The following is a 71,571-nucleotide window of genomic DNA, read 5'->3' as shown; positions in this document are numbered from 1 at the left end:
GTCTCAACTTGCACAAAAACGTGAAAAGCTCCTCTATGGAGAGAGTTGAGCACTTCCAGAAGCATCAATGTGGACCGTTGTACTCTATTTAGTGCTCTTAAAAGTCTAACTTGCTAGTTGAGCCGTTCGTGCCACGTTTCGTAAGGTAAAGACGCGAATAGACCAAGTTACGTCTCAACTTGCACAAAACGTGAAAAGCTCCTCTATGGAGAGAGTTGAGCACTTCCAAAGCATCAATGTGGACCGTTGTACTCTATTAGTGCTCTTAAAAGGTCTAACTTGCTAGTTGAGCTTCGTGCCACGTTTCGTAAGGTAAAGAGGCGAATAGACCAAGTTATGTCTCAAATTGCACAAAAACGTGAAAAGCTCCTCTATGAGAGAGTTGAGCACTTCCAAAGCATCAATGTGGACCGTTGTACTCTATTTAGTGCTCTTAAAAGTCTAACTTGCTAGTTGAGCCTCGTGCCACGTTTCGTAAGGTAAGACAGCGAATAGAGCAAGTTATGTCTCAAATTGCACAAAAACATGAAAAGCTCCTCTATGGAGAGAGTTGAGCACTTCACAAAGCATCATGTGGACCGTTGTACTCTATTTAGTGCTCTTAAAAGTCTAACTTGCTAGTTGAGCCTTCGTGCCACGTTTCGTAAGGTAAAGACGCGAATAGACCAAGTTACGTCTCAACTTGCACAAAAACGTGAAAAGCTACCTCTATGGAGAGAGTTGAGCACTTCCAAAGCATCAATGTGGACCGTTGTACTCTATTTAGTGCTCTTAAAAGTCTAACTTGCTAGTTGAGCCTTCGTGCCACGTTTCGTAAGGTAAGACGCGAATAGACCAAGTTATGTCTCAAATTGCACAAAAACGTGAAAAGCTCCTCTATGGAGAGAGTTGAGCACTTACAAAGCATCAATGTGGACCGTTGTACTCTATTTAGTGCTCTTAAAAGTCTAACTTGCTAGTTGAGCCTTCGTGCCACGTTTCGTAAGGTAAAGACTGCGAATAGACCAAGTTATGTCTCAAATTGCACAAAAACGTGAAAAGCTCCTCTATGGAGAGAGTTGAGCACTTCCAAAGCATCAATGTGGACCGTTGTACTCTATTTAGTGCTCTTAAAAGTCTAACTTGCTAGTTGAGCCTTCGGTCCACGTTTCGTAAGGTAAAGACGCGAATAGACCAAGTTACTGTCTCAAATTGCACAAAAACGTGAAAAGCTCCTCTATGGAGAGAGTTGAGCACTTCCAAGCATCAATGTGGACCGTTGTACTCTATTTAGTGCTCTTAAAAGTCTAACTTGCTAGTTGAGCCTTCGTGCCACGTTTCGTAAGGTAAAGACGCGAATAGACCAAGTTACGTCTCAACTTGCACAAAAACGTGAACAGCTCCTCTATGGAGAGAGTTGAGCACTTCCAAATCATCAATGTGGACCGTTGTACTCTATTTAGTGCTCTTAAAGGTCTAACCTGCTAGTTGAGCCTTCGTGCCACGTTTCGTAAGGTAAAGACGCGAATAGACCAAGTTACATCTCAACTTGCACAAAAGCGTGAAAAGCTCCTCAACGGAGAGAGTTGAGCACTTCCAAAGCATCAATGTGGACCGTTGTACTCTATTTAGTGCTCTTAAAAGTCTAACTTGCTAGTTGAGCCTTCGTGCCACGTTTCGTAAGGTAAAGACGCGAATAGAGCAAGTTATGTCTCAATTGCACAAAAACGTGAAAAGCTCCTCTATGGAGAGAGTTGAGCACTTCCAAAGCATCAATGTGGACCGTTGCACTTTATTGAGTCCTCTTAAAAGTCTAACTTGCTAGTTGAGACTTCGTGCCACGTTTCGTAAGTTAAAGAGGCGAATAGACCAATTTATGTCTCAAATTGCACAAAAACGTGAAAAGCTCCTCTATGGAGAGAGTTGAGCACTTCCAAAGCATCTACGTGGACCGTTGTACTCTATTTAGTGCTCTTAAAAGTCTAACTTGCTAGTTGAGCCTTCGTGCCACGTTTCGTAAGGTAAAGACGCGAATAGACCAAGTTACGTCTCAACTTGCACAAAAACGTGAAAAGCTCCTCTATGGAGAGAGTTGAGCACTTCCAAAGCATCAATATGGACCGTTGTACTCTATTTAGTGCTCTTAAAAGTCTAACTTGCTAGTTGAGCCTTCGTGCCACGTTTCGTAAGGTAAAGACGCGAATAGACCAAGTTACGTCTCAACTTGCACAAAAACGTGAAAGCTCCTCTATGGAGAGAGTTGAGCACTTCCAAAGCATCAATGTGGACCGTTGTACTCTATTTAGTGCTCTTAAAAGTCTAACTTGCTAGTTGAGCCTTCGTGCCACGTTTCGTAAGGTAAAGACGCGAATAGACCAAGTTACGTCTCAACTTGCACAAAACGTGAAAAGCTCCTCTATGGAGAGAGTTGAGCACTTCCAAAGCATCAATATGGACCGTTGTACTCTATTTAGTGCTCTTAAAAGTCTAACTTGCTAGTTGAGCCTTCGTGCCACGTTTCGTAAGGTAAAGACGCGAATAGACCAAGTTACATCTCAACTTGCACAAAAACGTGGAAAAGCTCCTCTATGGAGAGAGTTGAGCACTTCCAAAGCATCAATGATGGACCGTTGTACTCTATTTAGTGCTCTTAAAAGTCTAACTTGCCTAGTTGAGCCTTCGTGCCACGTTTCGTAAGGTAAAGACGCGAATAGACCAAGTTACAGTCTCAACTTGCACTAAAAACGTGAAAGCTCCCTCTATGGAGAGAGTTGAGCACTTCCAAAGCATCAATGTGGACCGTTGTACTCTATTTAGTGCTCTTAAAAGTCTAACTTGCTAGTTGAGCCTTCGTGCCACGTTTCGTAAGGTAAAGACGCGAATAGAGCCAAGTTATGTCTCAAATTGCACAAAAACGTGAAAAGCTCCTCTATGAGAGAGTTGAGCACTTCCAAAGCATCAATGTGGACCGTTGTACTCTATTTAGTGCTCTTAAAAGTCTAACTTGCTAGTTGAGCCTTCGTGCCACGTTTCGTAAGGTAAGACGCGAATAGACCAAGTTATGTCTCAAATTGCACAAAAACGTGAAAGCTCCTACTATGGAGAGAGTTGAGCACTTCCAAAGCATCAATGTGGACCGTTGTACTCTATTTAGTGCTCTTAAAAGTCTAACTTGCTAGTTGAGCCTTCGTGCCACGTTTCGCAAGGTAATGAGACGAATAGAGCAAGTTATGTCTCAAATTGCACAAAAACGTGAAAAGCTCCTCTATGGAGAGAGTTGAGCACTTCCAAAGCATCAATGTGGACCGTTGTACTCTATTTAGTGCTCTTAAAAGTCTAACTTGCTAGTTGAGCCTTCGTGCCACGTTTCGTAAGGTAAAGACTGCGAATAGAGCAAGTTATGTCTCAAATTGCACAAAAACATGAAAAGCTCCTCTATGGAAGAGAGTTGAGCACTTACAAAGCATCAATGTGGACCGTTGTACTCTATTTAGTGCTCTTAAAAGTCTAACTTGCTAGTTGAGCCTTCGTGCCACGTTTCGTAAGGTAAAGACGCGAATAGACCAAGTTATGTCTCAAATTGCACAAAAACGTGAAAAGCTCCTCTATGGAGAGAGTTGAGCACTTACAAAGCATCAATGTGGACCGTTGTACTCTATTTAGTGCTCTTAAAAGTCTAACTTGCTAGTTGAGCCTTCGTGCCACGTTTCGTAAGGTAAAGACGCGAATAGAGCAAGTTATGTCTCAAATTGCACAAAAACAGTGAAAAGCTCCTCTATGGAGAGAGTTGAGCACTTCCAAAGCATCAATGTGGACCGTTGTACTCTATTTAGTGCTCTTAAAAGTCTAACTTGCTAGTTGAGCCTTCGTGCCACGTTTCGTAAGGTAAAGACGCGAATAGACCAAGTTATGTCTCAAATTGCACAAAAACGTGAAAAGCTCCTCTATGGAGAGAGTTGAGCACTTCCAAAGAATCAATGTGGACCGTTGTAATCTATTTAGTGCTCTTAAAAGTCTAACTTGCTAGTTGAGCTTTCGGTCCACGTTGCGTAAGGTAAAGACGCGAATAGACCAAGTTACGTCTCAACTTGCACAAAAACGTGAAAAGCTCCTCTATGGAGAGAGTTGAGCACTTCCAAAGCATCAATGTGGACCGTTGTACTCTATTTAGTGCTCTTAAAAGTCTAACTTGCTAGTTGAGCCTTCGTGGCACGTTTCGTAAGGTAAAGACGCGAATAGACCAAGTTATGTCTCAAATTGCACAAAAACGTGAAAAGCTCCTCTATGGAGAGAGTTGAGCACTTCCAAAGCATCAATGTGGACCGTTGTACTCTATTTAGTGCTCTTAAAAGTCTAACTTGCTAGTTGAGCCTTCGTGCCACGTTTCGTAAGGTAAAGACGCGAATAGACCAAGTTTACGTCTCAACTTGCACAAAAACGTGAAAAGCTCCTCTATGGAGAGAGTTGAGCACTTCCAAAGCATCAATGTGGACCGTTGTACTCTATTTAGTGCTCTTAAAAGTCTAACTTGCTAGTTGAGCCTTCGTGCCACGTTTCGTAAGGTAAAGACGCGAATAGACCAAGTTATGTCTCAAATTGCACAAAAACGTGAAAAGCTCCTCTATGGAGAGAGTTGAGCACTTCCAAAGCATCAATGTGGACCGTTGTACTCTATTTAGTGCTCTTAAAAGTCTAACTTGCTAGTTGAGCCTTCGTGCCACGTTTCGTAAGGTAAAGACGCGAATAGACGAAGTTATGTCTCAAATTGCACAAAAACGTGAAAAGCTCCTCTATGGAGAGAGTTGAGCACTTCCAAAGCATCAATGTGGACCGTTATACTCTATTTAGTGCTCTTAAAAGTCTAACTTGCTAGTTGAGCCTTCGTGCCACGTTTCGTAAGGTAAAGACGCGAATAGACCAAGTTATGTCTCAAATTGCACAAAAACGTGAAAAGCTCCTCTATGGAGAGAGTTGAGCACTTCCAAAGCATCAATGTGGACCGTTGTACTCTATTTAGTGCTCTTAAAAGTCTAACTTGCTAGTTGAGCCTTCGTGCCACGTTTCGTAAGGTAAAGACGCGAATAGACCAAGTTAATGTCTCAACTTGCACAAAAACGTGAAAAGCTCCTCTATGGAGAGAGTTGAGCACTTCCAAAGGCATCAATGTGGACCGTTGTACTCTATTTAGTGCTCTTAAAAGTCTAACTTGCTAGTTGAGCCTTCGTGCCACGTTTCGTAAGGTAAAGACGCGAATAGACCAAGTTATAGTCTCAACTTGCACGAAAAACGTGGAAAGCTCCTCTATGGAGAGAGTTGAGCACTTCCAAAGCATCAATGTGGACCGTTGTACTCTATTTAGTGCTCTTAAAAGTCTAACTTGCTAGTTGAGCCTTCGTGCCACGTTTCGTAAGGTAAAGACGCGAATAGACCAAGTTACATGTCTCAAATTGCACAAAAACAGTGAAAGCTCTTCTATGGAGAGAGTTGAGCACTTCCAAAGCATCAATGTGGACCGTTGTACTCTATTTAGTGCTCTTAAAAGTCTAACTTGCTAGTTGAGCCTTCGTGCCACGTTTCGTAAGGTAGAGACGGCGAATAGACTAATTTATGTCTCAAATTGCACAAAAACGTGAAAAGCTCCTCTATGGAGAGAGTTGAGCACTTCCAAAGCATCAATGTGGACCGTTGTACTCTATTTAGTGCTCTTAAAAGTCTAACTTGCTAGTTGAGCCTTCGTGCCACGTTTCGTAAGGTAAAGACGCGAATAGACCAAGTTATGTCTCAAATTGCACAAAAACGTGAAAAGCTCCTCTATGGAGAGAGTTGAGCACTTCCAAAGCATCAATGTGGACCGTTGTACTCTATTTAGTGCTCTTAAAAGTCTAACTTGCTAGTTGAGCCTTCGTGCCACGTTTCGTAAGGTAAAGACGCGAATAGACCAAGTTACAGTCTCAACTTGCACAAAAACGTGGAAAAGCTCCTCTATGGAGAGAGTTGAGCACTTCCAAAGCATCAATGTGGACCGTTGTACTCTATTTAGTGCTCTTAAAAGTCTAACTTGCTAGTTGAGCCTTCGTGCCACGTTTCGTAAGGTAAAGACGCGAATAGACCAAGTTACATCTCAACTTGCACGAAAACGTGGAAAGCTCCTCTATGGAGAGAGTTGAGCACTTACAAAGCATCAATGTTGACCGTTGTACTCTATTTAGTGCTCTTAAAAGTCTAACTTGCTAGTTGAGCCTTCGTGCCACGTTTCGTAAGGTAAAGACGCGAATAGAGCAATTTATGTCTCAAATTGCACAAAAACATGAAAAGCTCTTCTACGGAGAGAGTTGAGCACTTACAAAGCATCAATGTGGACCGTTGTACTCTATTTAGTGATCTTAAAAGTCTAACTTGCTGGTTGAGCCTTCGTGCCACGTTTCGTAAGGTAAAGACGCGAATAGACCAAGTTATGTCTCAAATTGCACAAAAACGTGAAAAGCTCCTCTATGGAGAGAGTTGAGCACTTCCAAAGCAACAATGTAGACCGTTGTACTCTATTGAGTGCTCTTAAAATGTCTCACCTGCTAGTTGAGGCTTCGTGCCACGTTTCGTAAGGTAAGAGACGGCGAATAGACTAATTTATGTCTCAAATTGCACAAAAACGTGAAAAGCTCCTCTATGGAGAGAGTTGAGCACTTCCAAAGCATCAATGTGGACCGTTATACTCTATTTAGTGCTCTTAAAAGTCTAACTTGCTAGTTGAGCCTTCGTGCCACGTTTCGTAAGGTAAAGACGCGAATAGAGCAAGTTATGTCTCAAATTGCACAAAAACATGAAAAGCTCCTCTATGAGAGAGTTGAGCACTTACAAAGCATCAATGTGGACCGTTGTACTCTATTTAGTGCTCTTAAAAGTCTAACTTGCTAGTTGAGCCTTCGGGCCACGTTTCGTAAGGTAAAGACTGCGAATAGACCAAGTTACATCTCAACTTGCACTAAAACGTGGAAAAGCTCCTCTATGGAGAGAAGTTGAGCACTTCCAAAGCATTCAATGTGGACCTTTGTACTCTATTTAGTGTTCTTAAAAGTCTAACTTGCTAGTTGAAGCCTTCGTGCCACGGTTTCGTAAGGTAAAGACGCGAAGTAGAGCAAGTTATGTCCTCAAATTGCACAAAAACATGAAAGCTCCTCTATCGGAGAGAGTTGAGCACTTACAAAGCATCAATGTGGACCGTTGTACTCTATTTAGTGCTCTTAAAAGTCTAACTTGCTAGTTGAGCCTTCGTGCCACGTTTCGTAAGGTAAAGACGGCGAATAGAGCAAGTTATGTCTCAAATTGCACAAAAACGTGAAAAGCTCCTCTATGGAGAGAGTTGAGCACTTACAAAGCATCAATGTGGACCGTTGTACTCTATTTAGTGCTCTTAAAAGTCTAACTTGCTAGTTGAGCCTTCGTGCCACGTTTCGTAAGGTAAAGACGCGAATAGACCAATTTATGTCTCAAAATGCACAAAAACGTGAAAAGCTCCTTTATGGAGAGAGTTGAGCACTTCCGAAGCATCAATGTGGGACCGTTGTACTCTATTTAGTGCTCTTAAAAGTCTAACTTGCTAGTTGAGCGTTCGTGCCACGTTTCGTAAGGTAAAGACGCGAATAGACCAAGTTACGTCTCAACTTGCACAAAAACGTGGAAAAGCTCCTCTATGGAGAGAGTTGAGCACTTCCAAAGCATCAATGTGGACCGTTGTACTCTATTTAGTGCTCTTAAAAGTCTAACTGCTAGTTGAGCCTTTCGTGCCACGTTTCGTAAGGTAAAGACGCGAATAGAGCAAGTTATGTCTCAAATTGCACAAAAACGTGAAAAGCTCCTCTATGGAGAGAGTTGAGCACTTCCAAAGCATCAATGTGGACCGTTAGTACTCTATTTAGTGCTCTTAAAAGTCTAACTTGCTAGTTGAGCCTTCGTGCCACGTTTCGTAAGGTAAAGACGCGAATAGACCAAGTTATGTCTCAAATTGCACAAAAAACGTGAAAAGCTCCTCTATGGAGAGAGTTGAGCACTTACAAAGCATCAATGTGGACCGTTGTACTCTATTTAGTGCTCTTAAAAGTCTAACTTGCTAGTTGAGCCTTCGTGCCACGTTTCGTAAGTAAAGATGCGAATAGACCAAGTTACGTCTCAACTTGCACAAAAACGTGAAAAGCTCCTCTATGGAGAGAGTTGAGCACTTACAAAGCATCAATGTGGACCGTTGTACTCTATTTAGTGCTCTTAAAAGTCTAACTTGCTAGTTGAGCCTTCGTGCCACGTTTCGTAAGGTAAAGACGCGAATAGAGCAAGTTATGTCTCAAATTGCACAAAAACGTGAAAAGCTCCTCTATGGAGAGAGTTGAGCACCTTACAAAGCATCAATGTGGACCGTTGTACTCTATTTAGTGCTCTTAAAAGTCTAACTTGCTAGTTGAGCCTTTCGTGCCACGTTTCGTAAGGTAAAGATGCGAATAGACCAAGTTACGTCTCAAATTGCACAAAAACGTGGAAAAGCTCCTCTATGGAGAGAGTTGAGCACTTCCAAAGCATCAATGTGGACCGTTGTACTCTATTTAGTGCTCTTAAAAGTCTAACTTGCTAGTTGAGCCTTCGTGCCACGTTTCGTAAGGTAAAGACGCGAATAGACCAAGTTACTGTCTCAACTTGCACAAAAACGTGAAAAGCTCCTCTATGAGAGAGTTGAGCACTTCCAAAGCATCAATGTGGACCGTTGTACTCTATTTAGTGCTCTTAAAAGTCTAACTTGCTAGTTGAGCCTTCGGTGCCACGTTTCGTAAGGTAAAGACGCGAATAGACCAAGTTAATTCTCAACTTGCACAGAAACGTGAAAAGCTCCTCTATGGAGAGAGTTGAGCACTTCCAAAGCATCAATGTGGACCGTTGTACTCTATTGAGTGCTCTGAAAAGTCTAACTTGCTAGTTGATGCTTCGTGCCACGTTTCGTAAGGTAGAGACGCGAATAGACCTAAGTTATGTCTCAAATTGCACAAAAACGTGAAAAGCTCCTCTATGGAGAGAGTTGAGCACTTACAAAGCATCAATGTGGACCGTTGTACTCTATTTAGTGCTATTAAAAGTCTAACTTGCTAGTTGAGCCTTCGTGCCACGTTTCGTAAGGTAAAGACGCGAATAGAGCAAGTTATGTCTCAAATTGCACAAAAACAGTGAAAAGCTCCTCTATGGAGAGAGTTGAGCACTTACAAAGCATCAATGTGGACCGTTGTACTCTATTTAGTGCTCTTAAAAGTCTAACCTTGCTAGTTGAGCCTTCGTGCCACGTTTCGTAAGGTAAAGACGCGAATAGACCAAGTTATGTCTCAAATTGCACAAAAACGTGAAAAGCTCCTCTATGGAGAGAGTTGAGCACTTCCGAAGAATCAATGTGGACCGTTGTACTCTATTTAGTGCTCTTAAAAGTCTAACTTGCTAGTTGAGCCGTTCGTGCCACGTTTCGTAAGGTAAAGACGCGAATAGACCAAGTTATGTCTCAAATTGCACAAAAACGTGAAAAGCTCCTCTATGGAGAGAGTTGAGCACTTCCAAAGCATCAATGTGGACCGTTGTACTCTATTTAGTGCTCTTAAAAGTCTAACTTGCTAGTTGAGCCTTCGTGCCACGTTTCGTAAGGTAAAGACGCGAATAGACCAAGTTACGTCTCAACTTGCACAAAAACGTGAAAAGCTCCTCTATGGAGAGAGTTGAGCACTTCCAAAGCATCAATGTGGACCGTTGTACTCTATTTAGTGCTCTTAAAAGTCTAACTTGCTAGTTGACGCTTCGTGCCACGTTTCGTAAGGTAGAGAGGCGAATAGACCAAGTTATGTCTCAAATTGCACAAAAACGTGAAAAGCTCCTCTATGGAGAGAGTTGAGCACTTCCAAAGCATCAATGTGGACCGTTATACTCCTATTTAGTGCTCTTAAAAGTCTAACTTGCTAGTTGAGCCCTTCGTGCCACAGTTTCGTAACGGCAATGACAGCGAATAGGGCAAGTTATGTCTCAAATTGCACAAAAACATGAAAAGCTCCTCTATGGAGAGAGTTGAGCACCTACAAAGCATCAATGTGGACCGTTGTACTCTATTTAGTGCTCTTAAAAGTCTAACTTGCTAGTTGAGCCTTCGGGCCACGTTTCGTAAGGTAAAGATGCGAATAGACCAAGTTACATCTCAACTTGCACAGAAACGTGGAAAGCTCCTCTATGGAGAGAGTTGAGCACTTACAAAGCATCAATGTGGACCGTTGTACTCTATTTAGTGCTCTTAAAAGTCTAACTTGCTAGTTGAGCCTTCGTGCCACGTTTCGTAAGGTAAAGACGCGAATAGAGCAAGTTATGTCTCAAATTGCACAAAAACATGAAAAGCTCCTCTATGGAGAGAGTTGAGCACTTACAAAGCATCAATGTGGACCGTTGTACTCTATTTAGTGCTCTTAAAAGTCTAACTTGCTAGTTGAGCTTCGGGCCACGTTTCGTAAGGTAAAGATGCGAATAGACCAAGTTACCTCTCAACTTGCACAGAAACGTGGAAAGCTCCTCTATGGAGAGAGTTGAGCACTTCCAAAGCATCAATGTGGACCGTTGCACTCTATTTAGTGCTCTTAAAAGTCTAACTTGCTAGTTGAGCGTTCGGTCCATGTTTCGTAAGGTAAAGACGCGAATAGACCAAGTTTACGTCTCAACTTGCACAAAAACGTGGAAAAGCTCCTCTATGGAGAGAGTTGAGCACTTCCAAAGCATCAATGTGGACCGTTGTACTCTATTTAGTGCTCTTAAAAGTCTAACTTGCTAGTTGAGCCTTCGTGCCACGTTTCGTAAGGTAAAGACGCGAATAGACCAAGTTACATTCTCAACTTGCACAAAAACGTGAAAAGCTCCTCTATGGAGAGAGTTGAGCACTTCCAAAGCATCAATGTGGACCGTTGTACTCTATTTAGTGCTCTTAAAAGTCTAACTTGCTAGTTGAGCCTTCGTGCCACGTTTCGTAAGGTAAAGACGCGAATAGACCAAGTTACGTCTCAACTTGCACAAAAACGTGAAAAGCTCCTCTATGGAGAGAGTTGAGCACTTCCAAAGCATCAATGTGGACCGTTGTACTCTATTTAGTGCTCTTAAAAGTCTAACTTGCTAGTTGAGCCTTCGGGCCACGTTTCGTAAGGTAAAGACGCGAATAGACCAAGTTACTTCTCAACTTGCACAAAAACGTGGAAAGCTCCTCTATGGAGAGAGTTGAGCACTTCCAAAGCATCAATGTGGACCGTTGTACTCTATTTAGTGCTCTTAAAAGTCTAACTTGCTAGTTGAGCCTTCGTGCCACGTTTCGTAAGGTAAAGACGCGAATAGACCAAGTTACGTCTCAACTTGCAGAAAAACGTGAAAAGCTCCTCTATGGAGAGAGTTGAGCACTTCCAAAGCATCAATGTGGGACCGTTGTACTCTATTTAGTGCTCTTAAAAGTCTAACTTGCTAGTTGAGCCTTCGTGCCACGTTTCGTAAGGTAAAGACGCGAATAGACCAAGTTACAGTCTCAACTTGCACAAAAACGTGGAAATGCTCCTCTATGGAGAGAGTTGAGCACTTCCAAAGCATCAATGTGGACCGTTGTACTCTATTTAGTGCTCTTAAAAGTCTAACTTGCTAGTTGAGCCTTCGTGCCACGTTTCGTAAGGTAAAGACGCGAATAGACCAAGTTACAGTCTCAACTTGCACGAAAACGTGAAAGCTCCTCTATGGAGAGAGTTGAGCACTTACAAAGCATCAATGTGGACCGTTGTACTCTATTTAGTGCTCTTAAAAGTCTAACTTGCTAGTTGAGCCTTCGTGCCACGTTTCGTAAGGTAAAGACGCGAATAGAGCAAGTTATGTCTCAAATTGCACAAAAACATGAAAAGCTCCTCTATGGAGAGAGTTGAGCACCTACAAAGCATCAATGTGGACCGTTGTACTCTATTTAGTGCTCTTAAAAGTCTAACTTGCTAGTTGAGCCTTCGGGCCACGTTTCGTAAGGTAAAGACGCGAATAGACCAAGTTATGTCTCAAATTGCACAAAAACGTGAAAAGCTCCTCTATGGAGAGAGTTGAGCACTTCCGAAGAATCAATGTGGACCGTTGTACTCTATTTAGTGCTCTTAAAAGTCTAACTTGCTAGTTGAGCGTTCGGTGCACGTTTCATAAGGTAAAGACGCGAATAGACCAAGTTACGTCTCAACTTGCACAAAAACGTGGAAAAGCTCCTCTATGGAGAGAGTTGAGCACTTCCAAAGCATCAATGTGGACCGTTGTACTCTATTGAGTGCTCTTAAAAGTCTCAACTTGCTAGCTGACGCTTCGTGCCACGTTTCGTAAGGTAGAGAGGCGAATAGACTAATTTATGTCTCAAATTGCACAAAAACGTGAAAGCTCCTCTATGGAGAGAGTTGAGCACTTCCAAAGCATCAATGTGGACCGTTATACTCCTATTTAGTGCTCTTAAAAGTCTAACTTGCTAGTTGAGCCCTTCGTGCCACGTTTCGTAACGCAAAGACAGCGAATAGGGCAAGTTATGTCTCAAATTGCACAAAAACAGTGAAAAGCTCCTCTATGGAGAGAGTTGAGCACTTCCAAAGGATCAATGTGGACCGTTGTACTCTATTTAGTGCTCTTAAAAGTCTAACTTGCTAGTTGAGCCTTCGGGCCACGTTTCGTAAGGTAAAGATGCGAATAGACCAAGTTACATCTCAACTTGCACAGAAACGTGGAAAGCTCCTCTATGGAGAGAGTTGAGCACTTACAAAGCATCAATGTGGACCGTTGTACTCTATTTAGTGCTCTTAAAAGTCTAACTTGCTAGTTGAGCCTTCGTGCCACGTTTCGTAAGGTAAAGACGCGAATAGAGCAAGTTATGTCTCAAATTGCACAAAAACATGAAAAGCTCCTCTATGGAGAGAGTTGAGCACCTACAAAGCATCAATGTGGACCGTTGTACTCTATTTAGTGCTCTTAAAAGTCTAACTTGCTAGTTGAGCCTTCGGGCCACGTTTCGTAAGGTAAAGATGCGAATAGACCAAGTTACCTCTCAACTTGCACAGAAACGTGGAAAGCTCCTCTATGGAGAGAGTTGAGCACTTGCAAAGCATCAATGTGGACCGTTGCACTCTATTTAGTGCTCTTAAAAGTCTAACTTGCTAGTTGAGCGTTCGGTCCACGTTTCGTAAGGTAAAGACGCGAATAGACCAAGTTACGTCTCAACTTGCACAAAAACGTGAAAAGCTCCTCTATGGAGAGAGTTGAGCACTTCCAAAGGATCAATGTGGGTCGTTGTACTCTATTTAGTGCTCTTAAAAGTCTAACCTGGTAGTTGAGCCTTCGTGCCACGTTTCATAAGGTAAAGACGCGAATAGACCAAGTTACATCTCAACTTGCACAAAAACGTGGAAAGCTCCTCTATGGAGAGAGTTGAGCACTTCCAAAGCTTCAATGTGGACCTTTGTACTCTATTTAGTGCTCTTAAAAGTCTAACTTGCTAGTTGAGCCTTCGTGCCACGTTTCGTAAGGTAAAGACGCGAATAGACCAAGTTACATCTCAACTTGCACAAAAACGTGGAAAGCTCCTCTATGGAGAGAGTTGAGCACTTACAAAGCATCAATGTGGACCGTTGTACTCTATTTAGTGCTCTTAAAAGTCTACCTTGCTAGTTGAGCCTTCGTGCCACGTTTCGTAAGGTAGAGAGGCGAATAGAGCTAATTTATGTCTCAAATTGCACAAAAACGTGAAAAGCTCCTCTATGGAGAGAGTTGAGCACTTCCGAAGAATCAATGTGGACCGTTGCTACTCTATTTAGTGCTCTTAAAAGTCTAACTTGCTAGTTGAGCCTTCGTGCCACGTTTCGTAAGGTAAAGACGCGAATAGACCAAGTTACGTCTCAACTTGCACAAAAACGTGGAAAGGCTCTCTATGGAGAGAGTTGAGCACTTCCAAAGCATCAATGTAGACCGTTGTACTCTATTTAGTGCTCTTAAAATGTCTAACCTTGCTAGTTGAGGCTTCGTGCCACGTTTCGTAAGGTAGAGAGGCGAATAGACTAATTTATGTCTCAAATTGCACAAAAAACGTGAAAAGCTCCATCTATGGAGAGAGTTGAGCACTTCCAAAGCATCAATGTGGACCGTTTATACTCTATTTAGTGCTCTTAAAAGTCTAACTTGCTAGTTGAGCCTTCGTGCCACGTTTCGTAAGGTAAAGACGCGAATAGAGCAAGTTATGTCTCAAATTGCACAAAAACATGAAAAGCTCCTCTATGGAGAGAGTTGAGCACCTTACAAAGCATCAATGTGGACCGTTGTACTCTATTTAGTGCTCTTAAAAGTCTAACTTGCTAGTTGAGCCTTCGTGCCACGTTTCGTAAGGTAAAGACGCGAATAGAGCAAGTTATGTCTCAAATTGCACAAAAACATGAAAAGCTCCTCTATGGAGAGAGTTGAGCACCTTCCAAAGCATCAATGTGGACCGTTGTACTCTATTTAGTGCTCTTAAAAGTCTAACTTGCTAGTTGAGCCTTCGTGCCACGTTTCGTAAGGTAAAGATGCGAATAGACCAAGTTATAGTCTCAAATTGCACAAAAACGTGAAAGCTCCTCTATGGAGAGAGTTGAGCACTTCCAAAGCATCAATGTGGACCGTTGTACTCTATTTAGTGCTCTTAAAAGTCTAACTTGCTAGTTGAGCCTTCGTGCCACGTTTCGTAAGGTAAAGACGCGAATAGACCAAGTTACTGTCTCAACTTGCACAAAAACGTGGAAAGCTCCTCTATGGAGAGAGTTGAGCACTTCCAAAGCATCAATGTGGACCTTTGTACTCTATTTAGTGCTCTTAAAAGTCTAACTTGCTAGTTGAGCCTTCGTGCCACGTTTCGTAAGGTAAAGACGCGAATAGACCAAGTTACATCTCAACTTGCACAAAAACGTGGAAAAGCTCCTCTATGGAGAGAGTTGAGCACTTACAAAGCATCAATGTGGATCCGTTGTACTCTATTTAGTGCTCTTAAAAGTCTAACTTGCTACTTGAGCCTTCGTGCCACGTTTCGTAAGGTAAAGACGCGAATAGACCAAGTTACTGTCTCAACTTGCACAAAAACGTGAAAAGCTCCTCTATGGAGAGAGTTGAGCACTTACAAAGCATCAATGTGGACCGTTGTACTCTATTTAGTGCTCTTAAAAGTCTAACTTGCTAGTTGAGCCTTCGTGCCACGTTTCGTAAGGTAAAGACGCGAATAGAGCAAGTTATGTCTCAAATTGCACAAAAACATGAAAAGCTCCTTCTACGGAGAGAGTTGAGCACTTACAAAGCATCAATGTGGACCGTTGTACTTCTATTTAGTGCTCTTAAAAGTCTAACTTGCTAGTTGAGCCTTCGTGCCACGTTTCGTAAGGTAAAGACGCGAATAGACCAAGTTATGTCTCAAATTGCACAAAAACGTGAAAAGCTCCACTATGGAGAGAGTCGAGCACTTCCAAAGCATCAATGTGGACCGTTGTACTCCTATTTAGTGCTCTTAAAAGTCTAACTTGCTAGTTGAGCCCTCATGCCACATTTCGTAAGGTAAAGACACGAATAGAGCAAGTTACTGTCTCAACTTGCACAAAAACGTGAAAAGCTCCTCTATGGAGAGAGTTGAGCACCTACAAAGCATCAATGTGGACCGTTGTACTCTATTTAGTGCTCTGAAAAGTCTAACTTGCTAGTTGAGCCTTCGTGCCACGTTTCGTAAGGTAAAGATGCGAATAGACCAAGTTACATCTCAACTTGCACAGAAACGTGGAAAGCTCCTCTATGGAGAGAGTTGAGCACTTACAAAGCATCAATGTGGACCGTTGTACTCTATTGAGTGCTCTTAAAAGTCTAACCTGCTAGTTGAGCCTTCGTGCCACGTTTCGTAAGGTAGAGAGGCGAATAGACTAAGTTATGTCTCAAATTGCACAAAAACGTGAAAAGCTCACTCTATGGAGAGAGTTGAGCACTTCCAAAGCATCAATGTGGACCGTTGTACTCTATTTAGTGCTCTTAAAAGTCTAACTTGCTAGTTGAGCCGTTCGTGCCACGTTTCGTAAGGTAAAGACGCGAATAGACCAAGTTATGTCTCAAATTGCACAAAAACGTGAAAGCTCCTCTATGGAGAGAGTTGAGCACTTCCAAAGCATCAATGTGGACCGTTGTACTCTATTTAGTGCTCTTAAAAGTCTAACTTGCTAGTTGAGCCTTCGTGCCACGTTTCGTAAGGTAAAGACGCGAATAGACCAAGTTACATCTCAACTTGCACAAAAACGTGGAAAGCTCCTCTATGGAGAGAGTTGAGCACTTACAAAGCATCAATGTGGACCGTTGTACTCTATTTAGTGCTCTTAAAAGTCTAACTTGCTAGTTGAGCCTTCGTGCCACGTTTCGTAAGGTAAAGACGCGAATAGAGCAAGTTATGTCTCAAATTGCACAAAAACATGAAAAGCTCTTCTACGGAGAGAGTTGAGCACTTACAAAGCATCAATGTGGACCGTTGTACTTTATTTAGTGCTCTTAAAAGTCTAACTTGCTAGTTGAGCCTTCGTGCCACGTTTCGTAAGGTAAAGACGCGAATAGACCAAGTTATGTCTCAAATTGCACAAAAACGTGAAAAGCTCCACTATGGAGAGAGTTGAGCACTTCCAAAGCATCAATGTGGACCGTTATACTCCATTTAGTGCTCTTAAAAGTCTAACTTGCTAGTTGAGCCTTCGTGCCACGTTTCGTAAGGCTAAAGACAGCGAATAGAGCAAGTTATGTCTCAAATTGCACAAAAACATGAAAAGCTCCTCTATGGAGAGAGTTGAGCACCTACAAAGCATCAATGTGGACCGTTGTACTCTATTTAGTGCTCTTAAAAGTCTAACTTGCTAGTTGAGCCTTCGGGCCACGTTTCGTAAGGTAAAGATGCGAATAGACCAAGTTACATCTCAACTTGCACAGAAACGTGGAAAGCTCCTCTATGGAGAGAGTTGAGCACTTACAAAGCATCAATGTGGACCGTTGTACTCCATTGAGTGCTCTTAAAAGTCTCACCTGCTAGTTGAGGCTTCGTGCCACGTTTCGTAAGGTAGAGAGGCGAATAGACTAATTTATGTCTCAAATTACACAAAAACGTGAAAAGCTCAACTATGGAGAGAGTTGAGCACTTCCAAAGCATCAATGTGGACCGTTGCACTCTATTTAGTGCTCTTAAAAGTCTAACTTGCTAGTTGAGCGTTCGGTCCACGTTTCGTATGGCAAAGACGCGAATAGACCAAGTTACGTCTCAACTTGCACAAAAACGTGGAAAGCTCCTCTATGGAGAGAGTTGAGCACTTCCAAAGCATCAATGTGGACCGTTGTACTCTATTGAGTGCTCTGAAAAGTCTCACCTGCTAGCTGACGCTTCGTGCCACGTTTCGTAAGATAGAGAGGCGAATAGACTAATTTACGTCTCAAATTGCACAAAAACGTGAAAAGCTCGTCTATGGAGAGAGTTGAGCACTTCCGAAGAATCAATGTAGGACCGTTGTACTCTATTTAGTGCTCTTAAAAGTCTAACTTGCTAGTTGAGCCTTTCGTGCCACGTTTCGTAAGGTAAAGACGCGAATAGACCAAGTTACGTCTCAACTTGCACAAAAACGTGAAAGCTCCTCTATGGAGAGAGTTGAGCACTTCCAAAGCATCAATGTGGACCGTTGTACTCTATTGAGTGCTCTTAAAGTCTAACTTGCTAGTTGAGCCTTCGTGCCACGTTTCGTAAGGTAAAGACGGCGAATAGACTAAGTTATGTCTCAAATTGCACAAAAACGTGAAAAGCTCCTCTATGGAGAGAGTTGAGCACTTCCAAAGCATCAATGTGGACCGTTATACTCTATTTAGTGCTCTTAAAAGTCTAACTTGCTAGTTGAGCCCTTCGTGCCACGTTTCGTAAGGTAAAGACGCGAATAGAGCAAGTTATGTCTCAAATTGCACAAAAACATGAAAAGCTCCTCTATGGAGAGAGTTGAGCACTTACAAAGCATCAACGTGGACCGTTGTACTCTATTTAGTGCTCTTAAAAGTCTAACTTGCTAGTTGAGCGTTCGTGTCCACGTTTCGTAAGGTAAAGACGCGAATAGACCAAGTTACGTCTCAACTTGCACAAAAACGTGGAAAGCTCCTCTATGGAGAGAGTTGAGCACTTCCAAAGCATCAATGTAGACCGTTGTACTCTATTTAGTGCTCTTAAAAGTCTCACCTTGCTAGCTGAGCCTTCGTGCCACGTTTCGTAAGGTAGAGAGGCGAATAGACTAATTTATGTCTCAAATTGCACAAAAACGTGAAAAGCTCCTCTATGGAGAGAGTTGAGCACTTCCAAAGCATCAATGTAGACCGTTGCTACTCTATTTAGTGCTCTTAAAAGTCTAACTTGCTAGTTGAGCGTTCGTGCCACGTTTCGTAAGGTAAAGACGCGAATAGACCAAGTTACTGTCTCAAATTGCACAAAAACGTGAAAAGCTCCTCTATGGAGAGAGTTGAGCACTTCCAAAGCATCAATGTAGGACCGTTGTACTCTATTTAGTGCTCTTAAAATGTCTAACTTGCTAGTTGAGGCCTTCGTGCCACGTTTCGTAAGGTAGAGAGGCGAATAGACTAAGTTACTGTCTCAAATTGCACAAAAACGTGAAAAGCTCCTCTATGGAGAGAGTTGAGCACTTCCAAAGCATCAATGTGGACCGTTGTACTCTATTTAGTGCTCTTAAAAGTCTAACTTGCTAGTTGAGCCTTCGTGCCACGTTTCGTAAGGTAAAGACGCGAATAGAGCAAGTTATGTCTCAAATTGCACAAAAACATGAAAAGCTCCTCTATGGAGAGAGTTGAGCACTTACAAAGCATCAATGTGGACCGTTGTACTCTATTTAGTGCTCTTAAAAGTCTAACTTGCTAGTTGAGCCTTCGTGCCACGTTTCGTAAGGTAAAGACTGCGAATAGACCAAGTTACAGTCTCAACTTGCACAGAAACGTGGAAAAGCTCCTCTATGGAGAGAGTTGAGCACTTACAAAGCATCAATGTGGACCGTTGTACTCTATTTAGTGCTCTTAAAAGTCTAACTTGCTAGTTGAGCCTTCGTGCCACGTTTCGTAAGGTAAAGACGCGAATAGAGCAAGTTATGTCTCAAATTGCACAAAAACATGAAAAGCTCCTCTATGGAGAGAGTTGAGCACTTCCAAAGCTTCAATGTGGACCTTTGTACTCTATTTAGTGCTCTTAAAAGTCTAACTTGCTAGTTGAGCCTTCGTGCCACGTTTCGTAAGGTAAAGACGCGAATAGACCAAGTTACATCTCAACTTGCACAAAAACGTGAAAAGCTCCTCTATGGAGAGAGTTGAGCACTTCCAAAGGATCAATGTGGGCCGTTGTACTCTATTCAGTGCTCTTAAAAGTCTAACTTGGTAGTTGAGCCTTCGTGCCACGTTTCATAAGGTAAAGACGCGAATAGACCAAGTTACATCTCAACTTGCACAAAAACGTGGAAAGCTCCTCTATGGAGAGAGTTGAGCACTTCCAAAGCTTCAATGTGGACCATTGTACTCTATTTAGTGCTCTTAAAAGTCTAACTTGCTAGTTGAGCCTTCGTGCCACGTTTCGTAAGGTAAAGACGCGAATAGACCAAGTTACACCTCAACTTGCACAAAAACGTGGAAAGCTCCTCTATGGAGAGAGTTGAGCACTTACAAAGCATCAATGTGGACCGTTGTACTCTATTTAGTGCTCTTAAAAGTCTAACTTGCTAGTTGAGCCTTCGTGCCACGTTTCGTAAGGTAAAGACGCGAATAGAGCAAGTTATGTCTCAAATTGCACAAAAACATGAAAAGCTCCTCTATGTAGAGAGTTGAGCACTTACAAAGCATCAATGTGGACCGTTGTACTCTATTTAGTGCTCTTAAAAGTCTAACTTGCTAGTTGAGCCTTCGTGCCACGTTTCGTAAGGTAAAGACGCGAATAGACCAAGTTATGTCTCAAATTGCACAAAAACGTGAAAAGCTCCTCTATGGAGAGAGTTGAGCACTTCCGAAGAATCAATGTGGACCGTTGCTACTCTATTTAGTGCTCTTAAAAGTCTAACTTGCTAGTTGAGCCGTTCGTGCACGTTTCAGTAAGGTAAAGACGCGAATAGACCAAGTTACTGTCTCAACTTGCACAAAAACGTGAAAGCTCCTCTATGGAGAGAGTTGAGCACTTCCAAAGCATCAATGTGGACCGTTGTACTCTATTTAGTGCTCTTAAAAGTCTCACCTTGCTAGTTGAGGCTTCGTGCCACGTTTCGTAAGGTAGAGACGCGAATAGACTAAGTTATGTCTCAAATTGCACAAAAACGTGAAAAGCTCCTCTATGGAGAGAGTTGAGCACTTCCAAAGCATCAATGTGGACCGTTGCACTCTATTTAGTGCTCTTAAAAGTCTAACTTTATAGTTGAGCGTTCGGTCCACGTTTCGTAAGGTAAAAACGCGAATAGACCAAGTTACGTCAAAACTTGCACAAAAACGTGGAAAGCTCCTTTATGGAGAGATTTGAGCGCTTCCAAAGCATCAATGTGGACCGTTGTACTCTATTGAGTTCTCTGAAAAGTCTCACATGCTAGCTGACGCTTCGTGCCACGTTTCGTAAGGTAGAGAGGCGAATAGACTAATTTATGTCTCAAATTGCACAAAAACGTGAAAAGCTCCTCTATGGAGAGAGTTGAGCACTTCCGAAGAATCAATGTGGACCGTTGCACTCTATTTAGTAGCTCTTAAAAGTCTAACTTGCTAGTTGAGCGTTCGGTCCACGTTTCGTAAGGTAAAGACGCGAATAGACCAAGTTACGTCTCAACTTGCACAAAAACGTGGAAAGCTCCTCTATGGAGAGAGTTGAGCACTTCCAAAGCATCAATGTGGACCGTTGTACTCTATTGAGTGCTCTTAAATGTCTCACCTGCTAGTTGAGGCTTCGTGCCACGTTTCGTAAGGTAGAGAGGCGAATAGACTAATTTATGTCTCAAATTGCACAAAAACGTGAAAAGCTCCTCTATGGAGAGAGTTGAGCACTTCCAAAGCATCAATGTGGACCGTTATACTCTATTTAGTGCTCTTAAAAGTCTAACTTGCTAGTTGAGCCTTCGTGCCACGTTTCGTAAGGTAAAGACGCGAATAGAGCAAGTTATGTCTCAAATTGCACAAAAACATGAAAAGCTCCTCTATGGAGAGAGTTGAGCACTTACAAAGCATCAATGTGGACCGTTGTACTCTATTTAGTGCTCTTAAAAGTCTAACTTGCTAGTTGAGCCTTCGTGCCACGTTTCGTAAGGTAAAGACGCGAATAGACCAAGTTACAGTCTCAACTTGCACAAAAACGTGGAAAGCTCCTCTATGGAGAGAGTTGAGCACTTCCAAAGCATCAATGTGGACCGTTGTACTCTATTTAGTGCTCTTAAAAGTCTAACTTGCTAGTTGAGCCTTCGTGCCACGTTTCGTAAGGTAAAGACGCGAATAGACCAAGTTATGTCTCAAATTGCACAAAAACGTGAAAAGCTCCTCTATGGAGAGAGTTGAGCACTTCCAAAGCATCAATGTGGACCGTTGTACTCTATTTAGTGCTCTTAAAAGTCTAACTTGCTAGTTGAGCCTTCGTGCCACGTTTCGTAAGGTAAAGACGCGAATAGACCAAGTTACGTCTCAACTTGCACAAAAACGTGGAAAAGCTCCTCTATGGAGAGAGTTGAGCACTTCCAAAGCATCAATGTGGACCGTTGTACTCTATTTAGTGCTCTTAAAAGTCTAACCTGCTAGTTGAGCCTTCGTGCCACGTTTCGTAAGGTAAAGACGCGAATAGACTAAGTTATGTCTCAAATTGCACAAAAACGTGAAAAGCTCCTCTATGGAGAGAGTTGAGCACTTCCAAAGCATCAATGTGGACCGTTGTACTCTATTTAGTGCTCTTAAAAGTCTAACTTGCTAGTTGAGCCTTCGTGCCACGTTTCGTAAGGTAAAGACGCGAATAGACCAAGTTACTGTCTCAAATTGCACAAAAACGTGGAAAGCTCCTCTATGGAGAGAGTTGAGCACTTCCAAAGCATCAATGTGGACCGTTGTACTCTATTTAGTGCTCTTAAAAGTCTCACCTGCTAGTTGAGCCTTCGTGCCACGTTTCGTAAGGTAAGACGGCGAATAGACTAAGTTATGTCTCAAATTGCACAAAAACGTGAAAAGCTCCTCTATGGAGAGAGTTGAGCACTTCCGAAGAATCAATGTGGACAGTTGTACTCTATTTAGTGCTCTTAAAAGTCTAACTTGCTAGTTGAGCGTTCGGTCCACGTTTCGTAAGGTAAAGACGCGAATAGACCAAGTTACGTCTCAACTTGCACAAAAACGTGGAAAGCTCCTCTATGGAGAGAGTTGAGCACTTCCAAAGCATCAATGTGGACCGTTGTACTCTATTGAGTGCTCTTAAATGTCTCACCTGCTAGTTGAGGCTTCGTGCCACGTTTCGTAAGGTAGAGAGGCGAATAGCCTAATTTATGTCTCAAATTGCACAAAAACGTGAAAAGCTCCACTATGGAGAGAGTTGAGCACTTCCAAAGCATCAATGTGGACCGTTATACTCTATTTAGTGCTCGTAAAAGTCTAACTTGCTAGTTGAGCCCTTCGTGCCACAGTTTCGTAACGCAAAGACGCGAATAGAGCAAGTTATGTCTCAAATTGCACAAAAACGTGAAAAGCTCCTCTATGGAGAGACTTGAGCACCTACAAATCATCAATGTGGACCGTTGTACTCTATTTAGTGCTCTTAAAAGTCTAACTTGCTAGTTGAGCATTCGGGCCACGTTTCGTAAGGTAAAGATGCGAATAGACCAAGTTACATCTCAACTTGCACAGAAACGTGGAAAGCTCCTCTATGGAGAGAGTTGAGCACTTCCAAAGCATCAATGTGGACCATTGTACTCTATTGAGTGCTCTTAAAAGTCTCACCTGCTAGTTGAGGCTTCGTGCCACGTTTCGTAAGGTAGAGAAGCGAATAGACTAATTTATGTCTCAAATTGCACAAAAACGTGAAAAGCTCCTCTATGGAGAGAGTTGAGCACTTCCGAAGCATCAATGTGGACCGTTGTACTCTATTTAGTGCTCTTAAAAGTCTAACTTGCTAGTTGAGCGTTCGTGCCACGTTTCGTAAGGTAAAGACGCGAATAGACCAAGTTACGTCTCAACTTGCACAAAAACGTGGAAAAGCTCCTCTATGGAGAGAGTTGAGCACTTCCAAAGCATCAATGTGGACCGTTGTACTCTATTTAGTGCTCTTAAAAGTCTAACTTGCTAGTTGAGCCTTCGTGCCACGTTTCGTAAGGTAAAGACGGCGAATAGACTAAGTTATGTCTCAAATTGCACAAAAACGTGAAAAGCTCCTCTATGGAGAGAGTTGAGCACTTCCAAAGCATCAATGTGGACCGTTGTACTCTATTTAGTGCTCTTAAAAGTCTAACTTGCTAGTTGAGCCTTCGTGCCACGTTTCGTAAGGTAAAGACGCGAATAGACCAAGTTACTGTCTCAACTTGCACAAAAACGTGGAAAGCTCCTCTATGGAGAGAGTTGAGCACTTCCAAAGCATCAATGTGGACCGTTGTACTCTATTTAGTGCTCTTAAAAGTCTAACTTGCTAGTTGAGCCTTCGTGCCACGTTTCGTAAGGTAAAGACGGCGAATAGACTAAGTTATGTCTCAAATTGCACAAAAACGTGAAAAGCTCCTCTATGGAGAGAGTTGAGCACTTCCAAAGCATCAATGTGGACCGTTGTACTCTATTTAGTGCTCTTAAAAGTCTAACTTGCTAGTTGAGCCTTCGTGCCACGTTTCGTAAGGTAAAGACGCGAATAGACCAAGTTATGTCTCAAATTGCACAAAAACATGAAAGCTCCTCTATGGAGAGAGTTGAGCACTTCCAAAGCATCAATGTGGACCGTTGTACTCTATTTAGTGCTCTTAAAAGTCTAACTTGCTAGTTGAGCCTTCGTGCCACGTTTCGTAAGGTAAAGACGCGAATAGACCAAGTTACGTCTCAACTTGCACAAAAACGTGAAAAGCTCCTCTATGGAGAGAGTTGAGCACTTCCAAAGCATCAATGTGGACCGTTGTACTCTATTTAGTGCTCTTAAAAGTCTAACTTGCTAGTTGAGCCTTCGTGCCACGTTTCGTAAGGTAAAGACGCGAATAGACTAAGTTATGTCTCAAATTGCACAAAAACGTGAAAAGCTCCTCTATGGAGAGAGTTGAGCACTTCCAAAGCATCAATGTGGACCGTTGCTACTCTATTTAGTGCTCTTAAAAGTCTAACTTGCTAGTTGAGCGTTCGTGCCACGTTTCGTAAGGTAAAGACGCGAATAGACCAAGTTACGTCTCAACTTGCACAAAAACGTGGAAAGCTCCTCTATGGAGAGAGTTGAGCACTTCCAAAGCATCAATGTGGACCGTTGTACTCTATTTAGTGCTCTGAAAAGTCTCACCTGCTAGTTGAGGCTTCGTGCCACGTTTCGTAAGGTAGAGAGGCGAATAGACTAATTTATGTCCTCAAATTGCACAAAAACGTGAAAAGCTCCTCTATGGAGAGAGTTGAGCACTTCCAAAGCATCAATGTGGACCGTCGTACTCTATTTAGTGCTCTTAAAAGTCTAACTTGCTAGTTGAGCGTTCGCTCCACGTTTCGTAAGGCAAAGACGCGAATAGACCAAGTTACGTCTCAACTTGCACAAAAACGTGAAAAGCTCCTCTATGGAGAGAGTTGAGCACTTCCAAAGCATCAATGTGGACCGTCGTACTCTATTGAGTGCTCTGAAAAGTCTCACCTGCTAGTTGAGCCTTCGTGCCACGTTTCGTAAGGTAGAGAAGCAAATAGACTAATTAATGTCTCAAATTGCACAAAAACGTGAAAAGCTCCTCTATGGAGAGAGTTGAGCACTTGCAAAGCATCAATGTGGACCGTTATACTCTATTTAGTGATCTTAAAAGTCTAACTTGCTAGTTGAGCCTTCGTGCCACGTTTCGTAAGGTAAAGACGCGAATAGAGCAAGTTATGTCTCAAATTGCACAAAAACGTGAAAAGCTCCTCTATGGAGAGAGTTGAGCACTTACAAAGCATCAATGTGGACCGTTGTACTCTATTTAGTGCTCTTAAAAGTCTAACTTGCTGGTTGAGCCTTCGTGCCACGTTTCGTAAGGTAAAGACGCGAATAGACCAAGTTATGTCTCAAATTGCACAAAAACGTGAAAAGCTCCTCTATGGAGAGAGTTGAGCACTTCCAAAGCATCAATGTGGACCGTTGTACTCTATTTAGTGCTCTTAAAAGTCTAACTTGCTAGTTGAGCGTTCGGTCCACGTTTCGTAAGGTAAAGACGCGAATAGACCAAGTTACGTCTCAACTTGCACAAAAACGTGGAAAGCTCCTCTATGGAGAGAGTTGAGCACTTCCAAAGCATCAATGTGGACCGTTGTACTCTATTTAGTGCTCTTAAAAGTCTCACCTTGCTAGTTGAGCCTTCGTGCCACGTTTCGTAAGGTAAGACGGCGAATAGACTAAGTTATGTCTCAAATTGCACAAAAACGTGAAAAGCTCCTCTATGGAGAGAGTTGAGCACTTCCAAAGCATCAATGTGGACCGTTGTACTCTATTTAGTGCTCTTAAAAGTCTAACTTGCTAGTTGAGCCTTCGTGCCACGTTTCGTAAGGTAAAGACGCGAATAGAGCAAGTTATGTCTCAAATTGCACAAAAACGTGAAAAGCTCCTCTATGGAGAGAGTTGAGCACTTACAAAGCATCAATGTGGACCGTTGTACTCTATTTAGTGCTCTTAAAAGTCTAACTTGCTAGTTGAGCCTTCGTGCCACGTTTCGTAAGGTAAAGACGCGAATAGACCAAGTTATAGTCTCAACTTGCACAAAACGTGGAAAGCTCCTCTATGGAGAGAGTTGAGCACTTCCAAAGCATCAATGTGGACCGTTGTACTCTATTTAGTGCTCTTAAAAGTCTCACTTGCTAGTTGAGCGTTCGTGCCACGTTTCGTAAGGTAAAGACGCGAATAGACTAATTTATGTCTCAAATTGCACAAAAACGTGAAAAGCTCCTCTATGGAGAGAGTTGAGCACTTCCAAAGCATCAATGTGGACCGTTGTACTCTATTTAGTGCTCTTAAAAGTCTAACTTGCTAGTTGAGCCTTCGTGCCACGTTTCGTAAGGTAAAGACGCGAATAGACCAAGTTACATCTCAACTTGCACAAAAACGTGGAAAGCTCCTCTATGGAGAGAGTTGAGCACTTCCAAAGCATCAATGTGGACCGTTGTACTCTATTTAGTGCTCTTAAAAGTCTCACTTGCTAGCTGAGCGCTTCGTGCCACGTTTCGTAAGGTAAGACGGCGAATAGACTAATTTATGTCTCAAATTGCACAAAAACGTGAAAAGCTCCTCTATGGAGAGAGTTGAGCACTTCCGAAGAATCAATGTGGACCGTTGCTACTCTATTTAGTGCTCTTAAAAGTCTAACTTGCTAGTTGAGCGTTCGGTCCATGTTTCGTAAGGTAAAGACGCGAATAGACCAAGTTACGTCTCAACTTGCACAAAAACGTGAAAAGCTCCTCTATGGAGAGAGTTGAGCACTTCCAAAGCATCAATGTGGACCGTTGTACTCTATTTAGTGCTCTTAAAAGTCTAACTTGCTAGTTGAGCGTTCGTGCCACGTTTCGTAAGGTAAAGACGCGAATAGACCAAGTTACGTCTCAACTTGCACAAAAACGTGAAAGCTCCTCTATGGAGAGAGTTGAGCACTTCCAAGCATCAATGTGGACCGTTGTACTCTATTTAGTGCTCTTAAAAGTCTCACCTTGCTAGTTGAGGCCTTCGTGCCACGTTTCGTAAGGTAGAGAGGCGAATAGACTAAGTTATGTCTCAAATTGCACAAAAACGTGAAAAGCTCCATCTATGGAGAGAGTTGAGCACTTCCAAAGCATCAATGTGGACCGTTATACTCCTATTTAGTGCTCTTAAAAGTCTAACTTGCTAGTTGAGCCTTCGTGCCACGTTTCGTAAGGTAAAGACGCGAATAGGCCAAGTTATGTCTCAAATTGCACAAAAACGTGAAAAGCTCCTCTATGGAGAGAGTTGAGCCCTTCCAAGGCATCAATGTGGACCGTTGTACTCTATTTAGTGCTCTTAAAAGTCTAACTTGCTAGTTGAGCCTTCGTGCCACGTTTCGTAACGTAAAGACGCGAATAGACCAAGTTATGTCTCAAATTACACAAAAACGTGAATAGCTCCTCTATGGAGAGAGTTGGGCACTTCCAAAGCATCAATGTGGACCGTTGTACTCTATTTAGTGCTCTTAAAAGTCTAACTTGCTAGTTGAGCCTTCGTGCCACGTTTCGTAAGGTAAAGACGCGAATAGACCAAGTTACTGTCTCAACTTGCACAAAAACGTGAAAAGCTCCTCTATGGAGAGAGTTGAGCACTTCCAAAGCATCAATGTGGACCGTTGTACTCTATTTAGTGCTCTTAAAAGTCTAACTTGCTAGTTGAGCCTTCGTGCCACGTTTCGTAAGGTAGAAGACGCGAATAGACTAAGTTATGTCTCAAATTGCACAAAAACGTGAAAAGCTCCTCTATGGAGAGAGTTGAGCACTTCCAAAGCATCAATGTGGACCGTTATACTCTATTTAGTGCTCTTAAAAGTCTAACTTGCTAGTTGAGCCTTCGTGCCACGTTTCGTAAGGTAAAGACGCGAATAGAGCAAGTTATGTCTCAAATTGCACAAAAACGTGAAAAGCTCCTCTATGGAGAGAGTTGAGCACTTCCAAAGCATCAATGTGGACCGTTGTACTCTATTTAGTGCTCTTAAAAGTCTAACTTTCTAGTTGAGCCTTCGTGTCACGTTTCGTAAGGTAAAGACGTGAATAGACCAAGTTACAGTCTCAACTTGCACAAAAACGTGGAAAGCTCCTCTATGGAGAGAGTTGAGCACTTCCAAAGCATCAATGTGGACCGTTGTACTCTATTTAGTGCTCTTAAAAGTCTAACTTGCTAGTTGAGCCTTCGTGCCACGTTTCGTAAGGTAAGAAGCGAATAGACTAAGTTATGTCTCAAATTGCACAAAAACGTGAAAAGCACCTCTATGGAGAGAGTTGAGCACTTCCAAAGCATCAATGTGGACCGTTGTACTCTATTTAGTTCTCTTTAAAGTCTAACTTGCTAGTTGAGCCTTCGTGCGACGTTTCGTAAGGTAAAGACGCGAATAAACCAAGTTACATCTCAACTCGCACAAAAACATGGACAGCTCCTCTATGGAGAGAGTTGAGCACTTCCAAAGCATCAATGTGGACCGTTGTACTCTATTTAGTGCTCTTAAAAGTCTAACTTGCTAGTTGAGCCTTCGTGCCACGTTTCGTAAGGTAAAGACGCGAATAGACCAATTTATGTCTCAAATTGCACAAAAACGTGAAAAGCTCCTCTATGGAGAGAGTTGAGCACTTCCAAAGCATCAATGTGGACCGTTATACTCTATTTAGTGCTCTTAAAAGTCTAACTTGCTAGTTGAGCCTTCGTGCCACGTTTCGTAAGGTAAAGACGCGAATAGGACAAGTTATGTCTCAAATTGCACAAAAACAGTGAAAAGCTCCTCTATGGAGAGAGTTGAGCACTTACAAAGCATCAATGTGGACCGTTGTACTCTATTTAGTGCTCTTAAAAGTCTAACTTGCTAGTTGAGCCTTCGTGCCACGTTTCGTAAGGTAAAGATGCGAATAGACCAAGTTACAGTCTCAACTTGCACAAAAACGTGGAAAGCTCCTCTATGGAGAGAGTTGAGCACTTCCAAAGCATCAATGTGGACCGTTGTACTCTATTTAGTGCTCTTAAAAGTCTAACTTGCTAGTTGAGCCTTCGTGCCACGTTTCGTAAGGTAAGACGCGAATAGAGCTAAGTTATGTCTCAAATTGCACAAAAACGTGAAAAGCTCCTCTATGGAGAGAGTTGAGCACTTCCAAAGCATCAATGTGGACCGTTGTACTCTATTTAGTGCTCTTAAAAGTCTAACTTGCTAGTTGAGCCGTTCGGTGCCACGTTTCGTAAGGTAAAGACGCGAATAGACCAAGTTACGTCTCAACTTGCACAAAAACGTGAAAGCTCCTCTATGGAGAGAGTTGAGCACTTCCAAAGCATCAATGTGGACCGTTGTACTCTATTTAGTGCTCTTAAAAGTCTCACCTGCTAGTTGAGGCTTCGTGCCACGTTTCGTAAGGTAAGAGAGGCGAATAGACTAATTTATGTCTCAAATTGCACAAAAACGTGGAAAGCTCCTCTATGGAGAGAGTTGAGCACTTCCAAAGCATCAATGTGGACCGTTGTACTCTATTTAGTGCTCTTAAAAGTCTCACCTGCTAGTTGAGCCTTCGTGCCACGTTTCGTAAGGTAGAGACGCGAATAGACTAATTTATGTCTCAAATTGCACAAAAACGTGAAAAGCTCCTCTATGGAGAGAGTTGAGCACTTCCGAAGAATCAATGTGGACCGTTGTACTCTATTTAGTGCTCTTAAAAGTCTAACTTGCTAGTTGAGCCGTTCGTGCCACGTTTCGTAAGGTAAAGACGCGAATAGACCAAGTTACGTCTCAACTTGCACAAAAACGTGGAAAGCTCCTCTATGGAGAGAGTTGAGCACTTCCAAAGCATCAATGTGGACCGTTGTACTCTATTTAGTTGTCTTAAAAGTCTAACTTGCTAGTTGAGCCTTCGTGCCACGTTTCGTAAGGTAAAGACGCGAATAGACCAAGTTATGTCTCAAATTGCACAAAAACGTGAAAAGCTCCTCTATGGAGAGAGTTGAGCACTTCCAAAGCATCAATGTGGACCGTTGTACTCTATTTAGTGCTCTTAAAAGTCTAACTTGCTAGTTGAGCCTTCGTGCCACGTTTCGTAAGGTAAAGACGCGAATAGACCAAGTTATGTCTCAAATTGCACAAAAACGTGAAAAGCTCCTCTATGGAGAGAGTTGAGCACTTCCAAAGCATCAATGTGGACCGTTGTACTCTATTTAGTGCTCTTAAAAGTCTAACTTGCTAGTTGAGCCTTCGTGCCACGTTTCGTAAGGTAAAGACGCGAATAGACCAAGTTACTGTCTCAACTTGCACAAAAACGTGGAAAAGCTCCTCTATGGAGAGAGTTGAGCACTTCCAAAGCATCAATGTGGACCGTTGTACTCTATTGAGTGCTCTTAAAAGTCTCACCTGCTAGTTGAGGCCTTCGTGCCACGTTTCGTAAGGTAGAGAAGCGAATAGACTAATTTATGTCTCAAATTGCACAAAAACGTGAAAAGCTCCTCTATGGAGAGAGTTGAGCACTTCCGAAGCATCAATGTGGACCGTTGCTACTCTATTTAGTGCTCTTAAAAGTCTAACTTGCTAGTTGAGCCTTCGTGCCACGTTTCGTAAGGTAAAGACGCGAATAGACCAAGTTACGTCTCAACTTGCACAAAAACGTGGAAAGCTCTTCTATGGAGAGAGTTGAGCACTTCCAAAGCATCAATGTGGACCGTTGTACTCTATTTAGTGCTCTTAAATGTCTAACTGCTAGTTGAGGCTTCGTGCCACGTTTCGTAAGGTAAGAGAGGCGAATAGACTAATTTATGTCTCAAATTGCACAAAAACGTGAAAAGCTCCTCTATGGAGAGAGTTGAGCACTTCCAAAGCATCAATGTGGACCGTTGTACTCTATTTAGTGCTCTTAAAAGTCTAACTTGCTAGTTGAGCCTTCGTGCCACAGTTTCGTAACGTAAAGACGCGAATAGGCCAAGTTATGTCTCAAATTGCACAAAAACAGTGAAAAGCTCCTCTATGGAGAGAGTTGAGCACTTACAAAGCATCAATGTGGACCGTTGTACTCTATTTAGTGCTCTTAAAAGTCTAACTTGCTAGTTGAGCCTTCGTGCCACGTTTCGTAAGGTAAAGACTGCGAATAGACCAAGTTACATCTCAACTTGCACAGAAACGTGAAAGCTCCTCTATGGAGAGAGTTGAGCACTTACAAAGCATCAATGTGGACCGTTGTACTCTATTGAGTGCTCTTAAAAGTCTCACCTTGCTAGTTGAGCCTTCGTGCCACGTTTCGTAAGGTAGAGACGCGAATAGACTAAGTTATGCTCTCAAATTGCACAAAAACGTGGAAAGCTCCTCTATGGAGAGAGTTGAGCACTTCCAAAGCATCAATGTGGACCGTTGTACTCTATTTAGTGCTCTTGAAAAGTCTAACTTGCTAGTTGAGCCTTCGTGCCACGTTTCGTAAGGTAAAGACGGCGAATAGACCAAGTTATGTCTCAAATTTGCACAAAAACGTGAAAAGCTCCTCTATGGAGAGAGTTGAGCACTTCCAAAGCATCAATGTGGACCGTTGTACTCTATTTAGTGCTCTTAAAAGTCTAACTTGCTAGTTGAGCCTTCGTGCCACGTTTCGTAAGGTAAAGACGCGAATAGACCAAGTTATGTCTCAAATTGCACAAAAACGTGAAAAGCTCCTCTATGGAGAGAGTTGAGCACTTCCAAAGCATCAATGTGGACCGTTGTACTCTATTTAGTGCTCTTAAAAGTCTAACTTGCTAGTTGAGCCTTCGTGCCACGTTTCGTAAGGTAAAGACGCGAATAGAGCAAGTTATGTCTCAAATTGCACAAAAACGTGAAAAGCTCCTACTATGGAGAGAGTTGAGCACTTCCAAAGCATCAATGTGGACCGTTGTACTCTATTTAGTGCTCTTAAAAGTCTAACTTGCTAGTTGAGCCTTCGTGCCACGTTTCGTAAGGTAAAGACGCGAATAGACAAGTTATGTCTCAATCTTGCACAAAAACGTGGAAAGCTCCTCTATGGAGAGAGTTGAGCACTTCCAAAGCATCAATGTGGACCGTTGTACTCTATTTAGTGCTCTTAAAATGTCTAACTTGCTAGTTGAGCTTCGTGCCACGTTTCGTAAGGTAAAGACGCGAATAGACCAAGTTATGTCTCAAATTGCACAAAAACGTGAAAAGCTCCTCTATGGAGAGAGTTGAGCACTTCCGAAGAATCAATGTGGACCGTTGTACTCTATTTAGTGCTCTTAAAAGTCTAACTTGCTAGTTGAGCGTTCGTGCCACGTTTCGTAAGGTAAAGACGCGAATAGACCAAGTTACTGTCTCAACTTGCACAAAAACGTGGAAAAGCTCCTCTATGGAGAGAGTTGAGCACTTCCAAAGCATCAATGTGGACCGTTGTACTCTATTTAGTGCTCTTAAAAGTCTAACTGCTAGTTGAGCCTTCGTGCCACGTTTCGTAAGGTAAAGACGCGAATAGACTAAGTTATGTCTCAAATTGCACAAAAACGTGAAAAGCTCCTCTATGGAGAGAGTTGAGCACTTCCAAAGCATCAATGTGGACCGTTAGTACTCTATTTAGTGCTCTTAAAAGTCTAACTTGCTAGTTGAGCCTTCGTGCCACGTTTCGTAAGGTAAAGACGCGAATAGAGCAAGTTATGTCTCAAATTGCACAAAAACAGTGAAAAGCTCCTCTATGGAGAGAGTTGAGCACTTACAAAGCATCAATGTGGACCGTTGTACTCTATTTAGTGCTCTTAAAAGTCTAACTTGCTAGTTGAGCCTTCGTGCCACGTTTCGTAAGGTAAAGACGCGAATAGACCAAGTTACAGTCTCAACTTGCACAAAACGTGAAAGCTCCTCTATGGAGAGAGTTGAGCACTTACAAAGCATCAATGTGGACCGTTGTACTCTATTTAGTGCTCTTAAAAGTCTAACTTGCTAGTTGAGCCTTCGTGCCACGTTTCGTAAGGTAAGACGGCGAATAGACCAAGTTATGTCTCAAATTGCACAAAAACGTGAAAAGCTCCTCTATGGAGAGAGTTGAGCACTTCCAAAGCATCAATGTGGACCGTTGTACTCTATTTAGTGCTCTTAAAAGTCTAACTTGCTAGTTGAGCCTTCGTGCCACGTTTCGTAAGGTAAAGACGCGAATAGACAAGTTATGTCTCAAATTGCACAAAAACGTGAAAAGCTCCTCTATGGAGAGAGTTGAGCACTTCCGAAGCATCAATGTGGACCGTTGTACTCTATTTAGTGCTCTTAAAAGTCTAACTTGCTAGTTGAGCCGTTCGTGCCACGTTTCGTAAGGTAAAGACGCGAATAGACCAAGTTATGTCTCAACTTGCACAAAAACGTGAAAGCTCCTCTATGGAGAGAGTTGAGCACTTCCAAAGCATCAATGTGGACCGTTGTACTCTATTGAGTGCTCTTAAAAGTCTAACTTGCTAGTTGAGCCTTCGTGCCACGTTTCGTAAGGTAAAGACGGCGAATAGACTAAGTTATGTCTCAAATTGCACAAAAACGTGAAAAGCTCCTCTATGGAGAGAGTTGAGCACTTCCAAAGCATCAATGTGGACCGTTGTACTCTATTTAGTGCTCTTAAAAGTCTAACTTGCTAGTTGAGCCTTCGTGCCACGTTTCGTAAGGTAAAGACGCGAATAGAGCAAGTTATGTCTCAAATTGCACAAAACAGTGAAAAGCTCCTCTATGGAGAGAGTTGAGCACTTACAAAGCATCAATGTGGACCGTTGTACTCTATTTAGTGCTCTTAAAAGTCTAACTTGCTAGTTGAGCCTTCGTGCCACGTTTCGTAAGGTAAAGACGCGAATAGACCAAGTTATGTCTCAACTTGCACAAAAACGTGAAAAGCTCCTCTATGGAGAGAGTTGAGCACTTCCAAAGCATCAATGTGGACCGTTGTACTCTATTTAGTGCTCTTAAAAGTCTAACTTGCTAGTTGAGCCTTCGTGCCACGTTTCGTAAGGTAAAGAGGCGAATAGACTAAGTTATGTCTCAAATTGCACAAAAACGTGAAAAGCTCCTCTATGGAGAGAGTTGAGCACTTCCAAAGCATCAATGTGGACCGTTGTACTCTATTTAGTGCTCTTAAAAGTCTAACTTGCTAGTTGAGCCTTCGTGCCACGTTTCGTAAGGTAAAGACGCGAATAGACCAAGTTACGTCTCAAATTGCACAAAAACGTGAAAAGCTCCTCTATGGAGAGAGTTGAGCACTTCCAAAGCATCAATGTGGACCGTTGTACTCTATTTAGTGCTCTTAAAAGTCTAACTTGCTAGTTGAGCCTTCGTGCCACGTTTCGTAAGGTAAAGACGCGAATAGACCAAGTTATGTCTCAAATTGCACAAAAACGTGAAAAGCTCCTCTATGGAGAGAGTTGAGCACTTCCAAAGCATCAATGTGGACCGTTGTACTCTATTTAGTGCTCTTAAAAGTCTAACTTGCTAGTTGAGCGTTCGTGCCACGTTTCGTAATGGTAAAGACGCGAATAGACCAAGTTACGTCTCAACTTGCACAAAAACGTGGAAAGCTCCTCTATGGAGAGAGTTGAGCACTTCCAAAGCATCAATGTGGACCGTTGTACTCTATTTAGTGCTCTTAAAAGTCTCACTTGCTAGTTGAGCCTTCGTGCCACGTTTCGTAAGGTAAGAGAGGCGAATAGACTAAGTTATGTCTCAATTGCACAAAAACGTGAAAAGCTCCTCTATGGAGAGAGTTGAGCACTTCCGAAAGAATCAATGTGGACCGTTGTACTCTATTTAGTGCTCTTAAAAGTCTAACTTGCTAGTTGAGCCTTCGTGCCACGTTTCGTAAGGTAAAGACGCGAATAGACCAAGTTACTGTCTCAACTTGCACAAAAACGTGAAAAGCTCCTCTATGGAGAGAGTTGAGCACTTCCAAAGCATCAATGTGGACCGTTGTACTCTATTTAGTGCTCTTAAAAGTCTAACTTGCTAGTTGAGCTTCGTGCCACGTTTCGTAAGGTAGAGACGGCGAATAGACTAAGTTATGTCTCAAATTGCACAAAACGTGAAAAGCTCCTCTATGGAGAGAGTTGAGCACTTCCAAAGCATCAATGTGGACCGTTAGTACTCTATTTAGTGCTCTTAAAAGTCTAACTTGCTAGTTGAGCCGTTCGTGCCACGTTTCGTAAGGTAAAGACGCGAATAGACAAGTTACGTCTCAACTTGCACAAAAACGTGGAAAAGCTCCTCTATGGAGAGAGTTGAGCACTTCCAAAGCATCAATGTGGACCGTTGTACTCTATTTAGTGCTCTTAAAGTCTCACCTGCTAGTTGAGCCTTCGTGCCACGTTTCGTAAGGTAAAGACGCGAATAGACTAAGTTATGTCTCAAATTGCACAAAAACGTGAAAAGCTCCTCTATGGAGAGAGTTGAGCACTTCCGAAGAATCAATGTGGACCGTTGTACTCTATTTAGTGCTCTTAAAAGTCTAACTTGCTAGTTGAGCGTTCGGTCCACGTTTCGTAAGGTAAAGACGCGAATAGACCAAGTTACGTCTCAACTTGCACAAAAACGTGGAAAGCTCCTCTATGGAGAGAGTTGAGCACTTCCAAAGCATCAATGTGGACCGTTGTACTCTATTGAGTGCTCTTAAAATGTCTCACCTGCTAGTTGACGCTTCGTGCCACGTTTCGTAAGGTAGAGAGGCGAATAGACTAATTTATGTCTCAAATTGCACAAAAACGTGAAAAGCTCCTCTATGGAGAGAGTTGAGCACTTACAAAGCATCAATGTGGACCGTTGTACTCTATTTAGTGCTCTTAAAAGTCTAACTTGCTAGTTGAGCCTTCGTGCCACGTTTCGTAAGGTAAAGACGCGAATAGAGCAAGTTATGTCTCAAATTGCACAAAAACATGAAAAGCTCCTCTATGGAGAGAGTTGAGCACCTACAAAGCATCAATGTGGACCGTTGTACTCTATTTAGTGCTCTTAAAAGTCTAACTTGCTAGTTGAGCCTTCGTGCCACGTTTCGTAAGGTAAAGACGCGAATAGACCAAGTTATGTCTCAAATTGCACAAAAACGTGAAAAGCTCCTCTATGGAGAGAGTTGAGCACTTCCGAAGCATCAATGTGGACCGTTGTACTCTATTTAGTGCTCTTAAAAGTCTAACTTGCTAGTTGAGCCTTCGTGCCACGTTTCGTAAGGTAAAGACGCGAATAGATCAAGTTATGTCTCAAATTGCACAAAAACGTGAAAAGCTCCTCTATGGAGAGAGTTGAGCACTTCCAAAGCATCAATGTGGACCGTTGTACTCTATTTAGTGCTCTTAAAAGTCTAACTTGCTAGTTGAGCCTTCGTGCCACGTTTCGTAAGGTAAAGACGCGAATAGACCAAGTTACGTCTCAACTTGCACAAAAACGTGGAAAAGCTCCTCTATGGAGAGAGTTGAGCACTTCCAAAGCATCAATGTGGACCGTTGTACTCTATTTAGTGCTCTTAAAAGTCTAACTTGCTAGTTGAGCCTTCGTGCCACGTTTCGTAAGGTAAAGACGGCGAATAGACTAAGTTATGTCTCAAATTGCACAAAAACGTGAAAAGCTCCTCTATGGAGAGAGTTGAGCACTTCCAAAGCATCAATGTGGACCGTTGTACTCTATTTAGTGCTCTTAAAAGTCTAACTTGCTAGTTGAGCCGTTCGTGCCACGTTTCGTAATGGTAAAGACGCGAATAGACCAAGTTACTGTCTCAACTTGCACAAAAACGTGGAAAGCTCCTCTATGGAGAGAGTTGAGCACTTCCAAAGCATCAATGTGGACCAGTTGTACTCTATTTAGTGCTCTTAAAAGTCTCACCTTGCTAGTTGAGCCTTCGTGCCACGTTTCGTAAGGTAGAGAGGCGAATAGACCTAATTTATGTCTCAAATTGCACAAAAACGTGAAAAGCTCCTCTATGGAGAGAGTTGAGCACTTCCGAAGAATCAATGTGGACCGTTGTACTCTATTTAGTGCTCTTAAAAGTCTAACTTGCTAGTTGAGCGTTCGTCCACGTTTCGTAAGGTAAAGACGCGAATAGACCAAGTTACGTCTCAACTTGCACAAAAACGTGGAAAGCTCCTCTATGGAGAGAGTTGAGCACTTCCAAAGCATCAATGTGGACCGTTGTACTCTATTGAGTGCTCTTAAATGTCTCACCTGCTAGTTGAGGCTTCGTGCCACGTTTCGTAAGGTAGAGAGGCGAATAGACTAAGTTATGTCTCAAATTGCACAAAAACGTGAAAAGCTCCTACTATGGAGAGAGTTGAGCACTTCCAAAGCATCAATGTGGACCGTTATACTCTATTTAGTGCTCTTAAAGTCTAACTTGCTAGTTGAGCCCTTCGTGCCACAGTTTCGTAACGGTAAAGACAGCGAATAGAGCAAGTTATGTCTCAAATTGCACAAAAACATGAAAAGCTCCTCTATGGAGAGAGTTGAGCACTTACAAAGCAGTCAATGTGGACAGTTGTACTCTATTTAGTGCTCTTAAAAGTCTAACTTGCTAGTTGAGCCTTCGGGCCACGTTTCGTAAGGTAAAGATGCGAATAGACCAAGTTACATCTCAACTTGCACAGAAACGTGGAAAGCTCCTCTATGGAGAGAGTTGAGCACTTACAAAGCATCAATGTGGACCGTTGTACTCTATTGAGTGCTCTTAAAAGTGTTACCTGCTAGTTGAGGCTTCGTGCCACGTTTCGTAAGGTAGAGAGGCGAATAGACTAATTTATGTCTCAAATTGCACAAAAACGTGAAAAGCTCAACTATGGAGAGAGTTGAGCACTTCCAAAGCATCAATGTGGACCGTTGCACCCTATTTAGTGCTCTTAAAAGTCTAACTTGCTAGTTGAGCGTTCGGTCCACGTTTCGTAAGGTAAAGACGCGAATAGACCAAGTTACGTCTCAAGTTGCACAAAAACGTGGAAAGCTCCTCTATGGAGAGAGTTGAGCACTTCCAAAGCATCAATATGGACCGTTGTACTCTATTGAGCGCTCTGAAAAGTCTCACCTGCTAGTTGAGGCTTCGTGCCACGTTTCGTAAGGTAGAGAGGCGAATAGACTAATTTATGCCTCAAATTGCACAAAAACGTGAAAAGCTCCTCTATGGAGAGAGTTGAGCACTTCCAAAGCATCAATGTGGACCGTTGCTACTCTATTTAGTGCTCTTAAAAGTCTAACTTGCTAGTTGAGCGTTCGGTCCACGTTTCGTATGGTAAAGACGCGAATAGACCAAGTTACTGTCTCAAATTGCACAAAAACGTGGAAAGCTCCTCTATGGAGAGAGTTGAGCACTTCCAAAGCATCAATGTGGACCGTTGTACTCTATTGAGTGCTCTTAAAAGTCTCACCTGCTAGTTGAGGCTTCGTGCCACGTTTCGTAAGGTAGAGAGGCGAATAGACTAATTTATGTCTCAATTGCACAAAAACGTGAAAAGCTCCTCTATGGAGAGAGTTGAGCACTTCCGAAGAATCAATGTGGACCGTTGCTACTCTATTTAGTGCTCTTAAAAGTCTAACTTGCTAGTTGAGCGTTCGTGCCACGTTTCGTAAGGTAAAGACGCGAATAGACCAAGTTACGTCTCAACTTGCACAAAAACGTGGAAAGCTCCTCTATGGAGAGAGTTGAGCACTTCCAAAGCATCAATGTGGACCGTTGTACTCTATTTAGTGCTCTTAAATGTCTCACCTTGCTAGTTGAGCCTTCGTGCCACGTTTCGTAAGGTAAAGAGGCGAATAGACTAAGTTATGTCTCAAATTGCACAAAAACGTGAAAAGCTCCATCTATGGAGAGAGTTGAGCACTTCCAAAGCATCAATGTGGACCGTTATACTCCTATTTAGTGCTCATTAAAAGTCTAACTTGCTAGTTGAGCGTTCGGTGCCACGTTTCGTAAGGTAAAGACGCGAATAGACCAAGTTACGTCTCAATCTTGCACAAAAACGTGGAAAGCTCCTCTATGGAGAGAGTTGAGCACTTCCAAAGCATCAATGTGGACCGTTGTACTCTATTGAGTGCTCTTAAAAGTCTCACCTGCTAGTTGAGCCTTCGTGCCACGTTTCGTAAGGTAGAGAGGCGAATAGACTAATTTATGTCTCAAATTGCACAAAAACGTGGAAAGCTCCTCCATGGAGAGAGTTGAGCACTTCCAAAGAATCAATGTGGACCGTTGCTACTCTATTTAGTGCTCTTAAAAGTCTAACTTGCTAGTTGAGCCGTTCGTGTCCACGTTTCGTAAGGTAAAGACGCGAATAGACCAAGTTACGTCTCAACTTGCACAAAAACGTGGAAAGCTCCTCTATGGAGAGAGTTGAGCACTTCCAAAGCATCAATGTGGACCGTTGTACTCTATTGAGTGCTCTTAAAATGTCTCACCTGCTAGTTGAGGCCTTCGTGCCACGTTTCGTAAGGTAGAGAGGCGAATAGACTAATTTATGTCTCAAATTGCACAAAAACGTGAAAAGCTCCACTATGGAGAGAGTTGAGCACTTCCAAAGCATCAATGTGGACCGTTATACTCCATTTAGTGCTCTTTAAAGTCTAACTTGCTAGTTGAGCCCTCGTGCCACATTTCGTAACGCAAAGACACGAATAGGGCAAGTTATGTCTCAAATTGCACAAAAACATGAAAAGCTCCTCTATGGAGAGAGTTGAGCACCTACAAAGCGTCAATGTGGACAGTTGTACTCTATTTAGTGCTCTTAAAAGTCTAACTTGCTAGTTGAGCCTTCGGGCCACGTTTCGTAAGGTAAAGATGCGAATAGAGCAAGTTACATCTCAACTTGCACAGAAACGTGGAAAGCTCCTCTATGGAGAGAGTTGAGCACTTACAAAGCATCAATGTGGACCGTTGTACCCTATTGAGTGCTCTTAAAAGTGTTACCTGCTAGTTGAGGCTTCGTGCCACGTTTCGTAAGGTAGAGAGGCGAATAGACTAATTTATGTCTCAAATTGCACAAAAACGTGAAAAGCTCAACTATGGAGAGAGTTGAGCACTTCCAAAGCATCAATGTGGACCGTTGCACCCTATTTAGTGCTCTTAAAAGTCTAACTTGCTAGTTGAGCGTTCGGTCCACGTTTCGTAAGGTAAAGACGCGAATAGACCAAGTTACGTCTCAAGTTGCACAAAAACGTGGAAAGCTCCTCTATGGAGAGAGTTGAGCACTTCCAAAGCATCAATATGGACCGTTGTACTCTATTTAGCTGCTCTTAAAAGTCTAACTTGCTAGTTGAGGCCTTCGTGCCACGTTTCGTAAGGTAGAGAGGCGAATAGACCAAGTTATGTCTCAAATTGCACAAAAACGTGAAAAGCTCCTCTATGGAGAGAGTTGAGCACTTCCAAAGCATCAATGTGGACCGTTGTACTCTATTTAGTGCTCTTAAAAGTCTAACTTGCTAGTTGAGCGTTCGGTCCACGTTTCGTAAGGTAAAGACGCGAATAGACCAAGTTACGTCTCAACTTGCACAAAAACGTGGAAAGCTCCTCTATGGAGAGAGTTGAGCACTTCCAAAGCATCAATGTGGACCGTTGTACTCTATTTAGTGCTCTTAAAAGTCTAACTTGCTAGTTGAGGCTTCGTGCCACGTTTCGTAAGGTAGAGAGGCGAATAGACTAATTTATGTCTCAAATTGCACAAAAACGTGAAAAGCTCCTCTATGGAGAGAGTTGAGCACTTCCGAAGAATCAATGTGGACCGTTGCACTCTATTTAGTGCTCTTAAAAGTCTAACTTGCTAGTTGAGCGTTCGGTCCACGGTTCGTAAGGTAAAGACGCGAATAGACCAAGTTACGTCTCAACTTGCACAAAAACGTGGAAAGCTCCTCTATGGAGAGAATTGAGCACTTCCAAAGCATCAATGTGGACCGTTGTACTCTATTGAGTGCTCTGAAAAGTCTCACCTGCTAGTTGAGGCTTCGTGCCACGTTTCGTAAGGTAGAGAGGCGAATAGACTAATTTATGCCTCAAATTGCCCAAAAACGTGAAAAGCTCCTCTATGGAGAGAGTTGACCACTTCCGAAGAATCAATGTGGACCGTTGCACTCTTTTTAGTGCTCTTAAAAGTCTAACTTGCTAGTTGAGCGTTCGGTCCACGGTTCGTAAGGTAAAGACGCGAATAGATTAAGTTACGTCTCAACTTGCACAAAAACGTGGAAAGCTCCTCTATGGAGAGAGTTGAGCACTTCCAAAGCATCAATGTGGACCGTTGTACTCTATTGAGTGCTCTTAAATGTCTCACCTGCTAGTTGAGGCTTCGTGCCACGTTTCGTAAGGTAGAGAGGCGAATAGACTAACTTTCTAGTTGAGCGTTCGGTCCACGTTTCGTAAGGTAAAGACGCGAATAGACCAAGTGACGTCTCAACTTGCACAAAAACGTGGAAAGCTCCTCTATGGAGAGAGTTGAGCACTTCCAAAGCATCAATGTGGACCGTTGTACTCCATTGAGTGCTCTTAAATGTCTCACCTGCTAGTTGAGGCTTCGTGCCACTTTTCGTAAGGTAGAGAGGCGAATAGACTAATTTATGTCTCAAATTGCACAAAAACGTGAAAAGCTCCTCTATGGAGAGAGTTGAGCACTTCCGAAGAATCAATGTGGACCGTTGCACTCTATTTAGTGCTCTTAAAATTCTAACTTGCTAGTTGAGAGTTCGGTCCACGTTTCGTAAGGTAAAGACGCGAATAGACCAAGTTACGTCTCAACTTGCACAAAAACGTGGAAAGCTCCTCTATGGAGAGAGTTGGGCACTTCCAAAGCATCAATGTGGATCGTTGTACTCTATTGAGTGCTCTTAAATGTCTCACCTGCTAGTTGAGGCTTCGTGCCACGTTTCGTAAGGTAGAGAAGCGAATAGACTAATTTATGTCTCAAATTGCACAAAAACGTGAAAAGCTCCACTATGGAGAGAGTTGAGCACTTCCAAAGCATCAATGTGGACCGTTATACTCCATTTAGTGCTCTTAGAAGTCTAACTTGCTAGTTGAGCCCTCGTGCCACATTTCGTAACGCAAAGACACGAATAGGGCAAGTTATGTCTCAAATTGCACAAAAACATGAAAAGCTCCTCTATGGAGAGAGTGGAGCACCTACAAAGCATCAATGTGGACAGTTGTACTCTATTTAGTGCTCTTAAAAGTCTAACTTGCTAGTTGAGCCTTCGGGCCACGTTTCGTAAGGTAAAGATGCGAATAGACCAAGTTACATCTCAACTTGCACAGAAACGTGGAAAGCTCCTCTATGGAGAGAGTTGAGCACTTACAAAGCATCAATGTGGACCGTTGTACTCTATTGAGTGCTCTTAAAAGTCTCACCTGCTAGTTGAGGCTTCGTGCCACGTTTCGTAAGGTAGAGAGGCGAATAGACTAATTTATGTCTCAAATTGCACAAAAACGTGAAAAGCTCCTACTATGGAGAGAGTTGAGCACTTCCAAAGCATCAATGTGGACCGTTGCACTCTATTTAGTGCTCTTAAAAGTCTAACTTGCTAGTTGAGCGTTCGGTCCACGTTTCGTAAGGTAAAGACGCGAATAGACCAAGTTACTGTCTCAACTTGCACAAAAACGTGGAAAGCTCCTCTATGGAGAGAGTTGAGCACTTCCAAAGCATCAATGTGGACCGTTGTACTCTATTTAGTGCTCTTAAATGTCTAACTTGCTAGTTGAGGCTTCGTGCCACGTTTCGTAAGGTAGAGAAGCGAATAGACTAATTTATGTCTCAAATTGCACAAAAACGCGAAAAGCTCCACTATGGAGAGAGTTGAGCACTTCCAAAGCATCAATGTGGACCGTTATACTCCATTTAGTGCTCTTAAAAGTCTAACTTGCTAGTTGAGCCTTCGTGCCACATTTCGTAACGCAAAGACACGAATAGGGCAAGTTATGTCTCAAATTGCACAAAAACATGAAAAGCTCCTCTATGGAGAGAGTGGAGCACCTACAAAGCATCAATGTGGACAGTTGTACTCTATTTAGTGCTCTTAAAAGTCTAACTTGCTAGTTGAGCCTTCGGGCCACGTTTCGTAAGGTAAAGATGCGAATAGACCAAGTTACATCTCAACTTGCACAGAAACGTGGAAAGCTCCTCTATGGAGAGAGTTGAGCACTTACAAAGCGTCAATGTGGACCGTTGTACTCTATTGAGTGCTCTTAAAAGTCTCACCTGCTAGTTGAGGCTTCGTGCCACGTTTCGTAAGGTAGAGAGGCGAATAGACTAATTTATGTCTCAAATTGCACAAAAACGTGAAAAGCTCAACTATGGAGAGAGTTGAGCACTTCCAAAGCATCAATGTGGACCGTTGCACTCTATTTAGTGCTCTTAAAAGTCTAACTTGCTAGTTGAGCGTTCGGTCCACGTTTCGTAAGGTAAAGACGCGAATAGACCAAGTTACTTCTCAACTTGCACAAAAACGTGGAAAGCTCCTCTATGGAGAGAGTTGAGCACTTCCAAAGCATCAATGTGGACCGTTGTACTCTATTGAGTGCTCTTAAATGTCTCACCTGCTAGTTGAGGCTTCGTGCCACGTTTCGTAAGGTAGAGAAGCGAATAGACTAATTTATGTCTCAAATTGCACAAAAACGTGAAAAGCTCCACTATGGAGAGAGTTGAGCACTTCCAAAGCATCAATGTGGACCGTTATACTCCATTTAGTGCTCTTAAAAGTCTAACTTGCTAGTTGAGCCTTCGTGCCACATTTCGTAACGCAAAGACACGAATAGGGCAAGTTATGTCTCAAATTGCACAAAAACATGAAAAGCTCCTCTATGGAGAGAGTTGAGCACCTACAAAGCATCAATGTGGACCGTTGTACTCTATTTAGTGCTCTTAAAAGTCTAACTTGCTAGTTGAGCTTTCGGGCCACGTTTCGTAAGGTAAAGATGCGAATAGACCAAGTTACATCTCAACTTGCACAGAAACGTGGAAAGCTCCTCTATGGAGAGAGTTGAGCACTTCCAAAGCATCAATGTGGACCGTTGTACTCTATTGAGTGCTCTTAAAAGTCTCACCTGCTAGTTGAGGCTTCGTGCCACGTTTCGTAAGGTAGAGAAGCGAATAGACTAATTTATGTCTCAAATTGCACAAAAACGTGAAAAGCTCAACTATGGAGAGAGTTGAGCACTTCCAAAGCATCAATGTGGACCGTTGCACTCTATTTAGTGCTCTTAAAAGTCTAACTTGCTAGTTGAGCGTTCGTTCCACGTTTCGTATGGTAAAGACGCGATTAGACCAAGTTACGTCTCAACTTGCAGAAAAACGTGGAAAGCTCCTCTATGGAGAGAGTTGAGCACTTCCAAAGCATCAATGTGGACCGTTGTACTCTATTGAGTGCTCTGAAAAGTCTCACCTGCTAGTTGAGGCTTCGTGCCACGTTTCGTAAGGTAGAGAAGCGAATAGACTAATTTATGCCTCAAATTGCACAAAAACGTGAAAAGCTCCTCTATGGAGAGAGTTGAGCACTTCCAAAGCATCAATGTGGACCGTTGCACTCTATTTAGTGCTCTTAAAAGTCTAACTTGCTAGTTGAGCGTTCGGTCCACGTTTCGTATGGTAAAGACGCGATTAGACCAAGTTACGTCTCAACTTGCAGAAAAACGTGGAAAGCTCCTCTATGGAGAGAGTTGAGCACTTCCAAAGCATCAATGTGGACCGTTGTACTCTATTGAGTGCTCTGAAAAGTCTCACCTGCTAGTTGAGGCTTCGTGCCACGTTTCGTAAGGTAGAGAGGCGAATAGACGAATTTATGTCTCAATTTGCACAAAAACGTGAAAAGCTCCTCTATGGAGAGAGTTGAGCACTTCCGAAGAATCAATGTGGACCGTTGCACTCTATTTAGTGCTCTTAAAAGTCTAACTTGCTAGTTGAGCGTTCGGTCCACGGTTCGTAAGGTAAAGACGCGAATAGACCAAGTTATGTCTCAACTTGCACAAAAACGTGGAACGCTCCTCTATGGAGAGAGTTGAGCACTTCCAAAGTATCAATATGGACCGTTGTACTCTATTGAGTGCTCTTAAATGTCTCACCTGCTAGTTGAGGCTTCGTGCCACGTTTCGTAAGGTAGAGAGGCGAATAGACTAATTTATTTCTCAAATTGCACAAAAACGTGAAAAGCTCCACTATGGAGAGAGTTGAGCACTTCCAAAGCATCAATGTGGACCGTTATACTCCATTTAGTGCTCATAAAAGTCTAACTTGCTAGTTGAGCCCTCGTGCCACATTTCGTAACGCAAAGACACGAATAGGGCAAGTTATGTCTCAAATTGCACAAAAACATGAAAAGCTCCTCTATGGAGAGAGTTGAGCACCTACAAAGCATCAATGTGGACCGTTGTACTCTTTTTAGTGCTCTTAAAAGTCTAACTTGCTAGTTGAGCTTTCGGGCCACGTTTCGTAAGGTAAAGATGCGAATAGACCAAGTTACATCTCAACTTGCACAGAAACGTGGAAAGCTCCTCTATGGAGACAGTTGAGCACTTCCAAAGCATCAATGTGGACCGTTGTACTCTATTGAGTGCTCTTAAATGTCTCACCTGCTAGTTGAGGCTTCGTGCCACGTTTCGTAAGGTAGAGAAGCGAATAGACTAATTTATGTCTCAAATTGCACAAAAACGTGAAAAGCTCCACTATGGAGAGAGTTGAGCACTTCCAAAGCATCAATGTGGACCGTTATACTCCATTTAGTGCTCTTAAAAGTCTAACTTGCTAGTTGAGCCTTCGGGCCACGTTTCGTAAGGTAAAGATGCGAATAGACCAAGTTACATCTCAACTTGCACAGAAACGTGGAAAGCTCCTCCATGGAGAGAGTTGAGCACTTCCAAAGCATCAATGTGGACCGTTGTACTCTATTGAGTGCTCTTAAATGTCTCACCTGCTAGTTGAGGCTTCGTGCCACGTTTCGTAAGGTAGAGAAGCGAATAGACTAATTTATGTCTCAAATTGCACAAAAACGTGAAAAGCTCCACTATGGAGAGAGTTGAGCACTTCCAAAGCATCAATGTGGACCGTTATACTCCATTTAGTGCTCTTAAAAGTCTAACTTGCTAGTTGAGCCTTCGGGCCACGTTTCGTAAGGTAAAGATGCGAATAGACCAAGTTACATCTCAACTTGCACAGAAACGTGGAAAGCTCCTCTATGGAGAGAGTTGAGCACTTACAAAGCATCAATGTGGACCGTTGTACTCTATTGAGTGCTCTTAAATGTCTCACCTGCTAGTTGAGGCTTCGTGCCACGTTTCGTAAGGTAGAGAGGCGAATAGACTAATTTATGTCTCAAATTGCACAAAAACGTGAAAAGCTCAACTATGGAGAGAGTTGAGCACTTCCAAAGCATCAATGTGGACCGTTGCACTCTATTTAGTGCTTTTAAAAGTCTAACTTGCTAGTTGAGCGTTCGGTCCACGTTTCGTATGGTAAAGACGCGATTAGACCAAGTTATGTCTCAAATTGCACAAAAACGTGAAAAGCTCAACTATGGAGAGAGTTGAGCACTTCCAAAGCATCAATGTGGACCGTTGCACTCTATTTAGTGCTCTTAAAAGTCTAACTTGCTAGTTGAGCGTTCGGTCCACGTTTCGTAAGGTAAAGACGCGAATAGACCAAGTTACGTCTCAACTTGCACAAAAACGTGGAAAGCTCCTCTACGGAGAGAGTTGAGCACTTCCAAAGCATCAATGTGGACCGTTGTACTCTATTGAGTGCTCTGAAAAGTCTCACCTGCTAGTTGAGGCTTCGTGCCACGTTTCGTAAGGTAGAGAGGCGAATAGACTAATTTATGCCTCAAATTGCACAAAAACGTGAAAAGCTCCTCTATGGAGAGAGTTGAGCACTTCCAAAGCATCAATGTGGACCGTTGCACTCTATTTAGTGCTCTTAAAAGTCTAACTTGCTAGTTGAGCGTTCGGTCCACGTTTCGTATGGAAAAGACGCGATTAGACCAAGTTACGTCTCAACTTGCAGAAAAACGTGGAAAGCTCCTCTATGGAGAGAGTTGAGCACTTCCAAAGCATCAATGTGGACTGTTGTACTCTATTGAGTGCTCTGAAAAGTCTCACCTGCTAGTTGAGGCTTCGTGCCACGTTTCGTAAGGTAGAGAGGCGAATAGACTAATTTATGTCTCAAATTGCACAAAAACGTGAAAAGCTCCACTATGAAGAGAGTTGAGCACTTCCAAAGCATCAATGTGGACCGTTATACTCCATTTAGTGCTCGTAAAAGTCTAACTTGCTAGTTGAGCCCTCGTGCCACATTTCGTAACGCAAAGACACGAATAGACCAAGTTACATCTCAACTTGCACAGAAACGTGGAAAGCTCCTCTATGGAGAGAGTTGAGCACTTCCAAAGCATCAATGTGGACCGTTGTACTCTATTGAGTGCTCTTAAAAGTCACACCTGCTAGTTGAGGCTTCGTGCCACGTTTCGTAAGGTAGAGAAGCGAATAGACTAATTTATGTCTCAAATTGCACAAAAACGTGAAAAGCTCAACTATGGAGAGAGTTGAGCACTTCCAAAGCATCAATGTGGACCGTTTCACTCTATTTAGTGCTCTTAAAAGTCTAACTTGCTAGTTGAGCGTTCGGTCCACGTTTCGTAAGGTAAAGACGCGAATAGACCAAGTTACGTCTCAACTTGCACAAAAACGTGGAAAGCTCCTCTATGGAGAGAGTTGAGCACTTCCAAAGCATCAATGTGGACCGTTGTACTCTTTTGAGTGCTCTTAAAAGTCTCACCTGCTAGTTGAGGCTTCGTGCCACGTTTCGTAAGGTAGAGAAGCGAATAGACTAATTTATGTCTCAAATTGCACAAAAACGTGAAAAGCTCCTCTATGGAGAGAGTTGAGCACTTCCGAAGAATCAATGTGGACCGTTGCACTCTATTTAGTGCATTTAAAAGTCTAACTTGCTAGTTGAGCGTTCGGTCCACGTTTCGTAAGGTAAAGACGCGAATAGACCAAGTTACGTCTCAACTTGCACAAAAACGTGAAAAGCTCCTCTATGGAGAGAGTTGAGCATTTCCAAAGCTTCAATGTGGACCTTTGTACTCTATTTAGTGCTCTTAAAAGTCTAACTTGCTAGTTGAGCCTTCGTGCCACGTTTCGTAAGGTGAAGACGCGAATAGACCAAGTTACATCTCAACTTGCACAAAAACGTGGAAAGCTCCTCTATGGAGAGAGTTGAGCACTTCCAAAGCATCAATGTGGACCGTTGTACTCTATTTAGTGCCCTTAAAGGTCTAACTTGGTTGTTGAGCCTTCGTGCCACGTTTCGTAAGGTACAGAAGCGAATAGACCAAGTTACATCTCAACTTGCACAAAAACGTGGAAAGCTCCTCTATGGAGAGAGTTGAGCACTTCCAAAGCATCAATGTGGACCGTTGTACTCTATTTAGTGCTCTTAAAAGTCTAACTTGCTAGTTGAGCCTTCGTGCCACGTTTCGTAAGGTAAAGACGCAAATAGACCAAGTTATGTCTCAAATTGCACAAAAACGTGAAAAGCTCCTCTATGGAGAGAGTTGAGCACTTCCGAAGAATCAATGTGGACCGTTGTACTCTATTTAGTGCTCTTAAAAGTCTAACTTGCTAGTTGAGTCTTCGTGCCACGTTTCGTAAGGTAATGACGCGAATAGACCAAGTTACATCTCAACTTGCACAGAAACGTGGAAAGCTCCTCTATGGAGAGAGTTGAGCACTTACAAAGCATCAATGTGGACCGTTGTACTCTATTGAGTGCTCTTAAATGTCTCACCTGCTAGTTGAGGCTTCGTGCCACGTTTCGTAAGGTAGAGAGGCGAATAGACTAATTTATGTCTCAAATTGCACAAAAACGTGAAAAGCTCAACTATGGAGAGAGTTGAGCACTTCCAAAGCATCAATGTGAACCGTTGCACTCTATTTAGTGCTCTTAAAAGTCTAACTTGCTAGTTGAGCGTTCGGTCCACGTTTCGTATGGTAAAGACGCGATTAGACCAAGTTATGTCTCAAATTGCACAAAAACGTGAAAAGCTCAACTATGGAGAGAGTTGAGCACTTCCAAAGCATCAATGTGGACCGTTGCACTCTATTTAGTGCTCTTAAAAGTATAACTTGCTAGTTGAGCGTTCGGTCCACGTTTCGTAAGGTAAAGACGCGAATAGACCAAGTTACGTCTCAACTTGCACAAAAACGTGGAAAGCTCCTCTACGGAGAGAGTTGAGCACTTCCAAAGCATCAATGTGGACCGTTGTACTCTATTGAGTGCTCTGAAAAGTCTCACCTGCTAGTTGAGGCTTCGTGCCACGTTTCGTAAGGTAGAGAGGCGAATAGACTAATTTATGCCTCAAATTGCACAAAAACGTGAAAAGCTCCTCTATGGAGAGAGTTGAGCACTTCCAAAGCATCAATGTGGACCGTTGCACTCTATTTAGTGCTCTTAAAAGTCTAACTTGCTAGTTGAGCGTTCGGTCCACGTTTCGTATGGAAAAGACGCGATTAGACCAAGTTACGTCTCAACTTGCAGAAAAACGTGGAAAGCTCCTCTATGGAGAGAGTTGAGCACTTCCAAAGCATCAATGTGGACTGTTGTACTCTATTGAGTGCTCTGAAAAGTCTCACCTGCTAGTTGAGGCTTCGTGCCACGTTTCGTAAGGTAGAGAGGCGAATAGACTAATTTATGTCTCAAATTGCACAAAAACGTGAAAAGCTCCACTATGGAGAGAGTTGAGCACTTCCAAAGCATCAATGTGGACCGTTATACTCCATTTAGTGCTCGTAAAATTCTAACTTGCTAGTTGAGCCCTCGTGCCACATTTCGTAACTCAAAGACACGAATAGACCAAGTTACATCTCAACTTGCACAGAAACGTGGAAAGCTCCTCTATGGAGAGAGTTGAGCACTTCCAAAGCATCAATGTGGACCGTTGTACTCTATTGAGTGCTCTTAAAAGTCACACCTGCTAGTTGAGGCTTCGTGCCACGTTTCGTAAGGTAGAGAAGCGAATAGACTAATTTATGTCTCAAATTGCACAAAAACGTGAAAAGCTCAACTATGGAGAGAGTTGAGCACTTCCAAAGCATCAATGTGGACCGTTTCACTCTATTTAGTGCTCTTAAAAGTCTAACTTGCTAGTTGAGCGTTCGGTCCACGTTTCGTAAGGTAAAGACGCGAATAGACCAAGTTACGTCTCAACTTGCACAAAAACGTGGAAAGCTCCTCTATGGAGAGAGTTGAGCACTTCCAAAGCATCAATGTGGACCGTTGTACTCTTTTGAGTGCTCTTAAATGTCTCACCTGCTAGTTGAGGCTTCGTGCCACGTTTCGTAAGGTAGAGAAGCGAATAGACTAATTTATGTCTCAAATTGCACAAAAACGTGAAAAGCTCCTCTATGGAGAGAGTTGAGCACTTCCGAAGAATCAATGTGGACCGTTGCACTCTATTTAGTGCATTTAAAAGTCTAACTTGCTAGTTGAGCGTTCGGTCCACGTTTCGTAAGGTAAAGACGCGAATAGACCAAGTTACGTCTCAACTTGCACAAAAACGTGAAAAGCTCCTCTATGGAGAGAGTTGAGCACTTCCAAAGCTTCAATGTGGACCTTTGTACTCTATTTAGTGCTCTTAAAAGTCTAACTTGCTAGTTGAGCCTTCGTGCCACGTTTCGTAAGGTGAAGACGCGAATAGACCAAGTTACATCTCAACTTGCACAAAAACGTGGAAAGCTCCTCTATGGAGAGAGTTGAGCACTTCCAAAGCATCAATGTGGACCGTTGTACTCTATTTAGTGCTCTTAAAGGTCTAACTTGGTTGTTGAGCCTTCGTGCCACGTTTCGTAAGGTACAGAAGCGAATAGACCAAGTTACATCTCAACTTGCACAAAAACGTGGAAAGCTCCTCTATGGAGAGAGTTGAGCACTTCCAAAGCATCAATGTGGACCGTTGTACTCTATTTAGTGCTCTTAAAAGTCTAACTTGCTAGTTGAGCCTTCGTGCCACGTTTCGTAAGGTAAAGACGCAAATAGACCAAGTTATGTCTCAAATTGCACAAAAACGTGAAAAGCTCCTCTATGGAGAGAGTTGAGCACTTCCGAAGAATCAATGTGGACCGTTGTACTCTATTTAGTGCTCTTAAAAGTCTAACTTGCTAGTTGAGTCTTCGTGCCACGTTTCGTAAGGTAATGACGCGAATAGACCAAGTTACATCTCAACTTGCACAAAAACATGAAAAGCTCCTCTACGGAGAGAGCTGAGCACTTACAAAGCATCAATGTGGACCATTGTACTCTAGTGAGTGCTCTTAAAAGCCTCGCCTGCTAGTTGAGGCTTCGTGCCACGTTTCGCAAGGTAGAGAGGCGAATAGACTAATTTATGTCTCAAATTGCACAAAAACATGGAAAGCTCCTCTATGGAGAGAGTTGAGCACTTCCAAAGCTTCAATGTGGACCTTTGTACTCTATTTAGTGCTCTTAAAAGTCTAACTTGCTAGTTGAGCCTTCGTGCCACGTTTCGTTAGGTAAATACGCGAATAGACCAAGTTACATCTCAACTTGCACAAAAACGTGGAAAGCTCCTCTATGGAGAGAGTTGAGAACTTACAAAGCATCAATGTGGACCGTTGTACTCTATTTAGTGCTCTTAAAAGTCTAACTTGCTAGTTGAGTCTTCGTGCCACGTTTCGTAAGGTAATGACGCGAATAGACCAAGTTACATCTCAACTTGCACAAAAACATGAAAAGCTCCTCGACGGAGAGAGTTGAGCACTTACAAAGCATCAATGTGGACCGTTGTACTCTATTGAGTGCTCTTAAAAGCCTCGCCTGCTAGTTGAGGCTTCGTGCCACGTTTCGTAAGGTAGAGAGGCGAATAGACTAATTTATGTCTCAATTTGCACAAAAACGTGAAAAGCTCCTCTATGGAGAGAGTTGAGCACTTCCGAAGAATCAATGTGGACCGTTGCACTCTTTTTAGTGCTCTTAAAAGTCTAACTTGCTAGTTGAGCGTTCGGTCCACGGTTCGTAAGGTAAAGACGCGAATAGACCAAGTTACGTCTCAACTTGCACAAAAACGTGGAAAGCTCCTCTATGGAGAGAGTTGAGCACTTCCAAAGCATCAATGTGGACCGTTGTACTCTATTGAGTGCTCTTAAATGTCTCACCTGCTAGTTGAGGCTTCGTGCCACGTTTCGTAAGGTAGAGAGGCGAATAGACTAATTTATGTCTCAAATTGCACAAAAACGTGAAAAGCTCCACTATGGAGAGAGTTGAGCACTTCCAAAGCATCAATGTGGACCGTTATACTCCATTTAGTGCTCATAAAAGTCTAACTTTCTAGTTGAGCGTTCGGTCCACGTTTCGTAAGGTAAAGACGCGAATAGACCAAGTGACGTCTCAACTTGCACAAAAACGTGGAAAGCTCCTCTATGGAGAGAGTTGAGCACTTCCAAAGCATCAATGTGGACCGTTGTACTCCATTGAGTGCTCTTAAATGTCTCACCTGCTAGTTGAGGCTTCGTGCCACGTTTCGTAAGGTAGAGAGGCGAATAGACTAATCTATGTCTCAAATTGCACAAAAACGTGAAAAGCTCCTCTATGGAGAGAGTTGAGCACTTCCGAAGAATCAATGTGGACCGTTGCACTCTATTTAGTGCTCTTAAAATTCTAACTTGCTAGTTGAGCGTTCGGTCCACGTTTCGTAAGGTAAAGACGCGAATAGACCAAGTTACGTCTCAACTTGCACAAAAACGTGGAAAGCTCCTCTATGGAGAGAGTTGGGCACTTCCAAAGCATCAATGTGGACCGTTGTACTCTATTGAGTGCTCTTAAATGTCTCACCTGCTAGTTGAGGCTTCGTGCCACGTTTCGTAAGGTAGAGAAGCGAATAGACTAATTTATGTCTCAAATTGCACAAAAACGTGAAAAGCTCCACTATGGAGAGAGTTGAGCACTTCCAAAGCATCAATGTGGACCGTTATACTCCATTTAGTGCTCTTAGAAGTCTAACTTGCTAGTTGAGCCCTCGTGCCACATTTCGTAACGCAAAGACACGAATAGGGCAAGTTAAGTCTCAAATTGCACAAAAACATGAAAAGCTCCTCTATGGAGAGAGTGGAGCACCTACAAAGCATCAATGTGGACAGTTGTACTCTATTTAGTGCTCTTAAAAGTCTAACTTGCTAGTTGAGCCTTCGGGCCACGTTTCGTAAGGTAAAGATGCGAATAGACCAAGTTACATCTCAACTTGCACAGAAACGTGGAAAGCTCCTCTATGGAGAGAGTTGAGCACTTACAAAGCATCAATGTGGACCGTTGTACTCTATTGAGTGCTCTGAAAAGTCTCACCTGCTAGTTGAGGCTTCGTGCCACGTTTCGTAAGGTAGAGAGGCGAATAGACTAATTTATGTCTCAAATTGCACAAAAACGTGAAAAGCTCAACTATGGAGAGAGTTGAGCACTTCCAAAGCATCAATGTAGACCGTTGCACTCTATTTAGTGCTCTTGAAAGTCTAACTTGCTAGTTGAGCGTTCGGTCCACGTTTCGTAAGGTAAAGACGCGAATAGACCAAGTTACGTCTCAACTTGCACAAAAACGTGGAAAGCTCCTCTATGGAGAGAGTTGAGCACTTCCAAAGCATCAATGTGGACCGTTGTACTCTATTGAGTGCTCTTAAATGTCTCACCTGCTAGTTGAGGCTTCGTGCCACGTTTCGTAAGGTAGAGAAGCGAATAGACTAATTTATGTCTCAAATTGCACAAAAACGTGAAAAGCTCCACTATGGAGAGAGTTGAGCACTTCCAAAGCATCAATGTGGACCGTTATACTCCATTTAGTGCTCTTAAAAGTCTAACTTGCTAGTTGAGCCCTCGTGCCACATTTCGTAACGCAAAGACACGAATAGGGCAAGTTATGTCTCAAATTGCACAAAAACATGAAAAGCTCCTCTATGGAGAGAGTGGAGCACCTACAAAGCATCAATGTGGACAGTTGTACTCTATTTAGTGCTCTTAAAAGTCTAACTTGCTAGTTGAGCCTTCGGGCCACGTTTCGTAAGGTAAAGATGCGAATAGACCAAGTTACATCTCAACTTGCACAGAAACGTGGAAAGCTCCTCTATGGAGAGAGTTGAGCACTTACAAAGCATCAATGTGGACCGTTGTACTCTATTGAGTGCTCTTAAAAGTCTCACCTGCTAGTTGAGGCTTCGTGCCACGTTTCGTAAGGTAGAGAGGCGAATAGACTAATTTATGTCTCAAATTGCACAAAAACGTGAAAAGCTCAACTATGGAGAGAGTTGAGCACTTCCAAAGCATCAATGTGGACCGTTGCACTCTATTTAGTGCTCTTAAAAGTCTAACTTGCTAGTTGAGCCCTCGTGCCACGTTTCGTAAGGTAAAGACGCGAATAGACCAAGTTACGTCTCAACTTGCACAGAAACGTGGAAAGCTCCTCTATGGAGAGAGTTGAGCACTTCCAAAGCATCAATGTGGACCGTTATACTCCATTTAGTGCTCATAAAAGTCTAACTTGCTAGTTGAGCCCTCGTGCCACATTTCGTAACGCAAAGACACGAATAGGGCAAGTTATGTCTCAAATTGCACAAAAACATGAAAAGCTCCTCTATGGAGAGAGTTGAGCACCTACAAAGCATCAATGTGGACCGTTGTACTCTATTTAGTGCTCTTAAAAGTCTAACTTGCTAGTTGAGCTTTCGGGCCACGTTTCGTAAGGTAAAGATGCGAATAGACCAAGTTACATCTCAACTTGCACAGAAACGTGGAAAGCTCCTCTATGGAGAGAGTTGAGCACTTCCAAAGCATCAATGTGGACCGTTGTACTCTATTGAGTGCTCTTAAAAGTCTCACCTGCTAGTTGAGGTTTCGTGCCACGTTTCGTAAGGTAGAGAGGCGAATAGACTAATTTATGTCTCAAATTGCACAAAAACGTGAAAAGCTCAACTATGGAGAGAGTTGAGCACTTCCAAAGCATCAATGTGGACCGTTGCACTCTATTTAGTGCTCTTAAAAGTCTAACTTGCTAGTTGAGCGTTCGTTCCACGTTTCGTATGGTAAAGACGCGATTAGACCAAGTTACGTCTCAACTTGCAGAAAAACGTGGAAAGCTCCTCTATGGAGAGAGTTGAGCACTTCCAAAGCATCAATGTGGACCGTTGTACTCTATTGAGTGCTCTGAAAAGTCTCACCTGCTAGTTGAGGCTTCGTGCCACGTTTCGTAAGGTAGAGAAGCGAATAGACTAATTTATGCCTCAAATTGCACAAAAACGTGAAAAGCTCCTCTATGGAGAGAGTTGAGCACTTCCAAAGCATCAATGTGGACCGTTGCACTCTATTTAGTGCTCTTAAAAGTCTAACTTGCTAGTTGAGCGTTCGGTCCACGTTTCGTATGGTAAAAACGCGATTAGACCAAGTTACGTCTCAACTTGCAGAAAAACGTGGAAAGCTCCTCTATGGAGAGAGTTGAGCACTTCCAAAGCATCAATGTGGACCGTTGTACTCTATTGAGTGCTCTGAAAAGTCTCACCTGCTAGTTGAGGCTTCGTGCCACGTTTCGTAAGGTAGAGAGGCGAATAGACGAATTTATGTCTCAATTTGCACAAAAACGTGAAAAGCTCCTCTATGGAGAGAGTTGAGCACTTCCGAAGAATCAATGTGGACCGTTGCACTCTATTTAGTGCTCTTAAAAGTCTAACTTGCTAGTTGAGCGTTCGGTCCACGGTTCGTAAGGTAAAGACGCGAATAGACCAAGTTATGTCTCAACTTGCACAAAAACGTGGAACGCTCCTCTATGGAGAGAGTTGAGCACTTCCAAAGCATCAATATGGACCGTTGTACTCTATTGAGTGCTCTTAAATGTCTCACCTGCTAGTTGAGGCTTCGTGCCACGTTTCGTAAGGTAGAGAGGCGAATAGACTAATTTATTTCTCAAATTGCACAAAAACGTGAAAAGCTCCACTATGGAGAGAGTTGAGCACTTCCAAAGCATCAATGTGGACCGTTATACTCCATTTAGTGCTCATAAAAGTCTAACTTGCTAGTTGAGCCCTCGTGCCACATTTCGTAACGCAAAGACACGAATAGGGCAAGTTATGTCTCAAATTGCACAAAAACATGAAAAGCTCCTCTATGGAGAGAGTTGAGCACCTACAAAGCATCAATGTGGACCGTTGTACTCTATTTAGTGCTCTTAAAAGTCTAACTTGCTAGTTGAGCTTTCGGGCCACGTTTCGTATGGTAAAGATGCGAATAGACCAAGTTACATCTCAACTTGCACAGAAACGTGGAAAGCTCCTCTATGGAGACAGTTGAGCACTTCCAAAGCATCAATGTGGACCGTTGTACTCTATTGAGTGCTCTTAAAAGTCTCACCTGCTAGTTGAGGCTTCGTGCCATGTTTCGTAAGGTAGAGAAGCGAATAGACTAATTTATGTCTCAAATTGCACAAAAACGTGAAAAGCTCAACTATGGAGAGAGTTGAGCACTTCCAAAGCATCAATGTGGACCGTTGCACTCTATTTAGTGCTCTTAAAAGTCTAACTTGCTAGTTGAGCGTTCGGTCCACGTTTCGTAAGGTAAAGACGCGAATAGACCAAGTTACGTCTCAACTTGCACAAAAACGTGGAAAGCTCCTCTATGGAGAGAGTTGAGCACTTCCAAAGCATCAATGTGGACCGTTGTACTCTATTGAGTGCTCTTAAATGTCTCACCTGCTAGTTGAGGCTTCGTGCCACGTTTCGTAAGGTAGAGAAGCGAATAGACTAATTTATGTCTCAAATTGCACAAAAACGTGAAAAGCTCCACTATGGAGAGAGTTGAGCACTTCCAAAGCATCAATGTGGACCGTTATACTCCATTTAGTGCTCGTAAAAGTCTAACTTGCTAGTTGAGCCCTCGTGCCACATTTCGTAACGCAAAGACACGAATAGACCAAGTTACATCTCAACTTGCACAGAAACGTGGAAAGCTCCTCTATGGAGAGAGTTGAGCACTTCCAAAGCATCAATGTGGACCGTTGTACTCTATTGAGTGCTCTTAAAAGTCACACCTGCTAGTTGAGGCTTCGTGCCACGTTTCGTAAGGTAGAGAAGCGAATAGACTAATTTATGTCTCAAATTGCACAAAAACGTGAAAAGCTCAACTATGGAGAGAGTTGAGCACTTCCAAAGCATCAATGTGGACCGTTGCACTCTATTTAGTGCTCTTAAAAGTCTAACTTGCTAGTTGAGCGTTCGGTCCACGTTTCGTAAGGTAAAGACGCGAATAGACCAAGTTACGTCTCAACTTGCACAAAAACGTGGAAAGCTCCTCTATGGAGAGAGTTGAGCACTTCCAAAGCATCAATGTGGACCGTTGTACTCTATTGAGTGCTCTTAAAAGTCTCACCTGCTAGTTGAGGCTTCGTGCCACGTTTCGTAAGGTAGAGAAGCGAATAGACTAATTTATGTCTCAAATTGCACAAAAACGTGAAAAGCTCCTCTATGGAGAGAGTTGAGCACTTCCGAAGAATCAATGTGGACCGTTGCACTCTATTTAGTGCTCTTAAAAGTCTAACTTGCTAGTTGAGCGTTCGGTCCACGGTTCGTAAGGTAAAGACGCGAATAGACCAAGTTATGTCTCAACTTGCACAAAAACGTGGAACGCTCCTCTATGGAGAGAGTTGAGCACTTCCAAAGCATCAATATGGACCGTTGTACTCTATTGAGTGCTCTTAAATGTCTCACCTGCTAGTTGAGGCTTCGTGCCACGTTTCGTAAGGTAGAGAGGCGAATAGACTAATTTATTTCTCAAATTGCACAAAAACGTGAAAAGCTCCACTATGGAGAGAGTTGAGCACTTCCAAAGCATCAATGTGGACCGTTATACTCCATTTAGTGCTCATAAAAGTCTAACTTGCTAGTTGAGCCCTCGTGCCACATTTCGTAACGCAAAGACACGAATAGGGCAAGTTATGTCTCAAATTGCACAAAAACATGAAAAGCTCCTCTATGGAGAGAGTTGAGCACCTACAAAGCATCAATGTGGACCGTTGTACTCTATTTAGTGCTCTTAAAAGTCTAACTTGCTAGTTGAGCTTTCGGGCCACGTTTCGTATGGTAAAGATGCGAATAGACCAAGTTACATCTCAACTTGCACAGAAACGTGGAAAGCTCCTCTATGGAGACAGTTGAGCACATCCAAAGCATCAATGTGGACCGTTGTACTCTATTGAGTGCTCTTAAAAGTCTCACCTGCTAGTTGAGGCTTCGTGCCATGTTTCGTAAGGTAGAGAAGCGAATAGACTAATTTATGTCTCAAATTGCACAAAAACGTGAAAAGCTCAACTATGGAGAGAGTTGAGCACTTCCAAAGCATCAATGTGGACCGTTGCACTCTATTTAGTGCTCTGAAAAGTCTAACTTGCTAGTTGAGCGTTCGGTCCACGTTTCGTAAGGTAAAGACGCGAATAGACCAAGTTACGTCTCAACTTGCACAAAAACGTGGAAAGCTCCTCTATGGAGAGAGTTGAGCACTTCCAAAGCATCAATGTGGACCGTTGTACTCTATTGAGTGCTCTTAAATGTCTCACCTGCTAGTTGAGGCTTCGTGCCACGTTTCGTAAGGTAGAGAAGCGAATAGACTAATTTATGTCTCAAATTGCACAAAAACGTGAAAAGCTCAACTATGGAGAGAGTTGAGCACTTCCAAAGCATCAATGTGGACCGTTGCACTCTATTTAGTGCTCTTAAAAGTCTAACTTGCTAGTTGAGCGTTCGGTCCACGTTTCGTAAGGTAAAGACGCGAATAGACCAAGTTACGTCTCAACTTGCACAAAAACGTGGAAAGCTCCTCTATGGAGAGAGTTGAGCACTTCCAAAGCATCAATGTGGACCGTTGTACTCTATTGAGTGCTCTTAAAAGTCTCACCTGCTAGTTGAGGCTTCGTGCCACGTTTCGTAAGGTAGAGAAGCGAATAGACTAATTTATGTCTCAAATTGCACAAAAACGTGAAAAGCTCCTCTATGGAGAGAGTTGAGCACTTCCGAAGAATCAATGTGGGCCGTTGCACTCTATTTAGTGCATTTAAAAGTCTAACTTGCTAGTTGAGCGTTCGGTCCACGTTTCGTAAGGTAAAGACGCGAATAGACCAAGTTACGTCTCAACTTGCACAAAAACGTGAAAAGCTCCTCTATGGAGAGAGTTGAGCACTTCCAAAGCTTCAATGTGGACCTTTGTACTCTATTTAGTGCTCTTAAAAGTCTAACTTGCTAGTTGAGCCTTCGTGCCACGTTTCGTAAGGTGAAGACGCGAATAGACCAAGTTACATCTCAACTTGCACAAAAACGTGGAAAGCTCCTCTATGGAGAGAGTTGAGCACTTCCAAAGCATCAATGTGGACCGTTGTACTCTATTTAGTGCTCTTAAAGGTCTAACTTGGTTGTTGAGCCTTCGTGCCACGTTTCGTAAGGTACAGAAGCGAATAGACCAAGTTACATCTCAACTTGCACAAAAACGTGGAAAGCTCCTCTATGGAGAGAGTTGAGCACTTCCAAAGCATCAATGTGGACCGTTGTACTCTATTTAGTGCTCTTAAAAGTCTAACTTGCTAGTTGAGCCTTCGTGCCACGTTTCGTAAGGTAAAGACGCAAATAGACCAAGTTATGTCTCAAATTGCACAGAAACGTGAAAAGCTCCTCTATGGAGAGAGTTGAGCACTTCCGAAGAATCAATGTGGACCGTTGTACTCTATTTAGTGCTCTTAAAAGTCTAACTTGCTAGTTGAGTCTTCGTGCCACGTTTCGTAAGGTAATGACGCGAATAGACCAAGTTACATCTCAACTTGCACAAAAACATGAAAAGCTCCTCTACGGAGAGAGTTGAGCACTTACAAAGCATCAATGTGGACCATTGTACTCTAAGTGAGTGCTCTTAAAAGCCTCGCCTGCTAGTTGAGGCTTCGTGCCACGTTTCGTAAGGTAGAGAGGCGAATAGACTAATTTATGTCTCAAATTGCACAAAAACATGGAAAGCTCCTCTATGGAGAGAGTTGAGCACTTCCAAAGCTTCAATGTGGACCTTTGTACTCTATTTAGTGCTCTTAAAAGTCTAACTTGCTAGTTGAGCCTTCGTGCCACGTTTCGTTAGGTAAATACGCGAATAGACCAAGTTACATCTCAACTTGCACAAAAACGTGGAAAGCTCCTCTATGGAGAGAGTTGAGAATTTACAAAGCATCAATGTGGACCGTTGTACTCTATTTAGTGCTCTTAAAAGTCTAACTTGCTAGTTGAGTCTTCGTGCCACGTTTCGTAAGGTAATGACGCGAATAGACCAAGTTACATCTCAACTTGCACAAAAACATGAAAAGCTCCTCTACGGAGAGAGTTGAGCACTTACAAAGCATCAATGTGGACCGTTGTACTCTATTGAGTGCTCTTAAAAGCCTCGCCTGCTAGTTGAGGCTTCGTGCCACGTTTCGTAAGGTAGAGAGGCGAATAGACTAATTTATGTCTCAAATTGCACAAAAACGTGGAAAGCTCCTCTATGGAGAGAGTTGAGCACTTCCGAAGAATCAATGTGGACCGTTGCACTCTATTTAGTGCTCTTAAAGGTCTAACTTGCTAGTTGAGCGTTCGGTCCACGTTTCGTAAGGTAAAGACGCGAATAGACCAAGTTACGTCTCAACTTGCACAAAAACGTGAAAAGCTCCTCTATGGAGAGAGTTGAGCACTTCCAAAGCATCAATGTGGACTGTTGTACTCTATTGAGTGCTCTTAAAAGTCTCACCTGCTAGTTGAGGCTTCGTGCCACGTTTCGTAAGGTAGAGAGGCGAATAGACTAATTTATGTCTCAAATTGCACAAAAACGTGGAAAGCTCCTCTATGGAGAGAGTTGAGCACTTCCGAAGAATCAATGTGGACCGTTGCACTCTATTTAGTGCTCTTAAAGGTCTAACTTGCTAGTTGAGCGTTCGGTCCACGGTTCGTAAGGTAAAGACGCGAATAGACCAAGTTACGTCTCAACTTGCACAAAAACGTGGAAAGCTCCTCCATGGAGAGAGTTGAGCACTTCCAAAGCATCAATGTGGACCGTTGTACTCTATTGAGTGCTCTTAAATGTCTCACCTGCTAGTTGAGGCTTCGTGCCACGTTTCGTAAGGTAGAGAGGCGAATAGACTAATTTATGTCTCAAATTGCACAAAAACGTGAAAAGCTCCACTATGGAGAGAGTTGAGCACTTCCAAAGCATCAATGTGGACCGTTATACTCCATTTAGTGCTCGTAAAAGTCTAACTTGCTAGTTGAGCCCTCGTGCCACATTTCGTAACGCAAAGACACGAATAGGGCAAGTTATGTCTCAAATTGCACAAAAACATGAAAAGCTTCTCTATGGAGAGAGTTGAGCAGCTACAAAGCATCAATGTGGACCGTTGTACTCTATTTAGTGCTCTTAAAAGTCACACCTGCTAGTTGAAGCTTCGGGCCACGTTTCGTAAGGTAGAGAAGCGAATAGACTAATTTATGTCTCAAATTGCACAAAAACGTGAAAAGCTCAACTATGGAGAGAGTTGAGCACTTCCAAAGCATCAATGTGGATCGTTGCACTCTATTTAGTGCTCTTAAAAGTCTAACTTGCTAGTTGAGCGTTCGGTCCACGTTTCGTAAGGTAAAGACGCGAATAGACCAAGTTACGTCTCAACTTGCACAAAAACGTGAAAAGCTCCTCTATGGAGAGAGTTGAGCACTTCCAAAGCATCAATGTGGACCGTTGTACTCTATTTAGTGCTCTTAAAAGTCTAACTTGGTTGTTGAGCCTTCGTGCCACGTTTCGTAAGGTACAGAAGCGAATAGACCAAGTTACATCTCAACTTGCACAAAAACGTGGAAAGCTCCTCTATGAAGAGAGTTGAGCACTTCCAAAGCATCAATGTGAACCGTTGTACTCTATTTAGTGCTCTTAAAAGTCTAACTTGCTAGTTAAGCCTTCGTGCCACGTTTCGTAAGGTAAAGACGCAAATAGACCAAGTTATGTCTCAAATTGCACAAAAACGTGAAAAGCTCCTCTATGGAGAGAGTTGAGCACTTCCGAAGAATCAATGTGGACCGTTGCACTCTATTTAGTGCTCTTAAAAGTCTAACTTGCTAGTTGAGCGTTCGGTCCACGTTTCGTAAGGTAAAGACGCGAATAGACCAAGTTACGTCTCAACTTGCACAAAAACCTGGAAAGCTTCTCTATGGAGAGAGTTGAGCACTTCCAAAGCATCAATGTGGACCGTTGTACTCTATTGAGTGCTCTTAAAAGTCTCACCTACTAGTTGAGGCTTCGTGCCACGTTTCGTAAGGTAGAGAGGCGAATAGACTAATTTATGTCTCAAATTGCACAAAAACGTGGAAAGCTCCTCTATGGAGAGAGTTGAGCACTTCCGAAGAATCAATGTGGACCGTTGCACTCTATTTAGTGCTCTTAAAAGTCTAACTTGCTAGTTGAGCGCTCGGTCCACGTTTCGTAAGGTAAAGACGCGAATAGACCAAGTTACGTCTCAACTTGCACAAAAACGTGAAAAGCTCCTCTATGGAGAGAGTTGAGCACTTCCAAAGCATCAATGTGGGCCGTTGTACTCTATTTAGTGCTCTTAAAAGTCTAACTTGGTAGTTGAGCCTTTGTGCCACGTTTCGTAAGGTAAAGACGCGAATAGACCAAGTTACATCTCAACTTGCACAAAAACGTGGAAAGCTCCTCTATGGAGAGAGTTGAGAACTTACAAAGCATCAATGTGGACCGTTGTACTCTATTTAGTGCTCTTAGAAGTCTAACTTGGTAGTTGAGCCTTTGTGCCACGTTTCGTAAGGTAAAGACGCGAATAGACCAAGTTACATCTCAACTTGCACAAAAACGTGGAAAGCTCCTCTACGGAGAGAGTTGAGCACTTACAAAGCATCAATGTGGACCGTTCTACTCTAGTGAGTGCTCTTAAAAGCCTCGCCTGCTAGTTGAGGCTTCGTGCCACGTTTCGTAAGGTAAAGACGCGAATAGACCAAGTTACGTCTCAACTTGCACAAAAACGTGGAAAGCTCCTCTATGGAGAGAGTTGAGAACTTACAAAGCATCAATGTGGACCGTTGTACTCTATTTAGTGCTCTTAAAAGTCTAACTTGCTAGTTGAGTCTTCGTGCCACGTTTCGTAAGGTAATGACGCGAATAGACCAAGTTACATCTCAACTTGCACAAAAACATGAAAAGCTCCTCTACGGAGAGAGTTGAGCACTTACAAAGCATCAATGTGGACCGTTGTACTCTAGTGAGTGCTCTTAAAAGCCTCGCCAGCTAGTTGAGGCTTCGTGCCACGTTTCGTAAGGTAGAGAGGCGAATAGACTAATTTATGTCTCAAATTGCACAAAAACATGGAAAGCTCCTCTATGGAGAGAGTTGAGCACTTCCGAAGAATCAATGTGGACCGTTGCACTCTATTTAGTGCTCTTAAAGGTCTAACTTGCTAGTTGAGCGTTCGGTTCACGTTTCGTAAGGTAAAGACGCGAATAGACCAAGTTACGTCTCAACTTGCACAAAAACGTGAAAAGCTCCTCTATGGAGAGAGTTGAGCACTTCCAAAGCATGAATGTGGGCCGTTGTACTCTATTTAGTGCTCTTAAAAGTCTAACTTGCTAGTTGAGTCTTCGTGCCACGTTTCGTAAGGTAAAGACGCGAATAGACCAAGTTACGTCTCAACTTGCACAAAAACGTGGAAAGCTTCTCTATGGAGAGAGTTGAGCACTTCCAAAGCATCAATGTGGACTGTTGTACTCTATTGAGTGCTCTTAAAAGTCTCACCTGCTAGTTGAGGCTTCGTGCCACGTTTCGTAAGGTAGAGAGGCGAATAGACTAATTTATGTCTCAAATTGCACAAAAACGTGGAAAGCTTCTCTATGGAGAGAGTTGAGCACTTCCGAAGAATCAATGTGGACCGTTGCACTCTATTTAGTGCTCTTAAAGGTCTAACTTGCTAGTTGAGCGTTCGGTCCACGTTTCGTAAGGTAAAGACGCGAATAGACCAAGTTACGTCTCAACTTGCACAAAAACGTGAAAAGCTCCTCTATGGAGAGAGTTGAGCACTTCCAAAGCATGAATGTGGGCCGTTGTACTCTATTTAGTGCTCTTAAAAGTCTAACTTGGTAGTTGAGCCTTCGTGCCACGTTTCATAAGGTAAAGACGCGAATAGACCAAGTTACATCTCAACTTGCACAAAAACGTGGAAAGCTCCTCTATGGAGAGAGTTGAGCACTTACAAAGCATCAATGTGGACCGTTGTACTCTATTTAGTGCTCTTAAAAGTCTAACTTGCTAGTTGAGTCCTCGTGCCACGTTTCGTAAGGTAATGATGCGAATAGAGCAAGTTATGTCTCAAATTGCACAAAAACATGAAAAGCTCCTCTACGGAGAGAGTTGAGCACATACAAAGCATCAATGTGGACCGTTGTACTCTATTGAGTGCTCTTAAAAGCCTCGCCTGCTAGTTGAGGCTTCGTGCCACGTTTCGTAAGGTAGAGAGGCGAATAGACTAATTTATGGCTCAAATTGCACAAAAACGTGAAAAGCTCCACTATGGAGAGAGTTGAGCACTTCCAAAGCATCAATGTGGACCGTTGTACTCTATTGAGTGCTCTTAAAAGTCTCACTTGCTAGTTGAGGCTTCGTGCCACGTTTCGTAAGGTAGAGAGGCGCATAGACTAATTTATGTCTCAAATTGCACGAAAACGTGAAAAGCTCCACTATGGAGAGAGTTGAGCACTTCCAAAGCATCAATGTGGACCGTTATACTCCATTTAGTGCTCTTAAAAGTCTAACTTGCTAGTTGAGCCTTCGTGCCACATTTCGTAACGCAAAGACACGAATAGGGCAAGTTACGTCTCAAATTGCACAAAAACATGAAAAGCTCCTCTATGGAGAGAGTTGAGCACTTCCAAAGCTTCAATGTGGACCTTTGTACTCTATTTAGTGCTCTTAAAAGTCTAACTTGCTAGTTGAGCCTTCGTGCCACGTTTCGTAAGGTGAAGACGCGAATAGACCAAGTTACATCTCAACTTGCACAAAAACGTGGAAAGCTCCTCTATGGAGAGAGTTGAGCACTTACAAAGCATCAATGTGGACCGTTGTACTCTATTTAGTGCTCTTAAAAGTCTAACTTGCTAGTTGAGCCTTCGTGCCACCTTTCGTAAGGTAAAGACGCGAATAGAGCAAGTTATGTCTCAAATTGCACAAAAACATGAAAAGCTCATCTACGGAGAGAGTTGAGCACTTACAAAGCATCAATGCAGACCGTTGTACTCTATTTAGTGTTCTTAAAAGTCTAACTTGCTAGTTGAGCCTTCGTGCCACGTTTCGTAAGGTAAAGACGCGAATAGACCAAGTTATGTCTCAAATTGCACAAAAACGTGAAAAGCTCCTCTATAGAGAGAGTTGAGCACATCCGAAGAATCAATGTGGACCGTTGCACTCTATTTAGTGCTCTTAAAGGTCTAACTTGCTAGTTGAGCGTTCGGTCCACGTTTCGTAAGGTAAAGACGCGAATAGACCAAGTTACGTCTCAACTTGCACAAAAACGTGAAAAGCTCCTCTATGGAGAGAGTTGAGCACTTCCAAAGCATGAATGTGGGCCGTTGTACTCTATTTAGTGCTCTTAAAAGTCTAACTTGCTAGTTGAGCCTTCGTGCCACGTTTCGTAAGGTAAAGACGCGAATAGACCAAGTTACATCTCAACTTGCACAAAAACGTGGAAAGCTCCTCTATGGAGAGAGTTGAGCACTTCCAAAGCTTCAATGTGGACCTTTGTACTCTATTTAGTGCTCTTAAAAGTCTAACTTGCTAGTTGAGCCTTCGTGCCACGTTTCGTAAGGTAAAGACGCGAATAGACCAAGTTACATCTCAACTTGCACAAAAACGTGGAAAGCTCCTCTATGGAGAGAGTTGAGCACTTACAAAGCATCAATGTGGAACGTTGTACTCTATTTAGTGCTCTTAAAAGTCTAACTTGCTAGTTGAGCCTTCGTGCCACGTTTCGTAAGGTAAAGACGCGAATAGAGCAAGTTATGTCTCAAATTGCACAAAAACATGAAAAGCTCCTCTACGGAGAGAGTTGAGCTCTTACAAAGCATCAATGTGGACCGTTGTACTCTATTGAGTGCTCTTAAAAGCCTCGCCTGCTAGTTGAGGCTTCGTGCCACGTTTCGTAAGGTAGAGAGGCGAATAGACTAATTTATGTCTCAAATTGCACAAAAACGTGAAAAGCTCCACTATGGAGAGAGTTGAGCACTTCCAAAGCATCAATGTGGACCATTGTACTCTATTGAGTGCTCTTAAAAGTCTCAATTGCTAGTTGAGGCTTCGTGCCACGTTTCGTAAGGTAGAGAGGCGAATAGACTAATTTATGTCTCAAATTGCACAAAAACGTGAAAAGCTCCACTATGGAGAGAGTTGAGCACTTCCACAGCATCAATGTGGACCGTTATACTCCATTTAGTGCTCTTAAAAGTCTAACTTGCTAGATGAGCCTTCGTGCCACATTTCGTAACGCAAAGACACGAATAGGGCAAGTTACGTCTCAAATTGCACAAAAACATGAAAAGCTCCTCTATGGAGAGAGTTGAGCACTTCCAAAGCTTCAATGTGGACCTTTGTACTCTATTTAGTGCTCTTAAAAGTCTAACTTGCTAGTTGAGCCTTCGTGCCACGTTTCGTAAGGTGAAGACGCGAATAGACCAAGTTACATCTCAACTTGCACAAAAACGTGGAAAGCTCCTCTATGGAGAGAGTTGAGCACTTACAAAGCATTAATGTGGACCGTTGTACTCTATTTAGTGCTCTTAAAAGTCTAACTTGCTAGTTGAGCCTTCGTGCCACCTTTCGTAGGGTAAAGACGCGAATAGAGCAAGTTATGTCTCAAATTGCACAAAAACATGAAAAGCTCCTCTACGGAGAGAGTTGAGCACTTACAAAGCATCAATGTGGACCGTTGTACTCTATTTAGTGTCCTTAAAAGTCTAACTTGCTAGTTGAGCCTTCGTGCCACGTTTCGTAAGGTAAAGACGCGAATAGACCAAGTTATGTCTCAAATTGCACAAAAACGTGAAAAGCTCCTCTATGGAGAGAGTTGAGCACTTCCGAAGAATCAATGTGGGCCGTTGCACTCTATTTAGTGCTCTTAAAAGTCTAACTTGCTAGTTGAGCGTTCGGTGCACGTTTCGTAAGGTAAAGACGCGAATAGACCAAGTTACGTCTCAACTTGCACAAAAACCTGGAAAGCTCCTCTATGGAGAGAGTTGAGCACTTCCAAAGCATCAATGTGGACCGTTGTACTCTATTGAGTGCTCTTAAAAGTCTCACCTGCTACTTGAGGCTTCGTGCCACGTTTCGTAAGGTAGAGAGGCGAATAGACTAATTTATGTCTCAAATTGCACAAAAACGTGAAAAGCCCCTCTATGGAGAGAGTTGAGCACTTCCGAAGAATCAATGTGGGCCGTTGCACTCTATTTAGTGCTTTTAAAAGTCTAACTTTCTAGTTGAGCGTTCGGTCCACGTTTCGTAAGGTAAAGACGCGAATAGAGGAAGTTATGTCTCAAATTGCACAAAAACATGAAAAGCTCCTCTACGGAGAGAGTTGAGATCTTACAAAGCATCAATGTGGACCGTTGTACTCTATTGAGTGCTCTTAAAAGCCTCGCCTGCTAGTTGAGGCTTCGTGCCACGTTTCGTAAGGTAGAGAGGCGAATAGACTAATTTATGTCTCAAATTGCACAAAAACGTGAAAAGCTCCACTATGGAGAGAGTCGAGCACTTCCAAAGCATCAATGTGGACCATTGTACTCTATTGAGTGCTCTTAAAAGTCTCACTTGCTAGTTGAGGCTTCGTGCCACGTTTCGTAAGGTAGAGAGGCGAATAGACTAATTTATGTCTCAAATTGCACAAAAACGTGAAAAGCTCCACTATGGAGAGAGTTGAGCACTTCCACAGCATCAATGTGGACCGTTATACTCCATTTAGTGCTCTTAAAAGTCTAACTTGCTAGATGAGCCTTCGTGCCACATTTCGTAACGCAAAGACACGAATAGGGCAAGTTACGTCTCAAATTGCACAAAAACATGAAAAGCTCCTCTATGGAGAGAGTTGAGCACTTCCAAAGCTTCAATGTGGACCTTTGTACTCTATTTAGTGCTCTTAAAAGTCTAACTTGCTAGTTGAGCCTTCATGCCACGTTTCGTAAGGTGAAGACGCGAATAGACCAAGTTATATCTCAACTTGCACAAAAACGTGGAAAGCTCCTCTATGGAGAGAGTTGAGCACTTACAAAGCATTAATGTGGACCGTTGTACTCTATTTAGTGCTCTTAAAAGTCTAACTTGCTAGTTGAGCCTTCGTGCCACCTTTCGTAGGGTAAAGACGCGAATAGAGCAAGTTATGTCTCAAATTGCACAAAAACATGAAAAGCTCCTCTACGGAGAGAGTTGAGCACTTACAAAGCATCAATGTGGACCGTTGTACTCTATTTAGTGTTCTTAAAAGTCTAACTTGCTAGTTGAGCCTTCGTGCCACGTTTCGTAAGGTAAAGACGCGAATAGACCAAGTTATGTCTCAAATTGCACAAAAACGTGAAAAGCTCCTCTATGGAGAGAGTTGAGCACTTCCGAAGAATCAATGTGGGCCGTTGCACTCTATTTAGTGCTCTTAAAAGTCTAACTTGCTAGTTGAGCGTTCGGTGCACGTTTCGTAAGGTAAAGACGCGAATAGACCAAGTTACGTCTCAACTTGCACAAAAACCTGGAAAGCTCCTCTATGGAGAGAGTTGAGCACTTCCAAAGCATCAATGTGGACCGTTGTACTCTATTGAGTGCTCTTAAAAGTCTCACCTGCTACTTGAGGCTTCGTGCCACGTTTCGTAAGGTAGAGAGGCGAATAGACTAATTTATGTCTCAAATTGCACAAAAACGTGAAAAGCTCCTCTATGGAGAGAGTTGAGCACTTCCGAAGAATCAATGTGGGCCGTTGCACTCTATTTAGTGCTTTTAAAAGTCTAACTTTCTAGTTGAGCGTTCGGTCCACGTTTCGTAAGGTAAAGACGCGAATAGACCAAGTTACGTCTCAACTTGCACAAAAACGTGGAAAGCTCCTCTATGGAGAGAGTTGAGCACTTCCAAAGCATCAATGTGGGCCGTTGTACTCTATTTAGTGCTCTTAAAAGTCTAACTTGGTAGTTGAGCCTTCGTGCCACGTTTCGTAAGGTAAAGACGCGAATAGACCAAGTTACATCTCAACTTGCACAAAAACGTGGAAAGCTCCTCTATGGAGAGAGTTGAGCACTTCCAAAGCTACAATGTGGACCTTTGTACTCTATTTAGTGCTCTTAAAAGTCTAACTTGCTAGTTGAGCCTTCGTACCACGTTTCGTAAGGTAAAGACGCGAATAGAGCAAGTCATGTCTCAAATTGCACAAAAACATGAAAAGCTCCTCTACGGAGAGAGTTGAGCACTTACGAAGCATCAATGTGGACCGTTGTACTCTATTGAGTGCTCTTAAAAGCCTCGCCTGCTAGTTGAGGCTTCGTGGCCCGTTTCGTAAGGTAGAGAGGCGAATAGACTAATTTATGTCTCAAATTGCATAAAAACGTGAAAAGCTCCACTATGGAGAGAGTTGAGCACTTCCAAAGCATCAATGTGGACCGTTGTACTCTATCGAGTGCTCTTAAAAGTCTCACTTTCTAGTTGAGGCTTCGTGCCACGTTTCGTAAGGTAGAGAGGCGAATAGACTAATTTATGTCTCAAATTGCACAAAAACGTGAAAAGCTCCACTATGGAGAGAGTTGAGCACTTCCACAGCATCAATCTGGACCGTTATACTCCATTTAGTGCTCTTAAAAGTCTAACTTGCTAGATGAGCCTTCGTGCCACATTTCGTAACGCAAAGACACGAATAGGGCAAGTTACGTCTCAAATTGCACAAAAACATGAAAAGCTCCTCGATGGAGAGAGTTGAGCACTTCCAAAGCTTCAATGTGGACCTTTGTACTCTATTTAGTGCTCTTAAAAGTCTAACTTGCTAGTTGAGCCTTCGTGCCACGTTTCGTAAGGTGAAGACGCGAATAGAACAAGTTACAACTCAACTTGCACAAAAACGTGGAAAGCTCCTCTATGGAGAGAGTTGAGCACTTACAAAGCATCAATGTGGACCGTTGTACTCTATTTAGTGCTCTTAAAAGTCTAACTTGCTAGTTGAGCCTTCGTGCCACCTTTCGTAAGGTAAAGACGCGAATAGAGCAAGTTATGTCTCAAATTGCACAAAAACATGAATAGCTCCTCTACGGAGAGAGTTGAGCACTTACAAAGCATCAATGTGGACCGTTGTACTCTATTTAGTGTTCTTAAAAGTCTAACTTGCTAGTTGAGCCTTCGTGCCACGTTTCGTAAGGTAAAGACGCGAATAGACCAAGTTATGTCTCAAATTGCACAAAAACGTGAAAAGCTCCTCTATGGAGAGAGTTGAGCACTTCCGAAGAATCAATGTGGGCCGTTGCACTCTATTTAGTGCTCTTAAAAGTCTAACTTGCTAGTTGAGCGTTCGGTGCACGTTTCGTAAGGTAAAGACGCGAATAGACCAAGTTACGTCTCAACTTGCACAAAAACCTGGAAAGCTCCTCTATGGAGAGAGTTGAGCACTTCCAAAGCATCAATGTGGACCGTTGTACTCTATTGAGTGCTCTTAAAAGTCTCACCTGCTACTTGAGGCTTCGTGCCACGTTTCGTAAGGTAGAGAGGCGAATAGACTAATTTATGTCTCAAATTGCACAAAAACGTGAAAAGCTCCTCTATGGAGAGAGTTGAGCACTTCCGAAGAATCAATGTGGGCCGTTGCACTCTATTTAGTGCTTTTAAAAGTCTAACTTTCTAGTTGAGCGTTCGGTCCACGTTTCGTAAGGTAAAGACGCGAATAGACCAAGTTCCGTCTCAACTTGTACAAAAACGTGGAAAGCTCCTCTATGGAGAGAGTTGAGCACTTCCAAAGCATCAATGTGGGCCGTTGTACTCTATTTAGTGCTCTTAAAAGTCTAACTTGGTAGTTGAGCCTTCGTGCCACGTTTCGTAAGGTAAAGACGTGAATAGACCAAGTTACATCTCAACTTGCACAAAAACGTGGAAAGCTCCTCTATGGAGAGAGTTGAGCACTTCCAAAGCTTCAATGTGGACCTTTGTACTCTATTTAGTGCTCTTAAAAGTCTAACTTGCTAGTTGAGCCTTCGTACCACGTTTCGTAAGGTAAAGACGCGAATAGACCAAGTTACATCTCAACTTGCACAAAAACGTGGAAAGCTCCTCTATGGAGAGAGTTGAGCACTTACAAAGCATCAATGTGGACCGTTGTACTCTTTTTAGTGCTCTTAAAAGTCTAACTTGCTAGTTGAGTCTTCGTGCCACGTTTCGTAAGGTAAAGACGCGAATAGAGCAAGTCATGTCTCAAATTGCACAAAAACATGAAAAGCTCCTCTACGGAGAGAGTTGAGCACTTACGAAGCATCAATGTGGACCGTTGTACTCTATTGAGTGCTCTTAAAAGCCTCGCCTGCTAGTTGAGGCTTCGTGCCACGTTTCGTAAGGTAGAGAGGCGAATAGACTAATTTATGTCTCAAATTGCATAAAAACGTGAAAAGCTCCACTATGGA

This window comes from Tripterygium wilfordii, chromosome 23, assembly GCF_013401445.1.
Source record: "Tripterygium wilfordii isolate XIE 37 chromosome 23, ASM1340144v1, whole genome shotgun sequence".
Classification (NCBI taxonomy): domain Eukaryota; kingdom Viridiplantae; phylum Streptophyta; class Magnoliopsida; order Celastrales; family Celastraceae; genus Tripterygium; species Tripterygium wilfordii.
This window is presented reverse-complemented; position numbering follows the sequence as displayed.